Raw genomic sequence first — 65356 nt, forward strand, 5'->3', positions numbered from 1 at the left:
AATGTTTTATCGTCTTCTTAACTAGGTCTCTAGCTTCCAGCCACCCGCTGTTCACTGCTAAGCCATCGAGTCAAAAGGCACTGAGGTTTTTCCTTTTACAAGCCCTCATCGATCACCACCCAGCTTAGCTGATTAAGACCTCCTGTTGTGGGCTGGAGAGATGGCTCAGAGGTTAAGAACACTCACTGGCTGCTCTTCGAAAGGTCCTGAGTTCAATCTCAGAAATCACACGGTGGCTCACAAGCGTCTATAATGAGATCTGGTGCCCTCTTCTGGCGTGCACGAGTACATGCAGGCAAAAAACAGTAGACACATGTAACTTAGTTAAGGTGTAAGCAGCAAGGCCTCCAGCCTGCAACTTCAAGAGTTAAAGTGTAAATAGCAAGGCTACCAGTCTGAAAGATAAGGAGCTAAGACACGTAGAGAAACACCAGCCACCAGAGCTGGTCATTCAGCGCCATTGCAACTGGCCTTGGTTTTACCCTTTGTGCGGGAGCTGGCCTCTAGCAGAGGTTATTTGGGATGACTTCTCCACCATAAGACCCATCTCCTCTAATGTTTCGGTGACTCTGAGAAGGTGCTTTTTTACAATGGCTTAAGTTTGTCTCATCTCATCCTCAGTATAGCAAATGTCATCGAATATGAGGCCTTCCCAGCAAGCCAAGCAGCCATCTACTCTCCCTTAATTTCCCATTTTAATTATGCAATATGAGAAACTTTTTGATATCAAGACATTCTCAAAGTAAATCTCATTTTCTGCTTTAGTCTTCCCATTTCCCAAACCTGGTGGTTGGGAGTACAAAACCAAGAGCCGGGTGTATGTCTATAGCCCCAGCTGAAGCAGAAGAAAGATCCACACGCTCAGGGTTTGCAAACCCAACACGGAGGACACAAGGAGATCATGCCTCAAAAAAACAATCAAACAATATCACCACCACAAACAAGCACATGCCCTGCCCCAAACTGCCTTTATTAGGCCATACAGTTTCTCACCATCAAACTATAGTTCTGGAAAAGTTAACACATTTAAGTTATTACGTGCTAAAATACCCAAAGCAGATGCCACATCTAACGCTGGCAATTCATAAAGGGAATAAACTACAAACCTTGTTCACTTCACCATAACTCTAAAGCCATCAGATCTCCCTCCGCATGAAAATATCGAGCATTGTGACTACTACAAATAAAACAAACAATTATGCGGCTCGACGTGTTTCTAATCTTAGGCAAACTCCTCAAGCCATGCTTTTCTGAAGTCCGCGTGATCCAGTAAGTTTCGGCTTCTCAGCTTTCAGAACTTCTAAACAAATCTAAAATTTGAGAAAGTCAAACGGGGACAGGAATCCTTAGTACCCGGAGGATTAGCTAACTCGGGGGACGTTTGGCGGCGCTTCTACGCCTGTAAGGGTGGCAGTGGGTTCTTCTGCCCAGACCACCCCACCCTCTCCCCTGGGCGGGGATGGGGAAAGCGCAGGACCCAGAAGAGCGACGTCTACGGGATCCGGAGAGGGAGGAGGGAGGTGTAAGCTCTGGGAGGCTCGACTGCAATCCTGCCACCCCGCCGGTAGCCCCAGCCTCCCTCTGATCGCTGCGCTCTCACCCTCTCTCTCTGTCCCTTCCCCTTCCCGCCCGGCGTGCGGCAGCCGCAGCTCGGCCATACCCAGCTCGCTTCGCGGTCGGCGGGCAGCAGCAGCAGCGCTCCGCCCCTCGGCGGCACCATAGAGACGCGGGCGCCGGCCGGAGCGGCCGAGTCCTCCCGGTCCCCCAGGACGCCTGGATGCGGGTTCCTCTCGGAGCCGCTCTGGGCGCCCGCTGGCCGCGCCGGTTGGTGCGGTAAGTTCTACACGCCTCCAAAGCCGGACAGACAAGCGAGGAGCGTCCCGTGGGTTTCTTGGCTGAGCGGCCATCGACTCACCCACCCTCCCCTGCCTCAGCCAATGCGGGACGCACCTGTAGGGTCTGAGCCTCGATGGGGGCAGAAGTTTCTGACTTGGGTGGATGCCGCAGGGCAGGCGGTGCAGGATCGCGCGACTTCTCACACTTGAAACACTGCAGTGCTTCACCGCCCGCCTTGGGCATTTCTGACACCGGCGGGGGCGGGGCGGAGGTTGCGGGAGGCTGGTCTTAGGGACAGCAGGTGCTTGACAAGAACGGTCACTTCTAACCATGTTGGAAGCGAAAGTAGTACTGACTGGAATCAGATCCCTCTTCTGTGACTCACATATCTTACTGCCTTGCTGAGGGCAGGTGCCATCGTAGCACAAGGACACATCTGGCTTGAAACGGCCCAAAGAAGATGCCCAAGAGGGACACTGTTTACCTCTTCTTACTTCCTCAAACAAGTACCCTGGAAAACTAGGCCCGCAGTATTCACGTCAGTTGGAATCTTCACTATCAAACAAACTCCTGGGTCACCTCACCTACCCTGAAAAACCCCTCAACCTGAACCATCATTTGTGCTGCTTGATTAGAGAGACTTTTATATTTAAGCTAAGGACTATATGGCCCTTATGACAGTATGGTTGCGATATGTGCCGTACAGTCTAAGCTTTCTGGAAGCCTCCTGGCTAAGGGCAGCGATTCATTCATACAAGGCATGTGAACGCTTTTGTTGTGTTAGGTTACAGAACAGCTTTCGATTAATTATGGAGCTCCTTTACTGGAGGGTACTGATCACAAGGAAATGCGCTGGGCAGGCGGAGGGAATAAATAGTGTTAAGGAAATAAACAGGGTGATATATTTGAGTTGGGATGTCTTTGTACACTGTGTAAAGACTGTCTCTGTATTATTCAAGTGCTGGTTTCTGTACCAGTTCAGATCTCATTTAGGAGGACTTTGGCATTGTCACTTTGATGAAACATCTCCCTGTCTCAGTGTAGTGTAAACATTGTTCTCTGTCACCTTCTGATTGGTTAATGAAGAGCTGAACAGCCTATTGCTGGGTAGGAGAGATAAAGTGGGACTTCCACGGATGAGAGAGAGAGAGAGAGAGAGAGAGAGAGAGAGAGAGAGAGAGAGAGAGAGAGAGAGAGAGAGAGAGAGAGTGAGTCAGGTGGGAACCTAGGAGGACAAGAATGAAGAAGGAATTGATAGAGCGAGACTAATGGCAGGTAACGGGCCATGCAGCTGGGAAATAAGCCAGGCCAGCAGAGTTGGGCTGGAATAGCTCAGTATCTGCCTGGCCTAAAGCTTAAAAAAAAATAACAGGTCTCCGTGTTGTTACTTGGGAGCTAGGGCAGGCATAGGGGAAAAAACATACTTTTACAGGAAAGGCTAACTTTAGTGAGGTAGTTGGGAGGACCATATACAGAAACTTGAATATCAAGGAGCCCAGAGAGCAGCTATAAAACTCGCTGACATTATCACTTACAATTCACTACACTCCTTTCCTCTATTCTTGTTTCCTGCCTTTTAATGATAAAAGCCTGAGACACTAGAAGTTAGACTCCCTAGGAGGCCATGGTTAGCTCATAAAGGCAGCAAATCTCTAAGATGGCCAACTTCTTCCTCAGCCTCCTGACTTAAGAGCCTGGCAGCTTTCCTCTTCCCCCTACTGATGGGCTGACCTAAGTCCAAGGCCAGATCAGGATAAGACCAGTTATGGACCAATCAACCGTCCTGTCTTCAAATTGACTCACCCTCAAGTAGGGAAGGAAGTCTCTCTCCTCAGGGCCTTTAAAGCTCCTGGCCCTCAAGAGATGGGCTTTCCCACTTCTAGAGTTCTCCTCTGCTTTGCAGAGGGTCTTTTGCTCTGAGGATCTGCTGCAGGTGTGTTCTCTCGCCGTCAGTAAATGCTTTTCTTCAACCGCTGACTCTGCTGCCCCATGTGCTTCCGCCCACTCCACCCCCACCCCACCGAACCAGCCTGTATGGTTAGGTTGCAAGCAATAGTATTGCTTAGATCACTTTTCTTTATTGAAATATTGTTTTTGCTTTTTATAGTTTGGACAAAGGTGGAAGTGATCCCTCGTTTCAAGAGGAGCCAATGGTAGGCACAAAACTCCTTTGTTTGTTTGTTTGTTTTTAATTATCTTATTGTAGGGTGTGGTGGCACACACCTGTAATTCCAGCACTCAGGGAGGCAGGAGGATCTCTGTAAGTTTGAGGCCATCCTGGTCTCCAAAGCTGAGTCCAGGACAACCATCGCTACACAGAGAAACGCTGTCTCAAAAAAACAAAGGAAAAAAAAGTTTACTTTTGTGAGATAAAGTATCAATTCTCCCTTCTCTTTCCTCCCTCCAAACCCTCTGGAAGCTCTCAAAGCCCAGGAGGCCTCAGCCCCACATAAAGAACTACAGGCAACTAAGGAATGCTGAGAGCAGGAGACACAACCCTTCCCTGGGAAAGAGCACACCAACTGGTTATCCAAAACCAGTCCTCCCTCAGAACACACCCACAAGTAACATCAAGCAGACTGACAGGTTGTACTTGTTAACAAATGTGCGTATATGCATGAACATTCACATATATAACATGAATGGGCTGCTGTCCTACAGCCACCGAATGCCCTCCTCACCACTGCTGTGACAGTTCGCGGGAAAGACTTTCTCTTCCAGGTTTGGCAGGTTCTCCCCTAATTGACTTGTACTTTCTCGGGCCATTTGGCTATGTACCCAGCCAAACAGAGCCTGCCTGACCCTATATAAACTCCCCAGCACAGCCTTTTGTTGGCCATTGCTCCACTCTATGAACTTGCTCCTGTTCTTCCTCGGCAGGCTTGCCCTCGGCCCTCGTCTGCTCTCGACGGCAGCCTGTGGCTGTGGGAGCTTCCACTGTTGAATCTGAACTGTTACTCTCCCTGGGATAAAGTCTCCGTTTCACTCCTTCATTCTTTAGAGTGTGAGACAAAAACTGAGAAGAGACTCTGCTATGTCATCCTACCTGACAGATTGAGCAGAAAATGACCAGAGGTCGATTCTGCACATCAATAAAGAAAATTGGAAATTAACGTCACACCCTCAGATAAAAATGGCAAAACCTGTAACTTTTTTCTTAGATATCTGATGTAAGAAATGAAAATAGTTCACAATTTCAAATAGTTCTTTATTTAAAAAATTTGTAAACACACACACACACACACACAAATTTACAAGTTAGGCAAAATACAATCAAATCAGTCCTGCAGAAATAACATCTGCAAATTCCTGGGTGACTAGCCATTTCAGACTAGTAATCTGAAACTTTCTTAAGTTCTATTTTTCACTTTCTAGAGTTTGAAAGAAGATAGTCAATATCCTGAAGAATTCTGGACGTTCTTCTCAACGCTGCCGACACACCCTCCTCATTAGCTGCTCCTAGCAAGGTTTCTGAAGAGCCTGGCTTGCAGTCATCAGAACACTGCTCACTTTTCTTGCTAGAAGGCAGGTTGAGGATACCACTGTTTTCCAGCATCCCTGATTGACTTAGTTAAGGGTCTTTCCCCCACATTTTTTCATTATAATCTGATTTTCAGAAAGCCTGCCTTTGGTATGAAAATCGTATTTCTCAGTTGCAAGGAATAGTTATTGGATTCATGATAGAACTGAGACTTCAGAGTTTGTGGAGTCCCCCCCTTACAGATGAGGAAGCAGTCGTAGTATGGGGGAAGGGGGAAATTATGCATGTTTGGATAGAAGGTTAGTGGTAAAGGACATGGAGGTTTAGTGGGAAAGAAAAGAACATCTTGGTAACATTTCTTAACCTTGTTAAGAAAAGAAAAAGTAGGATGAAAGGTTATAAACAATGAATGTAGTATGCTTTCCAAATTAGCAAAAGTCTAGACTAGAAGAAAAACTGACTTCTGCAGAGCTAGTTATTATTATGTAATGTTGTATACTATTTCTCCCAATTGAAACAGTCCCTCCTGGAGGGAAGAGAGAGCTCACAGGATTCAGAAGTAGGTAAAACACACACTGCTCGGAAAGTATATGAATCTTACAAGGCTTAAGAAGCTCCTAAAAGTCACACAAATCACAAGGTCCCTAGCTAAGGCTGTATAAGTAATAATAGTTGTTGGGAAGAGGTGACTTTGACTAGGTGAACTACTTATAAGCTGTCCAGGGAGCTCCTGGAAGCAGTGTTCATAGTTGTCAGACCCTCTGGGCTTTTAGAGGATAGCTGCCTTTGAGTAATCCTACTTCTGTAAAGACCCTCTCAACCATCCTCCTGTAAGCAATCCCAGTCAATTCATTAGCTTAGTATGTGGGACTTGGGCAGAATTGTCTCTTTGGTCTGTTATTGGTCCCCTATATGGAGTGAATAAATGTTGGATCAGATCTCTCCATGAAAAGTCACATGGCAATAATATTACAGAAAAATAAAATGAGAAAATAAATTCAGATGAAATGGTTCAAAATGAAAGTTACAAATATATTTTAACAGCTATAATTTATAATTATATAAGAGAAAATGTGTCCAAAAGAGACCTTAACCCTAGTTCAACATTCCTTACCCAATTCAAACGTAAAAGTATAAAATGTTAACACAACATTCCATACCAAGAGAATATCTTAGACAGCACCTGACTCAGCAAAACCGAGCAACATTTGTATGTGTGGACTCAGCACACAGTCAGTTGTATGTGTGGACTCAGCACACAGTCAGTTGTTTGTGTGGACTCACAGCACACAGTCAGTTGTATGTGTGGACTCAGCACACAGTCAGTCATTGCGTCCAGGCTCACACAAAATCCTTCTGTAGGATAACACACATCGTAAAAGGATACAGTTAAACTTCTGTATTTTCTCAAGCTCAGAAGCAACAGACCTACACAAGAGAAAGGGTGACACTGGAACGTGAGCTCTTAGCACACATGACCGAGAGAGACAGGAGGGCAGAGGGGTATAAGGCCTGAGCACACCGCTCTCACAGAGCCCCTATGTGAATGTCTTGTCTTTCCCAGCACGTGAGAAGACTGTACAATACTATAGCTCGACTACCTCTGAAAAATTAAGTTTTCTCCTTCACTCTCTTAACTGCTGAGTTTTCTCCAGCCCTGAATGATCCTTTCTGTCTCTGCTCCAAATTATTCCCTAATTCCGATGTCCCCTAACACTCATGTGGAGCTTAGGCCTTGCTTCCTGAGGAGCTAACATACTTTCTCTACTTTCTAATCTGCTAGGTAATTTGGAACAAGAATTAGATACAAGACAAATTATTTGAAAGTCAATTTTTTAAAAAACTGATGTTACTCAGTATTATATTTCCTTTAATACTAAAATTTCCACAAAATGTTTTATTTATCATATACAAAGAACTGCTCTTTTTTGGTGAAAAATTTTCAATGCAGGGTTTGCTGTACATCAGATTTAAAAAGTATTTAAAAAAATATTTTATTTATTTTATGTATATGAGTACTCCACCTGCATGTACACTTGCATACCAGAAGAGGGCATTAGGGGGGTTAGATGGTTGTGCGCCACCATATGGTTGCTGGGTATTGCACTCAGGATCTCTGGAAGAGTGGACAGTGCTCTTAACCATTGAGCCATCTCTCCAGCCCCCAAAAGGTATTTTTTTTAGAAGCAAGTTATTGTCAAGCTTATATTATGAAAAACCATTTTAGGAGTTGCATTATATTTATAACCAAAAGTTTTCTTGGGCAAAAGCTTTAGGGTTTTCCATTTGCTACTTAAACATTTTGTTTTTACATGTATTTATTCACTGTGTGTGCGCGTGCATGTGTGTGTGTGTGGGGGGGGGTGCTGTAGAGTCAGAAGATGGCTTTGGATTTACGTGGGATCCTCAGGACCGAACTTGGGTCATTAGGTTGAGTAGTGATCTTTACCTGCTGAGCCATCTTGCCAGCCCTTGTGTCTTAGTCACCATTTGCTGCTGTGAAGAGACACGATGATCATGGCAAATCTTAGGGAACAAAGCATTTAATTGGAGGCTTGCTTATAGCTTCAGAGCTTAGTCCACAGTCATCATGGGAGGGGCATGGCAGCGTGTATGACACTGGAGCAGTAGCTGAGAGCTCCATCCTGATCCACAGACACAGAGGGAAAAGCTGGCTTGACATGAAACCTCAGAGCCTAGTGACACCACCTCCTAATCCTTCTAACCCTTTCAAATAGTGCCACTGCTAGGTAACTAAGCACTCACATATGTGAGCTTATAGGGGCATTCTTATTCAAACCATAACACCTTGACGCTAATTTTTAAGTATTGGCTCTTATTTACAGATTAAGTTTATAAGAAATATAAATACCACTTTTCGTTGAGAACAGGTGACAGATGTGTGGCCACTGGTCTTGGACTAGTCTGGGTCAGTCTTCTGCACCATGATATTACTGATGTCACATATCTGGAAAGAACATATTCAAATATTTGATAGGGAAACCCATTAATTTGTATAACTAATATGTGCAATAATAAAATGAATTAAAGCAAAAAACTTACTATGTAGCCAAAATGACCTTGAACTTCTGATCTTATGACAAGTGTCGGCATTACAGGGTGTGCTACTACACCAGGTTTTAAGTATTTACTGACACCCCCTCTCCCCACCTTGCATGCTGGGATGGAACCCAGTTCCTTGTCTATGCTGAGGAAATGCTCTACTCCCAGCCTAAATTTGTATACTTCTATAAATACATAAAAAATGAAAAAAATCAGTAAGATAGCCTGAAAAAAAAAAAAAGGATAAAGACAAATTTTAAGTGTGGCAGTAAGATTTTCTAAATTGTATTCACCAGACATAAATGAGGCAGTTTTCTTATATTATTCATAGATTAAAATAATTTTACTTACATTCACAATATTATGACAAAACCATCTAAATCAAAACATAAAAGGAATGCTTGTACTTCATTTAAAGCCCAGATTTAAGTGTAGCTTTCTTTTTAGTTTTTCAAAGTAAAGTGAAATTCCTTAAGCTTGTCATGAAAATACCGTTACATAGTCTATTTAAGCATTTGCCTACTAAAATGTAAACCTGGAAATGTTCATTAGAGCAAATACACGCACACGTGCACACGTGCACACACACACACAAATACATACACACATATGCAGGTGATGAAATATAACTTAATGAGTATCAAAACAAGCTAATAAAATGATCTGAAATAATGGGATAAAGCATTTATTAAAGTCTTTGCTAGAGGTACTCTTTTTGAAAGAAACTATTTAAAATAGCAATTAAATGTTGGAACATTTAGACCAAAACGAGAGCACCCAGCAGAAAAGTAAACTCAAGATGTTGAGGAAGCAGCTCTGTGGGCACTGGCAGGTGATGCTGCCATCACATCAGGGCCACGCAGAGCCACCGCCGTCACGTCAGGCCACGCAGAGCCACCGCCGTCACGTCAGGGCCACGCAGAGCCACCGCCGTCACGTCAGGGCCACGCAGAGCCACCGCCGTCACGCCAGGGCCACGCAGAGCCACCGCCGTCACGTCAGGGCCACGCAGAGCCACCGCCGTCACGTCAGGGCCACGCAGAGCCACCGCCGTCACGTCAGGGCCACGCAGAGTCACTGCAGTGGACAGCGAACCACATCAGCACGAAGGCTATATTCCTAAGAACTGAGTTCAGGTGTTCTCCTATTTAAAATAACCAGCAGCTAGCTAGTTTTTAACCATCGCAGAAAACATACAATTTTAGTCATTTGTGATCATTTGCAAACTGTCCTTCTTCCAGTTCCCTGAGGGAATTAGAATAACTGGCTAACACCACTGACCACACCCTACACCGCACAGCAGGGCAGACAGGCTGAGAACATAGTATTTTAAGAAACCAGTTGGATGCAAACAAATGTCTAAAGCTGCCTTGATTTATTTCATTATGTTAAATTTCAGCATAACTGAAAAATCTAAAACTACACATAACATTTAAGTTATACTTATGCTCTACCAGTTAAAACATGAAAATAAAATTGTTCTTCTATACCTTTCATATACTCCAGGGTGCTCAGTTTGAATTAACTGATCCTGTCCATCTGGAAAAGTTAATCTGCACCAACCTAAGTTGAGACCTTGATCAACCTTAAGAAGCAAAAAGAAGAGGCAAGTTTTATTAGTCTAAAACCAAAAACTAAAACAATAGCAAATTCTTAAAGAAAAAAAAAAGAGGAGCATATGCGTCATTAAAATTTTATTTTGAGAATGTAAAGATTTGATTTTATACGGGCGGCAGCGTGTCTAAGCCATCACCACACAGATAATTATTAGATAACAAAAATGTCAATCTTTCTGCTATCATGTTATATATTTGTTATTCTTTTCTGATTTTTGCTAGGAAATTCACTGAGGTCAGTAAAACCACTTGATGAGGTTTTATATTTAAAAAGTTTGGTCTCTAGTACCCAACTAATGGCAAACAATCACCTGTGACTCTAGCTCCAGAGACTTGGACAACCTCTCCTGACCGAAGAGCCCCTACGTACACGTGGTGACAAAACTTACACGGACTCACATACACATACATAAAAACCCAATTTATGATAATTAGAGATAGTGTAGTGCTGTGTTCTGTTCTGTTTCCTATAGATTAGTAGCCAATCGGGATATAGTTTAGATTATAAATAACAGACTATAATATAATTCAGGAGAATGTTTCATATATTTGAAAAAATCTAGAAATAGGATCTTGAATGTTTTCATAGGAAAGCAGTGAGAAATATTTGAAGAGATAATTTTACCCTGATATAATAGTTAGTATACACAACTATCTAAGGACAGAATGGAATTTCATGCCTGACAATTATAAATGCTGTAACTTTTTACTGAACATAACAAATGGATTTCAGTCTTAGGCAGTCATCCTCCACCTGTGGGCTGTGACCCCCACAGGGGGTGCGTATCAGATACCTTGTGCATCAAATATTTACATTAAGATTCCTAACAGGAGCAAAATTACAGTTATAAAGTAGCAACGAAATAATTTTGTGGTTGGGGGCAGCACTGCGTGAGGAATGGTGTTAGAGGGCCCAGCACCAGGAAGCGTGAGAGTCTCGGCCTTAGCCTGACTCATACTCACTTGTCTTTTTTCAGCAGAGGCGCTGAAATCCCAATTCAGTGTTAGGGTGACGCCATCTAAAAAGACAGCATGAACTTTGTCATCAGAGTAGGCAAGAAACCTCCCCACACTGGGGACGACTGATTCTTTCAGAAGCACGGGCAGAATATTGCTAACGTTTACTCCAGGTACCTAAAACCAATAAAGAGAGCACAGGACAGAGTTTTCCATGAAGCAAGTCAAGTCTTACTTAGAAGTTGAGTACTACGGAACCCATACCCATGTTTTACCTTTTCAAGAGTTGCACATCTCAAAATGTCTATGTAACAAGAAGGTTAAGTTCTAGTATCTCTGGAAGCTGCCATCCTGCTACGAACTTTACAGAGTCAAAGATTATGAATTATAACAGCATATCCGTCTATAGCAAATGAGTATGGACCCAGAAACCAATGTCTGAGAATCATTTTCTCTAAGCCAGGATTAATGAATTTATTTTACACTTAAAAAATATATAATATGATACTATCATGGTTCATATTGACAAAACTTTTACATAACTCAAATTCAATCACTTGCTATCTCTTCCTCTCTATAAAACGAAGACAGGGTAGCACACATCTCTAATCCCAGTAGTTGGCAGGTTGAGCCAGGAGGATCTCAAGTTGGAAGCCAGCCTGGGCTATGTAGTGAGCCCAAAGCCAGCCAGAGCTACATAGCAAGATTCTGCATGAAAAACCCAGAGGGTGGTGGTGCGAAGCTAGTACAGCTTCCTGATAAGAGCGTGCGGTTGACATGCTCTGAGCCCAGGTTCGAATCCCAGCATTGTTGGGGTGAAGAATTATGTAAAGAAAGTATCTGTGACACTAAAGGTAAAACACAGGGCAAGGGGTATGCCAAAGTGAGAGAGAGAGTATCTGCCTAGTATGTGCAATGCCTTGTACTTAAAAAAAAAAAAAAAGTATATAATAGAAGCCTTGCTGGACGTGGTGGCGCACACCTTTAATCCCAGCACTCAGGAGGCAGAGGCTGGCGGATCGCTGTGAGTTCGAGGCCAGCCTGGTCTACAAAGTGAGTCCAAGACTACACAGAGAAACCCTGCTTATTTTCCAATCTGTCTATGAGGTAGGCATTCTTTCTTCCTTCCTTTTTTTCTTTGTAAGTTTTCAGAGACAGGGTTTATGCTGGCTAGTCCTATGTGAACTTGACACAAGCTAGAACGATCAGTGAGGAGAGAGGTTCAACTGAGGACATGTGTTCATAAGAATTGCTTTTTTCTTACTTAGTGATTAATGTGGGACTGCCCAGCCCACTGTGGGTGGTGCCACCTCTGGGCTGGTAGTCCTGGGTTCTATAAGAAAGCAAGCTGGGGGCTGCAGATGGCTCAGCGGTAAGAGCACTGTCTGCTCTTCCTGAGTTCAATATCCACCATCTATCTACATGGTGGCTCACAGCCATCTATACTGGAATCTGAAGCCCTCTTCTGGCATTCAGGTGTATATGCAGATGGAGCACTCATACATAAAATAAATAAATAAATCTTAAGAAAGAGAAAGAAAGAAAGCAGATAGGCAGGCTGAGCACGCCAGTGAGCAGCCCCTTCCGCGGCCTCCGTGTCAGCTCTGGCCTCCAGGTTCCTGCCCTGCTTGAGTTCCTGCCCTGACTGTTTTATTGTTTGTTTGGTTTGGTTTTTCAAGACGAGGTTTTTCTGTGTAACATCCTGGCTGGGCTGGACTTGCTTGGTAGACCGGGCTGGCCTTGAACTCACAGCGATGCCCCTGCATCTGCCTCCCAAGTGCTAGGATTAAAGGCATGTGCCACCATGCCTGGCTTGCTCTCACTGTTTTTGATGAAGAACTGTTATATGGAACTGGGAGTGAGATAACCTTTTCCTCCCCAAGTTGTTTTTGGTCATGGTATTTAATTGCAGCAATAAAAACCCTAAGACAGGGTTTCTCTGTGTAGCCCTGGCTATCCTGAAACTTACTCTGTACACTAGGCTGACTTCAGACTCCAAGGAGCTGCCTGCCTCTGCCTCCCAAGCGCAGGGACAAAAGGTGTGTACCACCAAGCCCAGCTAAGGTAGGTATTTTCTTGAATAAACAAACTTGAATGTTACAAGGAATTTTTCACGTGACTTACATGAAAGCAGTTTGGATGTGCAAGCATGAATCTACACAAGGAAAGAACTAACTAACAACCTTGCTTTTTAACATACCATTTTCCAGCAGCATGCACGGTAGTTGTGGCTTAGTGAAAGCCTTGTCTTGGCACAATGCTGAAGAATTCTGTGAACATGAAATACATTGCCTAAATGTTGGTAAATGGTGACATTTCCGAGTATTTTCAAACACCTGGTTCTCTCCGCCATGTTTCAGCAGCATCCTTATGCCGTGTAACAGCCTAGATGACTGTGGCCACTCACATGTGGCCACTCACTGTGGCCCAGAACATGTTAAGCTCTGAGATGGGGCTACCACTTCCTTCTGCCCTGGTCTGAGCTACTCCTTGGCCTTTTGGTGAAGAACTCCATAGATAGTTTTCAGATGTGCCATTAAGACTGTCTAACTTAGTTATCTGAGAATGTGTGTCTATGCACTTATACAGGAAGAGTTTGGGTTTCTTTAAGAACCCAGCTGTGATATGTCAATGTGTTTTTGTTTCAAACCCAGGCGTGGGAAACGTGACTGTTTCCAATGGCCGCAGCAGCAGACTGTGCCTTGTGTGTGTTCTGGCAGGGGTGTGATTCTGCCAGCTGAAGATAGTTTAATTCTGGGGCCTCGAGAGAGGGCATAAAAAGACCAGAGACCCGAGAGAGGGGCACGGCTGTTCGTCCTGCTGGTCCCTACTCCTGCTGCTGCTGCTGGTTTGTCAAGTAGCCAAGAGAAAAGACACAAGAATATGTTAGAGATGTCCTGACCAGAGTTGGACTTGCCCCGAGGAACTCCATGCCCCTAAAAGATCTCAACACCCCTCTTCCCACTAACCTTCTGGCTCTCCTACCTGGCGCTGGGGTGTTGGAAGGGATAAGGGCTGGAAGGGAGGTAGAGGTATTAAAAACCCCAATAATTTTTTTAAAAAAGTATGTCAACACACTCATGTGTGCAAGTGTGCAGGCACATGTGCCATGGCACGTGTGCAAAGGCCAAAGGTCAATTTTGTGGATTTGGTTCTCTCTTTCCACGATTTGTGGCTTCAAAGGTCAAACTCAGGCTTCTTGGCTTGGACAGCGAGTGCCTTCCTTGGTGAACTGTCTTGCTTCTCCAATGTTCTAAAGAAGTGACAGTCACACACCCAAAGGTTTAGCATGGCCTCAATGGCAAGAAAGGAGCCAAGCAACATGCAGGAAATCAAACACTAATTTCTGAGCCCGCTAGTATATTTTGGAAATTGTTTACAGGTAACTTCATAAAACAAATTATTTAGTTCAATATTGCGCTTTCATTCTACTGGATGCCATAGATTAGTCAAAAGAATGTTTTAAAAGGTGAAATAAAGAACCAATACCCACTTTACCTTTAGTGCACTCCCACAAAACTTTATTACTCTGAAAATAAGGAATTGGGGAAATTTCAAATGTGTCCTCACACCTAAAGGTGACTGAAGTGACCCAAGGGATGCCACACTTACCCAGAGAGTCGGACCTTCAGACCCTCTCAGGACCTGCTTACTTCCTATATAGAAACCTCTCCATACTTAAACTTAAAAGCCAGAAATACTCTTGTAACGACACAGATACTTTTAAAATTACGAGAGCAGAAAATTAGCGGAGACACATATTTCCATTGCACCCACTGAGTCTTAACCTTTCCCACATCCAGGAGACACATGTCACAGTATTCAGATATGTGACTGTTCTGCTCAGCTTAGCGTCACAAACTCACCGGGTTGCCTGTTTAATCAGAGAACGTACAGAGAAGAGACTTCCTGGCCTGTCTGGAGGGAGGTTATTTACAGAGTAAGTTTTCTCTTCTCTCTGAAATTTTAAAACAAACAAACAAAATCTCAGTAATAAACTTGACCTTTATTACTTAGCTATTTTTCCTTGAAGTATGTATATATATACCAACAAAGCAACACAGTATTATAAAGCCCACAAAATCTACACGTTTTAATGGTATTTTTATGTTGCCTTTCCATTATTCCACACAGCCAATGAAGTTACACTGTCTATAAATCGCAGTTGTACACAAGCTAACATAGCTTATATATTTATTACATAACAGTATTCTAACTAATTTTCCTATGTATTACTAGGAAATACTGTGTAAGCCATATTTTAAAGACAAGTTTTAAAAGGCAATTTAGGTTTTAACAATGATTCTAGTTGAACGAATATGCTATTTTGCTATGTTTTATAGATAGAAGAACCTCCCCTGGAGTTTGTGGAAATTAACATTATTTATAGGCTCAGATTTTCTTTCTTTCTTTTTTCGGTTGCAAGCCTAACCTTTAATGGTTGAGCCATCTCTCCAGCCCAATTTTTTTTTCTTTTTTTTTAAAGACTATAATTACATAATTTTTCCCGTTTCCTCCCTCCGAATGCTCCCATGTAACCTACCCCTTGATGTCTGCACACACCTGTGCGCACACACATGCGCGCGCGCGCGCACACACACACACACACACACACCCTAAATATGTAAGTACAACCTGCTGAGTCTGTAATCTAATCATGTGTACATGTTTTTAGGGCTGATCACTTGGTGTTGGATAACTAACTGATATTCAGGAACTCAAGCAAGGTAGGAATGAGGAGGTAGCAATGGATGGAGGCCACAGAGGGGTGATGCTTACTGGCTTACTCTGCATGGCTTGCTCAGCCTGCTTTCCTTTTTGTTGTTATTTGTTTTGAGACAAGGTTTCTCTGTGTAACCTTGGCTGTCCTAGAACTAGCTCTGCAGGCCAGGATAGCCTTGAACTCAAGAGATCTGCCTACCTCTGCCTCCCAAATGCTGAGATTAAAGGCATGTGCCACCACTGCCCGTCAGTCGGCTTTCCTATAGCACCTAAAACCACCAGGTCAGGGGTAGCACTGCCTATAGTTGCCCACATTAGTTGTCAGTCAAGAAAATGTACCACAGGCTTGCCCACAGATCAGCTCAATCTAGTTGTGGCATTTTCTCAAATGAGTTTCTCTCTTACCCAATGCTGGTGTCAAGTTGACAAAAAACAGTTGGCACATCCCAGAAAAACCACACTGATCAAAACGCAGAGCTGTGGAGCCCAGGCCCAGCTAATATATCTAAGACACAATCCTGTAACTGGGGTGCAGGGGACATTGCAGAAGAGGGCGGGAAGACTAAGAGCCAGAGGACTGGGGAGTTTGCTGAGGGACTGTGTCTCCTATAAAGGTCAGAAGCTACACCCATGAAGGCTCACCAACATGGATGCCTGAACATGATCTGAACAAGGACAAGGCAGACATTTAGACATTCTAACATGGAACAGGAAAGGTCATGGAACCTCAACTCCAGACCAAGAACTGCAGGCCACTAAGAAATGCTGAGAGTAGGAGAAGCCATTGTATTCTCTGATTTTTAAAATGAAAGAAATTGTTTTTCCTTTTGAATTTCCCCTTTCTCAGACCTGCTAGTGTTTCTCAGGACTGCTTGTAACTTCTGGTGTGACCTCTTGATTTCCTTTAGAGAATCCTACGAGGGCTCAAAGGCCTAGTTACAGTAGCTATAGCAACAGCTCACATGTGTAGTGTGGACATAGCATGATACATGGACCATCTCATTTGCTCTTAAAATACTTCTGGAGTAAGAAGCAGTGGCGCCTGGCGTCAGACGTAGGAACCAAAGCAGAGACAAGAAGCAGTAGAGATGAGGCCCCATTAGAAGCACAAGTGCAGCTTCATACCTTTTACCACTGCGACAGAGCACGGGTTTCCAAGTCAGAACTTAAACCAAACTGGGCGTCTGCCCGTTACTAACTACATGACAGGCAGCTTATCCACTCTTTGTATTTCTTGTTGTTTGGTTCTTGGAAACAGGGTCTTACTCTTTAGCCTGAGCTGGACTGGAACTCACAATGTAGCCCAGGTTGGCCTCAGACCAATTTGATATTATTAAATTGTCTTTTATGAAAGCTAAACCACCTGACATGCCAGTGAAAACTGTAAAATCATTCCTTCCCCACCTCTATTTCAGCAGTAGGTAGTATCTTTTTGGTTGTTTGGTAGGGTTTGTGTAGCCCAGCTGCCTCCTGCCTGTCTCCCAAATGCTTGGATTATAGGTGTGCACTACGATACTAGGTGTGACAGCGATCTTCTTAGCCTTGGGCAGTTTGTTGTGTGTATTGAGGGGCTTGTCTGTGTATGTGCAAGTGCACATATATGTACGTGTGTGAAGGAGAAGAGGAAGACAATTTGCATTATCATTCTTAAAGTCTTGTCTATCTCGTTCCTTTATTTTTATTTTGTGTAAATTCTGCCTGCATGTATGTATATGTGACATGTGCATGTGATACCCATGGAGGCCAAACAAGGATGTCAAACCCCGGGAGTTGGAGTTAGAGATGGTTGCGAACCACCATGTAGGTGCTGGGAAGTGAAGCCCGGCGAGCACTCTCACCTGCTGAGCCGCTCCAGCCCTGTCTCCTTCGCCTGAAGCTCATCAAGTGTGTTAGTTACACAGGCAGGTGGGCCAGCGAGCTGCACTAGCCCTGGGGTTACAAGTGTGTGTTATCATGCTCGGCGTTTATGTACTGGGTGTAGAATCGAAAGCCTCATCCCTGTAAGACAAACCCTTTACCTACCGAATTATCACCCCAGCCCAATTCGAGACAAGTTGTTAAGTGAAAATTGTTATGTTTTTACTTTAGTTTGCATTCCCTATGTAAAGATTTTTTTTAACTGTTTGTTATCAATATTGCCTTTAAGTTTAAACTACTCTTATCCTGTGCCCACTTCTTTTTGTTTTGTTTTTCCCTAGTTCATTTGGTTTTGGTTTTAAAATTACTGATTCAGTATATCATATTTTCTTCTAGGTCTCTGCTGCTTTTGTTGTTGTTGTTTGTTTTTTAAAGCAATTATAAAGTCTGGCTTTCTTTTATTTAGCTTTTGAGCATGGGTTAATGTAAGACGTCAACAACTTTATCCCACCAGAGAGTCAGGGTTTCATGTCTTCCTCAGGGCAGACGGAACAGTGGCTGTCCTCACTGTCCTCACAGAGCTCTAAGAATGGGGCTGCGAGGGCACGCTCGGTTGGAAGCTGGTGCTTTCTCCTAAAAGCTCATGGCTCTACCCCAGAGGAGCTTGCCTCATAAGTTGGTCGCTTCCTTTCCTGTCACCAAGTAAAACTGAAGCTCTAGGGAGATCACTATTCTGACTTTTGCAGTTTTGTAACTTCTCTGAACAAAACAGTCAGTGCCTGTCCTAGTGTCCCACTGCTGTGAAGACAGGCCATGACCATGGCGGCTCTTATGAAGAAAACATTAATTGGGGATGGCTTGCAGTGCAGAGGGTTAGTCTGTGGGGAGCATGGCGGCATGCAGGTGGACATGGTGCTGGAAGAGGAGCTGAGAGTTCTACATCCTCATTAGCAGGCAGCAGGGAGACCGAGAGCCACTGGGCCTGGCTCGAGCATCTGAAACCCCAAAGTTCCCACCCCAGGGATACACTTCCTCCAACACGGTCATCCACTTCCTAAGCATTCAGATATATGAGCCTACGTGGGCCAATCTTATTCAAATGTGTAACTATGTAAATCCATTCTACTTGCAGGCTTGTCTCACGTAGTGTGGCAGTGTGTAGCTTGTGTGTAATAGCTGCGTAGCCTGAGCTGTGGACACATATACTCTCATCTCATTTTCTTGTCTCTCTGACTGACCATCAGATTACACCCTCGAGGACAGGAACTCTGTCTTTATTATTTCCAGTGTCCACACCAGTAAGTGGCCACTAATATTTACTGAACAAATAAATGCTTTCCTAGAAATAGACCTCGATAAGGGATCTGCTCCAACATATACTGATTTATGAATGTGATGTTTGAGATTTACTTAAAAACAGGGAGTAGAGAAGGCAGTAGAGATGAGTAAGCTGGACAATTATGGACCTAAGAGTCCTAGAGAGTCCATCTCTCTACTTTTATATGTTTGAAATGTTCCATAGTTAAGTAAATCCTTTAATCCCAGCACTAGGGAGGCAGAGGCAGGTGGATGGATGTGAGTTCGAGGCCAGCCTGGTCTACAAAGCCAGTCCAGGACAGCCAAGGTTACTCAGAGAAACACTGTTTCGAAAAACCAAAACCAAAACCAAAACCAACAAAACAGCAACAAAAAGTGTGACTCAGAAGCAATGCTCTGGCTTTAGAATTTTCTACTGACAAATTCTGTGACAGAAGAAATTTAGCTTCTGATTTAAACAAACTGTTTAGGATGCTAATGGTTACCAGTGGGTTGTGACTACAGTAAAAGTAAGGTGATTGATAATTCACCAGGTGTCAATGCTGACAGTAAGATTATATTAAGCCAGGCATGGTGGCAAATGCCTATAATCCCAGCACTCAGAGAGGCAGAGGCAGGTGGATCTCTGTGAGTTCCAGGCCAGCCTGGTCTACAAAGTGAGTCCAGGAGAGCCAAGGCTACATAGAGAAACTCTGTCTCAAACAAAACAAAACAAACAAAAAGATTATATTAATTTTCCATATAAAGAGCAGGAAGTAATGTTAGATAAACAGAAAATTTCCCATACACACTATGACTTTAGAAAGAGCTTTATATCAAAATTGTTGGATTTTCATAGCTTACCTTTTTAGACTCTTCTTGACTTGAATAATATGTGAAATAGTTACCAAAATAAGCCCCTTCTGACTTGAAAACTGATCCATCTCCAGGATAAATCTCTATTGAGTTTACACTTTTATGGGTAAGCCTAAGGTAGAGAAATAATCATTCTGTTTTGTTTCTGTAATTAAGATTAATGCATGCGTGAAAGCAATCGTTAAGAGAACAAAACCCAAACAAGCAACAAACCAAACAAATATAAATAGAGACATGGGTAATTCTGAACCAAGAGAGACAGAACACACAAAAATGCCTTATGTGTTTATTTCAACAACTAAGCTCAGAGCTTCTAGAATTCTGAATCCTGTCTTCATATCCCCAGTGCCAACCACAAGAACTGGCATATAGTGTCACCAAAGCAATGTTGATGCATAGAAGTCAAACACCTCATTTCCAGGTTCTAAAAATAAATATTTTCAGTAAATGTAAGTGGTGTAATCAGTGCCTGGCAGATAAGATTAAATGTCCACGTAAATCATGACCAGTTAGTTATACGTGCAGCAGCTGAGTATGATCATATGAAAATTACTTTTATTAGAACAGATAGAAAAGATCTATCTTTTATATGTTGTCAGGGACCACCAAATGGCTCACCAGGTAAAAGCACTTGCTGTCAGGCCTTAGGACCTGAGTTCAATCCCTGGGGCCCCACATGGTAGGAAAAGTTGCCCTCTGACCTCCATAAGCATGCTGTTGCACACATACGTGTTGCCACTCCCAATAAAAAAAGAAATGTAGGGGCTGAAGAGATGGCTCAGAGGTTAAGAGCACTGGCCACTCTTCCAAAGGTCCTGAGTTCAATTCCCAGCAACCACGTGGTGGCTCATAACCATCTATAATGAGATCTGCTGCCCTCTTCTGGCCGCTGGCTTACATGCAGGCAGAATACTGTATAATATAAGAAATCTTAAAACCATCAGGCATGCTCTTCTAGCGTTACTCTTGGAAATAAAGCTGTGCCTCGCCAACACTGTTTCCCAGTCATTAGACAGTAACTGTTGTGGGGAGGAGAATTCAGTGGAGTCCCAGGAGCAGAGCAGCCAGGAAAGGAACAACTGTGTTTGACTGAATCACCCTTCAGCTGACTCCCTGCTCCCTAGGTAACACAGCTAGACCTTCGTGTCCACGGGGATATCCTAAGCCCCTGGTACAAACATTCCAGTCACTAGCTAGGCTGACTCTCTGTGGCTTTGGAGCAGCCACGTGAGTCTTGTAAACGTGGTCAGTGTGAGTCACAGACCTCTGTGCATACCAATAAAATTAGTTCTGTGACTTGTAAAAGTAAAGACAGAATACAGGAGCCCAGAAGACCCAGCAAAACTGTCCTTTTGTAAGAATCGGTTGCAAGTACAGCCTCATTCCCCACCCCTGCCCCCTCCCCCGAGAGTTAAGAAACACACAAACAAAGCTCGCAGGGCAGTATGGGGAGGAGCCTCACCTGTACGTGACCCCCTCACACCACACCACCTTCACAAGCTCAGGGTAGGAGTACTCTTCTTCATCAGACTGTCTCTGGAAAAGTGAATCACAGAAGTTCCATCTGTCAACATTAAAATATGAGTATTAATTCCTGTTCAAAATAGTTGCCATTAAAAGTCGACAAAACAGTGCCACCATAATGCTTATTCCTTGTTTTAATCACTAGACCAAAGAAAATAAAATGTAAGTGTGCATTAGAGAAATTTAAAGGCAAGTCTTACTTTGCCATGTATCTATCTTTCCAGCAGTTCTCAGTAACTTCATTAATGGATCTCAGCATGATATCAACTTAAATTTTTACTAACCTTTAAATTTTAACCCAATTTCAAACCACAGATCTTTACTGTCTATAGCAGGCCAGACATCACGTTCTACCCACTGAGAATGTCCCCCAGAGCAGATGTTTCCTGTCCCCAGTGAGACTTCCCATCTGACAGCCTTTGAGAAAACACTCCAAGGAAGTAAGATGTACACTGAGACAGGGGAGAGAGGTGGTGGAAAAGATTTCAGTCACTTAAATGAGCTTCAGAATAGTAACAGATGTGGCTGGGTGTGGTGGCACACACCTTTAACCCCAGCACTTTTGGGAGGCAGAAGGGTTAGAGGTCAACTTGGTCCATTTAGAACTCTAAGGCCAGCCAAAGTTACAGAGTGAGACCTCATCTCAAAAACCAAAACCAACCAAGCAGGACCATTATCAGATGATCTAGAAATGATGCTTAGGGCAAAAGCCAGTTCTCTCCAAACCTTTCTGAGCAACAAGCCACTCTTGCTTTACCTGTGCATGTGTGGGGCAGGGCAGCTGAGTGGCAAGGCCCTGGGAAGGACAGAGACCTCTCCTCTTTCTTCGGGGTCGTCAGAAGTTGCAGAGCAACTTGCAGGGGAATCTGCGTCAGTGTCAGACGAAACACTAACTTTGTTACAAGAACGAAGTGCTAAAGACAAAGGGTGTCTCCACTGCTCTGGACAGGAGGCAACAGAGCAACACTGCTTCACCCACGTGTACACGCATCTGTGCTCTGTGCCCGGGGAAGGCGGCCCCTCCCTCTCCTCAGTCCCATTCACGGAACATATGTTCGCTGAAGCGTCGTTAGATTTCAAGATCTGGTAACGAGGTTCATTTTCTTTATTCTTTGAACTTTGTCCAGATAAACTTGCACATCTGCAGACTTTGCTGTTCTTTCCAACCAGCTTATCTTCTGGGGCCTGGCTATTTGTGCCCAGCAGTACTACACACGAGTCTGCCTTCTGACTCACTTTACACAAGAAGTGTACTGTAAACTCATGCTGAGATCTGGGCAGGCAAAGGTATGCGTGTCCATCCAGTGATGTGATCTTCACTGCGCCACTCTCGGAATATGTGGCACTGTTGTCGCTATCAAGACTGGGCCATTTCACTTCTGAGAAATCAATGAAGATATGCTGAATTAAGAGAGAGGGAAAAAACCATATTTTCTGTTAATGCTCAATTTTTCCATATTTTTGATATGAGCTTACATACTTGTGTTTTACTACCTGGAAAATGAAAACTGGAGTCACTATATGGTTTTACAGATAATACTGGATGCTAATACTATTTCTCTTAGAAAAATACATGTGTACACATACACGCACACGGGTGCGTGCGCGCGCACACACACACATGAGAGAGAGAAAAGAAGAAAGAAGCAGATACCATCTGATTAGTGTTGACTGTATTTTGATTTAAAATGTTCAATGAATTAGGAGGGATGGGTTTGCAGACCGTTCATCCCTAAAACCTAACCTAAAAAGAGCAGACATGAGCAGATGAAAGAGCGCCTAGGCTGTGGCGTGCTACAGAAGAGCAATTAGAGCGTACATGGTGTGGAACTAGTGTAAAAGTCATCGAGAAAACAACACAGGTAATACAAAAACAAATGCAATATCTTTAAAATGTCACATGAGATAGGAGAAAAATGAGAATTACTTTTTAAGATGGTATTGGAATTACTAGATAGCACTGGGGAAATGCTGTTACGACCAGATGAACGTAAAGCTTTGTGGAGGAGCCTCATAGCCACACCTTGCCAGCAGAGGAACTAGCTGTAAGATGCCCTAAGCTGCCAGGCGGTTGTGCACGCCTATAATACCAGCACTCAGGGAGGTAGAGGTGGGTGGATTTCTGTGAGTTCGAGGCCAGCCTGAAATAATAAACAAACTCTTTCTTTAAGTTGCTCATCTCAGGCATTTTTGTCACAGTAATGTAACTGATATGAAACTATTGAAAGAGCCACAACACAGTATGAGAGTACTCAGTAAGGAGGCAAGAGAGCACTGGAAAGTAGAAGAAAGTAATTACGGCACCTAGGCTGAGTGTGTGGCTCAGAGGTCACGTGCCTTCCTACCCTGTGAGGTCCTGGGGCCACTCCATACTACCATGCGTCATTAGATTAGGCTCAAGTCCTAACTTCAACACTTTGAAAGATTTCACAGATGAATCAGGACACTTATCTTTGAGACACAGTTTGTGCAAAGAAGGGATTGTAACCTAGGAAATATTAGCGGTTACCTGTGCTGCACTGGGACCAGTGAAGTTTTGGGTTGTTAGCAATAGAATCTAGTTATATTGCCCATGTTAGTGTCAAATGTAGGAGGCCATGTGACCCTCTTGCCTCAGCCTTTAAGTACTTTTAACATTGGTTCTAGTTCCTAGTCCATAGTCTTAATAAATGAAATGTACCATTATTCCTCAAAATAAAATATAAACAGTAACATTTTTATACTTATACATAATTACACATTGTGCTGGCTAGGTCTTTGTCACAAACCTGAGTCACCCGGAAGGGCAGAACCTCAACTGAGGAAACACCTCCCTGAGGCTGTTCTGTGGACACGTCTGTGGGGCATTTTCACGTTTGCTGATTCATACGGGAAAGCATATCCGCCTGCTGGTGACACCGACCCTGGCGGGTGGGCCTGGACTGTAGAGGAAGGGCAGCTGAGCGAGCCAGAGGAAGCGAGGCAGTAAGCAGCGCTCCTCATGGGCTTTGCTTTAGCTCCCACCCGGGGCTCCCTCACAGGACTGAGCACTACTAGCTGAAGTAAGTCCTGTCCTCCCGATTTGCATCAGGTCAGTGTTTTCTCACAGCACTGGAAAAAGCAAACTAGGCTCATACCGTACTATACATTAGCAACTATACGTAGTTTACTAAAATGTTTATGCAATTTCTTAATATTGAGACATGTGAGAATAGATAATCACAAACCTGAAGTGTTATAATCCATGGCCATAAAGACAATGTCAGGAGTTGAACTGCATAGCTGTGCGCTCCTTCGCCTGGTGAAGCACACACGTCTGCGCGTCCTATAGCGTGCGCTTAGTCCAAGTGCTAAACCATCTGCTTACAACTAACCTGCACTCAAGTGTCACTCGTAGGAACATGGTTTAGAAAGAGTTACCTGTTTTCTTTCTGAAGGTATGATGCTCTCTGATAAAAATGGGCATGCAGCTGAAGAGTTCCGGAAATCTACGGCTCGCTGTACTTGCTCCTGTGAAGAAAACAGAGTTATCTGAAAATCAGTTTAGAATGACAAAAGTAAGAATCCTAGTTACCTTTCATAGTCCACCAGCTTCAACCACCTCTGGGATAAAAAAGGAACTTTTTCCTGGGTTGATGGTGGCTCACACCTTAATCCCAGCGCTTAATCCCAGGCAGAGGCAGACGGATCTCTGTGAGTTCAAGGCCAGCCTGTCCACAGATTGGAACTCCAGGATAGCCAAGACTACACAGAGAAATGAGAAACCTTGTCTCAACAGACAGACAGACAGACAGACAGACAGACAGACAGAGTACTTTTGTGATGTTACTTACTCGGTAGGTGCTAATAACAAAGTGTGTCCGTTGACGAATTCTCTCTGGTTGTTGTAAAGGATGTGTTGAAAGAGGAGGGGCCTTTTCAAAGAGAAATTCAGAGCCACAAGGGGAGAGCTGCAGTTTGGAGCCGTCGGCATACTGCACTTGGACGGAGTCGTCCTCGTAAAGTGCCATTCGCACTTCAGCTGCCATGTCCGCGCAGACAGGGAGTGCCACACTCCACAGCACAGACTACAGGAAATGGAGACACAGCAGCACAGGCAGTTTTCTTAATGCAAGCGCTCCACCAAGCTAAACACATGTATTTCCTAAGAACACGAGGGCAGCACACTGTCACTGTGTGTGCTCTTGGAGGGAGAGCAGTGATCTTTCCCCCGCGCTTAACAAAATGCCTGCGTAACCAGTAGGACTTCACTCCACTGTCAGAACGTAACTTGAAAGGAGAAAACAGCTCACAAAATCACAAATGTCCTTCTAGGTTTTGGGGTCTTACTGTTACTCAAGCTTAATTTTTGTTGTTTGTTTTGGTTTTGGCTTTTTGAGACAGGGTTTCTCTGTGTAGCCTTGGCTGTCCTTGAACTCACAAAGATCTGCCTGCCTTTGCCTCCTAGAGTGCTGGGATTACAGGCGTGCGCCACCATGCCCCGTTAAGCTTAATTTTTGTATATAATATGCTCAGGATCTCATTTCAGATAAACCAATTATAGTTGGTAAGAAAAATGTAGCAATTTGGGCAAGTGCTGTAGCTCAGAATGTGACGGTCCTGGCCATGCAGGCCCATGAGCTGACCTGTATCCCTAGATTCACCGTGCCAAGAGAGAATAGCACTGCAGCAAGCACGTGCATGCCTGCACTCACACACCATGCAATAATAGTAATAAATAAAAATAAAATAAAACTCAGCAAATCAGTTTTAACACAGGCAAAAGGCAGGCCAAAAGGAACTATCAAACCTAAGGAAAAAGATCACTGAAGAAATACAAATGGCACAGTATACTGTCCCCAGCCCGGCATTAAGGAAGTAGTTAATCCAGTGTCTTCAACTGGTCCTCACTTCTTCAATTGCAAATAACATCTTAACTCCAAAGTGACCCTGTTTTTACTATGCTTCCCACACCTGTGTGGTGCAAGGAGCAGTGGGCTTAATTTATACCCCACACATGTGTGGCGCAAAGGCACTCCCACCAAATGTAGACTTGTGTCCTGCCCCGAAATTCCCTCTTCAGCTGGAACCGGTCAGTCCTAGCCACTACACACAGAGTAAGGTCCATAGTCCTACACCACAGCCTGCAGAGGCCACGCGGTCTGCCCTACCACACTCTCCAAAGGTCACTACCAAGCTCCCTTGTTCAGATCGCTTTAATCATATTGGCTTTTTAAAAAATTGCTCTTGAAACAAGGTGTTTTCCTTCGTTGCCAGCACTAACATTTCAACACAAATACCACTTGCATGAAGGCCCAACTTGATTAAATCAACTAAATTAAACTGCTCCAAACACTCTTACCCTAGCTTTCCTTTGTCCTCACAGACTTTATCAACGTCAAAATTGTTTATTTGCCCTTGTTTTCTCCCACCAGGATAGGAACTCAAACAGAATGGGTCTTCTTCACAAATGCATCGCTGTTAGCTATAATAGTGTTAGGCAAAGAATGCTGTTGACAGTGAGAGAATACCTCGTAAATCCCCTTCCCCTGAGTCTGCAATATGACTTCATGACACTTCCAACTTCTCGATGCTCGAGTTTTCTATTGATTGTTAAACTCTCCCTTGAATTTAGCCTTTTACCTCCTTTTGTTGGACGCTCATCTCTCAATTCCTACAACTAATCTATTTCTTCTCTCTCCACTGCACCTCTATATTGCTGTCACGGGTAACTTTCCACAAGTAAGACCACGCTAACTGCTTTACATCACTTGTTTACATGTTTGCTAAATGTCAATGAGCAAATGCCATGACAGCAGATGGAGGGTGTACGTGCGTTCTCGTACAGCTCTGCCTGGTTATTTTAAGAGAAAATAAGTACTGATACATAGTTGAATTTGCAATTTCTGATTCCAGACTGGGAGATGTATTTTTACTTAATCTCCATATAATAACCTTATTGAAGTTATTATTTAAATAATCAAGCATACACAAGAGAGTGTAGTGTTTAAGGTTCTTCGCGTCGCCACAGGACATCACAATCTGGCTCCAACCCATCTTTTCGGCCTCCTTCGCATTGTTTTATTCCTGTTTGCATTCTCGCCATTCAACACATAATGTCAGAGGGGACAACGAACCGAAAACCTCGTCTGTTCTGCATGGTGAAAGCTCGTTTTTCAAAATACAGTGCATAGTTACCCGGGGAAAAGAGAAAGGGGCGGGTAAACACCGTCAGGACCACCGCAAAACCTCTGACACTCACATGGCAGTTCTGGGCTGCGAAGTTGTTTCCCACTTCGAAAGGAGGGCAGCCAAGGCTTCTACCCGACCTCTGTTTGCCCAAATGGCAGGAACTGTTCGGTCTGCGACTGTTTCTCCGAGATTACTTCAGTAATACATTAACTACCGAGTGATATCTGATGAAGGAAAATAATCACATCTGCGGAAGAACATGGACACAAGAAGTGTTTCGACACCCGTCCAATCCTGGCGGCTGGGGCAGCGTCGGCGACCCGGAGGACCAGACCAAAACAAAACAAAACAAAACAGAGACGTAGCAGTTTGAACCTCCCGCATAAAGAGAAAGGGGATGTCTCCGGAAAAAGCGGGGCCGGAAGTCCCGCCTTCTTCATTGGCGGGGGGGGGGGGGAACCCGGTACCGGAAGAATACGGGTTTTCCGGTCCGGACTCTGGTCTCCACCTATTGGGTGTTCTGCCCCCTTGCGGAAGAGCTGAGGTTCCGGATAGTTAGGATCAGCCTGCTGTCCTACCAGGCAACACTAAAACACAGATGGGTTTTAGCAGAGTTATTAAATTCTTTAAAAGTGCTGGGCGCACGCATTTATTCCCAGCACGCAGAGGCAGAGGCAGACCGATCTGTGTGAGTTCCAAGCCAGCCTGGTCTACAGAGCGAATTCCAGGACAGCTAAGGCTACACGGAGAAACCCTGTTTTGGGAGGAGGAAAAATCTTTAAAAGTATTCGAAGATAAAGACCACTGGTTTTAAGAAGGGCCAGAAAATGTCTTCTAATTCCTAATTTGAGCGCTGTACGCTGCAGTATAGCCCAATTCACTGGGGGTCAGGATGGGGACTAGAGAGACAAGATAAAAAATACAGCTACGTCTGTTCCTGAGCTAAAAAGACAGCGATCTATGAGATAATAAAGTCTGAGATAATGTTTCCACTGAAATCTGAAGGTTTGGATGTTTGTTTGTTTTTTCGATATAAGGTTTCCCTGTGTAGCCCTGGCTGTCATTGAACTCAGTAGACCAGGCTGTCCTGCCTCTGCCTCCTGCGTCACCATCGCTCATTTTTTCCTACCTCAGAGTCCAGGAGTAGCCTCTTCTAATTTACTGCCAACAGGAATAGTCTGGTCTGGCCACCAGACATGGTAGTAAAGCGGACCTCCTTGGGCTGCCTTATACTCCTTACTTCGGAGCAAAGGTGGGCAGCTCTCTCCACAAGGACATCATCCATATGACCATACATGGAAATCTGGAGTTCTAAATAGATGTTTGCTAAGTACAAGAACAAGCCAAGGCTCTGTGTTAAGACTCCAACTCCAAGCAGTCCAAAGGAAGGATGGTTCCTCTTAAAGGGATTGGGGCATGATTAGTGAGGAAGGAGGCCTGAAGCAGTGGCCCGAGCTGATACGGGTGAGGCTACACTTGAAGGGATTTTCTGATTCTAAATTATTAAGAAATCTCTAGACGACTTAAAATAAAGATTTATCAGGAATACTTGCTTAGTACAAGAGCTTAAGCAAAGATAGCATCAAGGGATTGGGAAAATATCCAACTCTTCAATTAACCATCACTTGAAAAAATACTGATATGCAAATTGATCTCAATTTTATGTAAAGACATCCTTGGATAGCAGATGGCAGTTTGTTTGTTTTCCTTCTTTTCCCGCCTCCTCCCCTTCCCCCAGACAGGGCTCCTCTGTGTAGTTTTATTTCTTAGTGACCTATGACAGTATTATACATCCAATAGTTTTTTTTCTACCCTGGCTTTACTCCTCTGATGTTTGCGAACCTGAATGGGATTTCTATGGCAAGGGATGTCATGTTTTTGAGAGATTGTTGGAATTGCTAATGGAGAATGAACTGGATTTCCGGCAGCAAGGGCAGATGTGAAGAGCTCAGGAGATGGCTTCTGAACAAACAACCAGAGAGAAAATAACCCTAGGATGTGGGTCCTCAGCATTAAGACAGCAGCTTCAGCAGGAGATTGATTATATTATTGGGAATTACTGGACCTGGGATTTAAGAGAAAGTAAGACTATAAAGATGCCCCTATTTTCTGGTTTGGGCAAGTGGAAAAGTGACAGAATTTATAAAAAGGAAGTTTAGAAATTTTGAGCTAGACTTAAGTTTTCTAAGTTCGCTTGATGAAAACTGTCAGATTTGGTTGGAAGCCGGACACTGTGGTGCATGCCTGTAATGCCAGCACTTCTAGGTGGCAGAGGTATGTGAGTCTCTGAGAGTTCGAGGCCAGCCAGGTCTACAAAGCGGAGTCCAGGACAGACAAGGCTACACAGAGAAACCTTGTCTCCAAAAACAACAAAACAAACAAAAAAAGGTTTGGTTGGAATCAGGAGATACATACCTGAAGGCCAGTGGCTGTCACATGCTAACTGAAGATGTAAAAGAAAGAAATAGAGAATGTGCCACTAGCACATTAAGGAGGTAGGAGAGCTGTTCCTGGGTTAAGAAAGCTAGCTGCATTTCCAGGGGACTTGGGTTAAACTCCCAGCAGCCATACTATAGCTGAAATCTTCTGTAACTCCAGTTCCAGGGTATTGGACACTCTATTTTGGTCTCCCTGGGTACAAGGCATACACTGGTGCAGACACACATGTAGGCAAAACACCCACACATATGATTTTTAAAAATTAAAAGAAACTTAAAGAGAAGCATTTGCAGAAGAGCATAGAGAAAGCAAAATACTGTCTTAAGATGCCTTTTTTTTTTTTTTTAATTTTGGTGTATTACCCAGAGGGCAAGCTGAAAACAGATTAGGCTTAGTGAAACAGAGCCAGGGCCACTAGCAGTTTTAGTAAGAGTCACTGCATATAGTGGGGAAGAAAACAATGAATTTGAAGAACAGTTAGGAGACACATACGTGCTACGTGAGAAGACTATAGGACTCTGGTTCAAGAAAAACTAGAGAGCCAGACTTTATTTTATTATTTGATAAGAATGAAAAAATGGCATGGGAACTGCTCATTTAAAAAAAAAAAAAAAAAAAAAAAGCTACCAGAACTCGGGGAAGCAGAGGCAAGTGGATCTCTGTGAGTTCGAGGCCAGCCTGGTCTATACAAAGTGAGTCCAGGACAGCCAAGGCTACACAGAGAAACCCTGTCTCAACAAAACAAAGCCAGATCAAAAGCAAACCAAAAAGAAATCCCTCCAAGTATTAAATAACAGAATTCATCAAAGAGGAGGCAGGAAAATCTAGGAGGGATGTTTTCCTGTAGAGGAAGAGAAAATAAAGTGGATACAGATATATTTGTGTACATTTGACTTTTAATGTTTTTCCTGTAAAACAACTAATTAGGCAATGAAAAGGTTAAAGTATGAAGCAATTTAATCACTAGCAGTACAGACAGCCTAAGTGACAGCCGTGACACTGAAGTTACAATGGCACATCTGCTGGCTGTACAGATGCAGCTGTTGCATTCACAGGGTCCTTTTTTGCTAGAGCAACACAATAGGGCAGAGGCATACATGAGCTTAAATTACTTCCATCTGCTGAAGTCTAGTCAAAGACACCCAGGCTCAGTTGGCAAGACAGGAAGGGCATCCTCCAGAAGGGAGTGGAACGATGCCATCTTTACTAAGACCTGAGTTCCTGATGAAAGGTTCTGAGGAAGTGCAAAGGGGAACCGGTACTGGGCAGTTTCTGAAGGAACAGCAGCAGAGTTTGGGTGCTGCCAACAAGAGCAGTTTAGGAACTGGGTCTACCCAGTATTAGCAAAATCACTTCCTGGGTGTAACTGCCTGTAACCAATCAATGGCTCCATAAGGCGAGTGTCACACTAGTGTTGTAAAGCTGCTTGGAGACTTCAGATAAAAACGTTCTATGAACTTTGCAGCTGGCTGTGTCTGTCCTCAGGATCTGATAGGAAAGGGGCCTTTTGTGTGAGCGTTCAGCCATCAACAGGATTTTTATTTTCCTACTAGACATCATCCTTTGATTAAATATGAAACATTTTTAATACAGAAAAAATAATCTACACTCATCTGTCCTCCTTGCAGGTAAGATTTAGTGGAAGGTTTACAGAATTACCCAGCGATTAATTCTGATTTTAAATTCTTGTAACCTCTTGCAGATAAACTCTATGGGCCCCTCAAAGTACACATTCTCTCTCACTGTGGCAAGCCCAGTCTATTGAGGTACAGTAAGTTTTTGCCTTCTAGCTAAGATTGAGTCGGAGTTGATAACCTTGACTGCCTGATTAAGATCAGTATGTTGTTTTGTTGTTACAACTCAAAGCTGACAGTGCTCACTGGAAAGCACTGTATTACCATTTCTACAAAACATTCAGTGTTGTTCCTGGTCAAGACATGTGTTTTACAAGACAATGTGACACAGGACCAACTCCTTATGTAGGTACAAACTTAGACCTTATCTATACATTCTTCAATGGCCACCCCGTTGATATTTAGTGACTCATTTAGAACCAAGAAAATAAGTACTGATATATGGCTTCTGCATGCAGTTTCTTCCTGTTTTGGTATGCCAACTCTCAGAATCCAGCCAAAATACTCTGAGAGGTCAAAGAGAAATGAAAGAAGCTAGCTGAAAAATGTCAACCTTCCGGTCAGCAGCTCAGGTCTAGACGTAGCTCCAAGTCCTCTCACAGCCATGTCAGAAGATGGCCCCAACGATTACAGCCCCCAGCTGCTCAAACTATCACCAGCCTTTTCCCCTACTAATGTGTTTTTTTAACTCTAGTGCTAGGATCAAACTTAGGCCTTCTGGCATACTAAGCAGAGGAACTACCACCAGATTGCCAATGCATGCAGTCTGTTGATAGTTACTATGAGTACAGTAGTTAGTGACGAATAGTGGATGTTCACACACCAACCAGATGTTAAAATAGATACAGCCTCGTATCCCCTGGTTATCTGCTCTAATGTGCTGTGACTATTATGTTCCAAGACTGAGAGCTACGCTAGCAGTCGCCACATTACAGCACTCATTTAGAAGAAGCAATTCTATGACAAAGGCCAAAACATCCAATTGATACATTGCCCTTTATAACATGGACTCTAAAAATTACTTTGTTAATTTTCTAGGTTTGTTATTGAATTCAATTATTCAATTGCTATTGTGATTTCTTGAACTTTTAAATCTTTATTTCACGTAAGCAAATGTAACAACAAATTCTTTAAAATACCCTTTTTAAAAGTTAGAAGAAGCTAGGTGTGGCGGCACACACCTTTAATCCCAGCACTCGGGAAGGCAGAGGCAGGTGGATCTCTGTGAGTTAGAGGACAGCCAGGGCTATCACAAGAAAAACCCTGTCTTGGAAACAAACAAACAAACAAATGAAGTTAGTTAGAAGAAACAAACTAAGTTTTATTTTCAAATACTAATTTTAATACAGACTGAACAAACAAGCGGAAAAGTGGGAAAACTAAGTGTATAAGCAGACACAGATGTACCAAATGTAAAACAATGAGTTATTAACAGAACTATTTACATGCATATTTACAAGTAACCCTTTTATATATGTTTATTTTTTGTTAGTTGGAAAAAGATTTGACATTAGGTAAAAACATTACTTAAATTGGGCTGAGGTGGTACATTATAGTAAAAGTATTAGAAAAGTGATCCTCACGGTATCTCAATTATAAAGCAGATGAAAACTTGAATGACAAATACCTAGTAAAATTCTCTAGTAAAAAAGTCAATGCAATCCATGCTTTGAAATAAGGATGAGTAAGCAGAATAATATCGCAGGATGGAGGGTAATGAAGTTAGTTGGGTGAAGTAAACAAACAAACAAAAAAGCCAAATGATTCTTACAGTGGAATAAATCCTCAAACAAGAGCCTTGGTTCCTTAGCTGGTGTTCTAAGCCCCACCCACAATTAAATTAATGACATTTAAAAAGCCCTTGGTATCAAATAGCATCTACATATGTAAATAAGTCTTTATATACTCCAAGACTTTGGTGCTGAAGATTTTCATGATTGTGATTAGTACTTGAAAGTCAATTTATAGAGAAACAAATGTTAAAATAAAATAAAAGCTGTAATAGTCATATCTAAAAGAGAACGCTACATTTTTGCAGTAATGTGTTTCCATACTAAGACTTTTTACCTCAAGAAAAAGAAGTTGAACAATAAGCATCTAACCAGCTAGCAAAACTGTCTTTCAACATTTCATTTATTTCAAAATCGATTTTATTGCAGCCAAAACAGTAGAATTAACTGTACATAATAAAACTATTATATATATGTATATATATATATATACACATTTTAAGTTACAGGGAATAAAGTTTATTTGGCAGGTAGTGTTAAACAAAATTAAAGTTGCACACATTAGTAACATAACTCAACATCCTTAATTTGGTATAAGTGTGAAACACTTTCTTGCTTTCCTGTGTTCTGCTAAATCACCAGACCAAACTTTCTGTTAAAAACTGGTATCTTCAAATTTAACTTTACTGTTTTCGCTTACGCTCTGATTCCAAACAAAACTTTTCATAAGCTTCTTCAATCTCTGGGTCCATTTCATCATCGATATCATCCAAGTATCTATAAAAGAGGCCAAAAATGATTCATATACCTTTGCTTTTTCAAATCTGGAGATGTTAAACTATACTTTCCTAGACAGAATTCTGTTATATTTTTCGATGCACTTCAAGTTAATAAAAGGCTTGACACATATAAGTTCACACCTTACTAAGACACTTTATTTTTTTAATTTTTTTAATTTTTTTTTTTATTTTTTGAGACAGGGTTTCTCTATGTAGCCTTGGCTGTCCTGGACTCGCTTTGTAGACTAGGCTGGCCTCGAACTCACAGCAATCCACCTGCCTCTGCCTCCCGAGTGCAGGGATTAAAGGCGTGCGCCACCACGCCCAAGACACTTTAACTAGAACAATTTCCATATCCTTCCTGTGGTTACATCTAATTAACATCAAGCATACTTCTGCAAGGCTAGTCATACAAAGGTCACTTTCCCACATGTCTGACACCAGACTTGTATAACAGGAAGCTACTTTAGAGATTATATAATGCAGGGTGTCCGCCAAGGACCAGGAGTTTAAAATGGCACAAAGCACTGAAGCATGGTGGTGCACTGAGTAATCACAGCACTCAGAGGTGCCTACGTGGAAGTCAGAGGACAACTTGGTGCCATCACTTTCCTACATCCACCTTTACATGGGAGTTGAACTGAACACAGGTCGTCAGGCTTGTGAATCCAGTATCTCTGCCAGCTGAGCCATCTTGCAGGCTCCTCTATGCCATTACTTTATCATATTTCTTTTGGCTTATACTCAAAATGTGGCACAAAAACCTCATAAGAAAATAGTAATCTGCAGCTGAGAATGGTTCCGAGTAGAGCAAGTTCAGCTCCCCAGTGCTCATGTGAAAAGCCGGGTGTGGTGGTTAGTGACTGTAATCCCAGATCTGGGGAGGCAGAGACAGGCCTATTCCTGTAGGTCAACCAACCTAAGGAAAATCAGTTACCTCCAGGGTTAGCAAAAAGGCCTGATTCAACATAATGTGGACAGTGACTAAATGAGACATCCAACACCAATCTCTGGCCTGCACACATATACGTACGTACACATGTATGTATACAAAACACGCGCGCGCGCGCGCACACACACACACACACACACACACACACACACACACATGTAATGAAAAAGAGAACTTACGGGTCACCAGCCCCTGATAAATCTGTTCCATTTTCTTCATAATCTGGGAAAAAGTCCTCTCTTTCAAGTAACTCTTGATACTTCTCTTGGTAATCTATAAGGCAAGATACGGAAAAAATGAGTGGCTAATTTTATGAAATGAGCAGTTTTTGCCCCTATAAACTGCTTAATGACTTTAAAAAGGCTAAAGTTTAAATAGTAAAAATTACATAAGATGCTTTCATAAAACCTACATTCTAATTAGCTAGCCTTTGCTCTGTTGCATGCTCACAGATCCTGAAACATCTTTACACACTATCCTTTTAGATGTACCTTCTACAGGTGGCTACTGAAGATTGAACCTAAGGTCTCCGTTATGGCAAATACTCTATAGCTGAACTAATAACTCTGAATCTTTTAACCTTGCTCAAGAGACAGTCTCACTATGTAGCTCTGGCTGGCTGTCCTCAAAGCTCCTATGTAGACAGGTGGGCCTCAAACTCACAGATACTTCAGCCTTTGCCTCCCAATTGCTGAGTTTAAAGGCATGTGCCACCACACCAGGCTGTTTTTACTTTTTATGTGGCTTTTTGTTGTTGTTGTTGTTAAGTTTTTTTAAAAAATCAACTGAAGAAAACCAAAGTCAATTTCTGGAAAAGTAATCACCAAATCATCAGATTTAATGAGGGTAACGTTGTGTTTTTTGTTGTTCTGTGAAACAGGGTCTTCCTGTGCTGCCTAGGCCAGTTTCAAACTCCTGGGCTCAAAGGCTTCTACCTCAGCTTCCTGGCTCAGCCTCCATAGCTATCATGGCCAACCTAGATTTGTTCTACCACAAACAGCATGATTTACATGAGAACAGTTAAGAATGGGTTATTGGTATAGAAAGACAAATATAATAGCAAAGGATCCACAGGAATGAACAGTATTCAGAATACCAGGGGCAGGTTCTTATAACTAAGAGAGAAAGGATTAAGTTAATACCTGCTACTGAGACAAGACAGTGGTAAAATATTTAATACCTACTAAAATCTCTAGGTAAAAATTAGGTAGATTAAAGGCTTAAATAGGAAAAACAACAAAGTGTAATTGTTTTGGGACACAGAGGTTCTCTGTGTCCTTGGCTATCCTGGACTCCCTTAGTAGACCAGGCTGGCTTCAAACTCAGCAAATTTGCCTGCCTCTGCCTCCCTGAATGTTGGGATTAAAGGCATGCACCACCATACCCAGCACAAAGTATCATTTTTTTTAGAAGAAAATGAAATATAATTAAGTAAAAATCAGTACAAACAAGACTGATGAAAGTCAAAGTATGTGTATAAAAATATGTTACATACAAAATGTAAAGAGCCACACAGCACAAAGGGATAAACGATAGCTGACCAAGATCCTCCCTTTCTGACTCTGTGAGGAATCACAACTCACTACAACAAACCACCCAGCAGAAATATGCGAGAAAGCCAATGTCCAGCGAAGAAAACAAAAACAAAGACTTAACACACGGGAAGAAATTCAGTATTATTAATCATGAAAAATAACTACATAGAATTTCAAAGAATTGGTCTGAAAGAAGTTAAAGCTAGTAAGTGTTGCCAAGAATAAAAAACAAAAGCTTAGGGTTGGAAAGCTAAATGGAATGACCACGTTGGGAAGCAACCCAGCAACACTGGCTTCGTGTAGCTGAAGATGCTTACGCCTGTAACACGGTTCTACTTCCTCATACGAAAGGGACCCCTTTGTGCCAGAAGCACATGATAGTCAATGCTTGTTATTTAGAGGAAACAACTGGAAAACCCCACTTAGAGCTGGCTGTAGTTTGCACTAAATCAGAAGAATTTCTTTCACTCAGTCTGATGTCCCACCTGTGACAATTACGGCCATTTTTTCCCCCTATAAGTAACCCTTTACTGGAAGGTATGCAGAGACTTGGATTTTAATTAAATCTGAATGGAAATGCTAATAGAATCTGTAAGTACTAACATTAATAGAAACTGCTGACTACGCAGTCAACTACAACGTCTTTGCCTTTGATCCTAGTCATTTGAAAATTTAACACGAAAACAAACGCTGTGAGAAAATACAAAATAAAAATGGCTGCATTTGCTGGGCACGGTGGCGCACGCCTTTAATCCGAGTACTTGGGACGCAGAGGCAAGCTGATCTCTGTGAGTTCAAGGTCAGCCTGGTCTACTACAAAGTGAGTCCAGGACAGCCAGGGCTACACAGAGAAACCCCCGTCTCAAAAAACCAAACCAAACCAAACAACAAACAAACAAACAAACAAACAAAAAGGCAGCATTTAACGGAGGGATGAAATCTTGGACTGGGGAAGTGACAAGACACAAAAATGTACTTAAAATGGTCCCAAGTACTTGATTTAAATAGTCAAGATAGAACAAACTATAACTGTACATCTTTATAACATGAAACCCACCAAGAAAGTCATACTTTGTACTGCAAAGGGGTGATTTTACATAGCTTACCACTTTTAAAAAGGGTGGTCGGGTGGTGGTGAAAGAGACAACATACCTGGGTCAGCTGCAGTGAAAGGAACACCATCAGATGTGTAAAATGTCGGTTCATTCTGGGGTGAATGAAATGATAACAATAGGTACTCATTTCAAAGTACAGTAATGTGGCTGACATCAATCACCTGTAGTTACATTATACACAAATAACACGCCCCTAAATTCCTAACAGCCCCTCCAGTTTCCTGGGAAACATGCCTTTTAGGTTTCCATTTGGTCATCTTACCCTTTTGTAACTCTGCCCTGCTGTCTAGTGTTTGGTCCATTCCTAGCACAACTGTGATTTAATGTTGACTTGGTTTTATTTTCTTACTATCCTGTTGGGGGTTGGTCTGGTGCAATGTAGTCTAATGTTAATTACTTTGCCCTCTGGGGTCTGCTTGCTGTCTTTAACCAGCAGACACTCACAGAACACAAATGACTTTTGGAACCTTGCCTCCCTGATTGGCTGAGTAAAAGGAGGAGCTAAGGAGTTAACTGGAACCATAGGCCCAATTAAATGCCTTTTAAGTTGTTTTAGTCATGGTGTTTTATCACATCTATAAAAAGTGACTAAGACAAAGCATTAAGCGACACTTCAAATAAACAACTGCGTACCATGAAGTAGTTAGGGTCATTTTCAGGGGTAGCCTCTCTGTATGTTGAAGTTGCATGGACTCTGCCCCAGTTACTTGAGCGAAGTTCTACAAGCTTCAAGAGCATCTGTTTCACATCTCTACAGACAAAAATTAAAAACAAATTAATATGCATCCACTGCAATCTGTCAGGCTCCAGAATATTTCCAGTGACTTAAAAGATAGCCAGAACTACACAGTGAGACCCTGTCTGGAAAGCAAACCAAACCAAACACACACAACACAACAAACCCAAACAAAGGGTTTGAATCTGCTCCACGTAACTGTCCTGAATTACACTGGTCTCACAGTACAGTACAGTTCACTGCACAAACACTGGGCCCATGTTTAAAGTTGAAATCATTTTCTTTCTCAACAAACTCATCATATTTTACCACAAAGAAATTCTTAAGTTTTCAACTTTAGGTATAGCTGGACAAAACTTACTAGTGAGAAGCCATAAGGCAAAATACCAGACTGATGCATAGATCTTAATTACTCTGACCAAGTATACAGATTTGGAAAAAAAGAAAGAAAATAAAAGAATGAGCTCTACTGGTTTCTCTTCCTACCTGCTGCAGTTTGCATCTAGGACAACATTTTCAATTCTCTGAATTATTTCTTCCATATCAGTTTTTCCCTTTTCTTTCCAAGTATCTTCTAACACTGACCCTGTCAACTAAAAGCACAGATGTCAGTAAAATCAGGAATGCAATAAAAGAGAAATTTAAAAAATGTATTAGCAAAAGCTGGAAGTTTTTTTTTTTTTTTTAAAGATGAATTAAATGGTTGGGTATTTCCAATTATTATCTGCCTACTGTCTATATTCAGAGACTTCTATACCATCTCTGCTTTTCTTTGATTAATTAGAAAATAAAGATATATGGCTTCACATCCATAATCACATGTTATATTCCCTGTATGACTAAGAATGGCTATTAAATTTTAGTGAATATATCTTTTAAAAAATATAATCAACAGCTCAATGTGGTGGTGTAGACAGGCTGGGAGGCAGAGACAGGCCGATCTTTGGCCAGCCTGATCTACAGAGCTATTCCAAGACAGCCAGATACCCTCTCAACACACACACACACACACACACACACACACACACACACACACACACACAGACAGACACAGGCATGTGTATAAGCTTAAATTAAAAAAGCAAAAACAAAACAAAACAAACCTCCATCAAGAAAAACATAAAAGGGGTTGGAGAACTAAACTTTATCCCATAAGGCATTGTTGTGCAAATGTGATGACTTGCATTCAAGCCTGTAAAAAAGGCTGATGTGGTGGTACACATCCATAATCCCAGAATTCCTACAGTAGGCTAAGAACAGGAGTGGGTGAAAAACAGGAGACTCAGGCAGAAGCTCACCAGGCAGACTGCCTAGAGTATGCAGCCAAGTTCCACAAGCAAGAGACCCTCCCTCAACAGGGTAGGTGAGAAACAGCTCCCCAACCTGCCCTCTGTACTCATTTGCCTTGTTCTATGCATGCATGAGAACACACACACACACACACACACACACACACAGTGTAAAATATTTAAAATGAAAGAAATCAAGAATATAAACAGGACATTCACAAAGACAATCAAATGGCTGATAAACAAAGGAATGCTTAAATTGCCTACTGATCAGGTACTAACTTCAAAAGGGAAGTTATTATTTTTTTCTTTTTTATTCATCCACGACAAAAGCAAACCCAAACTGATCATACTTTTTCCAGGAGATGGAGAAAGGTATATTCATTCATTACTAGGAAGAATATTATTATAGCTTAGCAAACTTAGATGTTAACTATTAATATAAAATACCTATATTTGTGGATCCTCAATCTGTTAAAAAATTTAAAGGCATCTATAAAAAGATAAAGACTACTAGCAACGCTATAGTAGCCAAATGGAAAACAGCTCAAATTTTCATTAAAATAATGAATAAATGATTTAATTTAAATACAACACTATTTATACAAATATATTTATATTATATACTATAAAATTACATACTTATAACAAATATAAATGCTTATATAAATTTCTCTGGTGTGATTAAGATATTTCATTTGGGGCTGGAGAGATGGCTCAGAGGTTAAGAGCATTGACTGCTCTTCTGGAGGTCTTGAGTTCAATTCCCAGCAACTACATGGTGGCTCATAACCATCTATAATGTGATCTGATGCCCTCTTCTGGCATGCAGGTGTATATGCAGGCAGAGCACCGTATACATAACAATAAATAAATAAACAAACAAATCTTTAAAAAAAATATGTATATGTATGTATGTATGTATGTATATATATATGTGTGTGTGTATATATATATATATATATATATATATTCCACTTGGGAGCCAAAAAATAAGACTTAGAATAGATTAAGAACTTTTTTGTGCCAGGCAGTGGTGGCACATGCCTCTAATCCCAGCCCACAGGAGGCAGAGGCAGGCGGATCTCGGTGAGTTCGAGGCCAGCTTGGTATACAAAGCAAGTTCCGGACAGCCAAAGCTACACAGAGAAACCCTGTCTTGAAAATCCAAGCACACCAACCCCTGTCACAAAAAAGAAGAAAAAAAAAAAGTTTTTATAGGACATACACACATAGTAAGGGAAGGCAATTTACAGACATGGGTTGGGGTAAAGGATTTCCATTTTTCCTTCTATTTTCAATCCTCATATACACATGAAGTATTTACTACATTGTTTCTAACATATTTGAAAGCCAAACCTAAGATGCCAATATTTAGCTTCAAAAATTAATCTCGAGTTTGTGTACTAAACATACTTTCCTTCTTCTAAATTATGTACCAAATTGGGTAAAAGTTACAACTAAAGAGTACAGGCTGGTAAGATAGCTCAGCTGGTAAAGGCACTGGCTGCCAAATCCTATGACCAGAGTTCAATTTCCAGAATCCCACAAGGCAGAAAGAAAAACCATCAAGTTGTTTTCTGATACATGTGTGCACATGTACAGACAATAAATTAAAAAAATTTTTTTTTTGTTTAAAGACAAACCAACCTTTAGCAATTTTACTGCACAAATTAAGTTGTCATCCATAGGGTTGGAGAACAGAGCGTTCAGCAGTTCCCGAAGACCGACCTGAAGAATGTCTGCTCTTGTAACCTGTCCATTTGTTCCTTTGATCTTTAGGAGGAAAGACAGTAAGACAATTAAGAGCAACAACACTCACATGTAATACAGACATAAATAAATAGCCTACTAAGATGTTGTAAAAATAAGTATTTAAGTTAAATAGAAAAAAAAAAAAAAAAAAAAAAAAGAAATCACAGGAATACACTGTGGTAGCTTTATCAAATTAGTTACAGTTGTCCGCTATATAATAAGACCTCTAGGGCTGGAGAGATGGCTCAGAGGTTAAGAGCACTGACTGCTCCTCTAGAGGTCCTGAGTTCAATTCCCAGCAACCACATGGTGGCTCACAACCATCTATAATGTGATCTGACACCCTCTTCTGGCCTGAAAGTGTACATGCAGGCAGAGCACTGTATACATAATAATTCTTAAAATAAATAAATAAATAAATAAAAGACTTCTAATAAAACTATAAATCACAGGTAGAGTTTAATTCTTATTTATCACCACACATAAAATATCACAGAAATATAAGCCCATTTCAATATTGCTGCTTCCCTAAACATGCTGCAATTTAGCTACCATTAAAAAATAGTATTTAAAAGGTTTTTTTATGTTTATGGGTGTTTTGCCTAAATGTATGTCTGCTCATAATGTGCATGCGTCCTGCTCATGGGGGCCAGAAGAGGGAGTTAGATCCCAGGGAACTGGAGAAATAAACAGTTGTGAACCGCCAAGTGGGTGCTAGGAATCAAATCTTGGTCCTCTCGAAGAGTGGCCAATGCTCTCAACAGCTGAGCCATCTCTCCACCCCTACAAAGTTATTTTTATATCTCTTATTTAATTGAAAATGAAAACAAGGGCTGGGCATGTGGTGCACACCTTTAATCCCAGCACTCGGGAGGCAGAGGCAGGCAGATCGCTGAGTTCGAGGCCAGCCTGGTTATCTGTTACAGTTAAAATACAGCACTAAAGCTGGGGATAGGCCAGGCCTGTAACCCTAGCACACGGGAGACTCCAGGAGAAATGCTGCAAGTGCGATGCCCACCTAGTTAGCTTCCTGAGAACATAAGGGGTTTAAAGCTCAGTAACTGTTTCGGAACATCCTGCTAATGAGCAGAACAAACATTACCACCGTTGCATTCAAGTATAATTAGGTATGAAAAGATTTCCTGTCTTCTCTAATTCCCTTTAACTTTGACGGGGTCTTAATATGTAGCCCAGGCTGAACTAAAACTCAAGATTCCTCTCAAGGGCTGTGACTGCAGGTATCATGTGGCATAGCTCACTGCACTAATTTTTCCCCAGTTTGTTTAATTATTTATTATTATTATTACTATTTATTATTATTTATTTTTTGTTTGTTTGTTTTCTCAGACAGGGTTTCTCTTTGCAGCCTTGGCAGTCCTGGACTCTCTTTGTAGACCAGGTTGGCCTTGAACACACGGTGATCCACTTGCCTCTGCCTCCCAAGGTCTGGGAGTAAAGGCGTGCAGCACCACACCCAGCTCCCCAGTTTATTTCTGATGTTGCAAACTAGAATATGAACAAAAATTCCTTCCTGGAAGCATTTTATGTGTTCAAGCCTTGAGTACTAATAAGAAATGCTCGCACCTCCAGGTTAAGAAATAGCTCTCCCAGAAACAGAACAAACGCATGAAATCGTTTTCGAGTCACTTCATCCCCTTTTGCGGCTTGGTCTTTAGCTTCATACTCCGTCCGGCACCTAGTGAAAATGTAACTTTTATCATCTTACACAGTTTTGCTTTTCATCAGTAAAACAAGATACTTGTCGGGCTAGTAAGCAATAAAGGCAAGCACAATGGCCACCACGACCTCTCCAAAGACTGCAGTGTTATTGACAGAACTGAGTGGAATAATGCACTGAGTAGAATAAAACTATTAGATCAAGTTGCAATGTTAGCAACATAGGTTTCACAGGGTTCAGAACACTTCAGCACTAAAAACAGAAAGAAAAAATACTCTATGTCTAATAGAATTTTTTTTGGGGGGGGGGGCAAGGAAGAACCACTTTTATCCATCTCTACAGTTTTTTGCTTTTTTTTTTTTTTTTTTGGTGAAGAATGTAGGTGTGTATCCAGTTAAGCTGAGGAGTGGGGGAACCTTAAGTTTTGTTTGGTTTGGTTTTGGTAAAACTGGAGACTGACTCTGGGACCTGTGTGCATGTGGCAATGTCTCCCAGCCCCTTTCTGTATCTTGTTGGATAGTTTTTTGGTAAGTTGTTCAGGCTGGCCTTGAACTCAGTATGTCACCTAGCCATGCCTTCAAGCCAGAAATACGCCACGCTGCCTCCCAAGATCTGAGCCTAGAGTCTGCACCCCACACACTGAGCCCCTTACTCTATGTTCCCCACTACACATCATCAGGGCCACACGGAGGGTGGAAATACCAGCCAACCAACTACACACACACACACACACACACACACACACACACATAAACCAACAGACCCTCACCAGTTGAAACCACAAAGCCCAAGCAGCTAACGAGTCTCTACTGCCAATGGAGACTAAAGATGTCCACCAACGCCTTTCTCTGGTGTCATTTCTTCCCACTGGGTATCACATGAGCAATGAACAGAAATCTTTAAGTTTATACTCACAGTTCCAAGATATATCAACTAACTCCAACCTGCCTACCATGGAATCTAGAGAAGAGTTATCGTGTTAGCCACTATTATTAAAATGGATGCTTTTAAAGGTTTTCATTTGGGCATTTTTCTTTCTTTTTAAATCAGTCAAGTAGTAAAAATGTTTCAGAAAAATAATTTGTTTTATAAAACTGATGTTGATAGTTGTTCTCTTTTAAAAAGGACAAAGGAAGTGGCTGGAAACATGGACCAGCAGTTAGCTTCTGGAGACTGAACAGTTTACTAACAGGCTTTTTGTTTTTTTGTTTTGTTTAGTTTTGGTTTTTTGAGACAGGGGTTCTCTGTGTAACAGCCCTGGCTGTCCTAGACTTGCTTTGTAGATCAGGCTGGCCTTGAACTCACAGAGATCCACCTACCTCTGCCTCCCGAGCGCTGGGATTAAAGGTGTGCACCACCAGGCCCATCTCTTTCTTCCTTTCAGCAAAGAAATCCTCTATTGCCCAAACATTTATTGGACAGTGAAAGGCCCACAAAATGACACATATTCTTCTTATGTAGCCAATTCTAATAGCCACAGCTGTACTTTAATGAACACTGTCTTTTGAGTCAATGCAGCTAAGATTTGTTACCTTCTCAAAACATATTAAAGGAGTTTCTCATCAGAAGATACATGGAGAAAAGAAAGGGGACTAGTTAAATAGCGAAGGGCTAAGTAAATCAATGGTGATCCAGCCATCCACACCCTTTTTCTAGTTAAATAGCGAAGGGCTAAGTAAGTCAATGGTGATCCAGCCATCCACACCTTTTTTCTAGTTTCTTTTCTGTAACAGTTTTGTTGTTAAAGTTTGATTAAAAAAACTTTTTCTTTTATAAATTTCTAAGACTATGGGACATTAAAACACAATTTATGCATCCAAGTAAATCCATACCCCCACAGATGGACGTCCTTCCAGGTGAAAGGACCCTAACCCTCTAAAGCTAACCATTCTCAACTATAAAAAGAACCGCCATACCCAATACCCTGCAACTTCATTTTGTCCTGTCCAAAGCACTTAGGTATATACTCTTAAGGGCAGGGCTGTGCTGTTTCCCGCTCACTATCAGCACCAGCACCTTTGATAGCACTACACTACTGTAGAAGTTCACACTGTGGGAAGTCAGAGAAAACTCAAACAATGAGACATTTAATAAGGTGGCCTGTCTGGCATCACACCCTGTTTGCATTCCCCTTTCTCTGTCCAGACACTACCATCTGTACATAATTGTAATAGGACAGTTTTTAAAAAATGTGTAACTTTGCCATTTTTCCAAACTGCATTAATCCAGAGTCATTTGAACTATTTCTTTTTCTTGAAACGTTGCTATTTTTATGTGCATGGGTGTTTTGCCTGCATGTATGTGCACCATGTGCACACACTACCCACAGAAGGCAGAAAAGGGCGTTACAGATGGCTGTGAGCTGCCATGTGGTTCTGATAATCAAACCCAGGTCTTCTGGAAGAATAGCCAGCGCTCTTAACTGCTGAACCATCTCTCCAGCTTCACTAGGGTTTTCCTTACTTATTCCTAGAGATCTCCTTTACTAATATATAAAAGAGCTCATTGTATGTATAAGATTTCTAATATTTACTTCATATAAATTTGAGTTCCCAATATATAAAAGAGCTCACTGTATAAAATTTCTAATTTTTACTTCATTTAAATTTGACTTCCCTCAAATGTAATTTCTATCTAACTAAATTTTCTAATCTAAGTTTGTGGTCTATGGGTACAATGTCTTGCTTAAAATAGCTTTGGCAACGCAAGCCCTGTTAAGTGCTTCCCATTTGTCTCACGTAGTCTGATGTACTTCGTATTTACTCTGGTACAGGACAGGAACCCATCTCCCCTTCCTTTTCTCTGAATGGCTATCCATTTGAGCTGCTAACACAAGTCATCTTTTACATACATGTTTGAAGTACCACCTTTATCAATGGTTTAACTTTTAAATTTTTTGAAAGTATAATTACATCATTCATTTCTCCCCTCCCCTCCCATAAACCACCTCCCCCTTCAAATGTATGGTCTGTAGCCTCTTAATTTTTAAGTGTGTGTGTGTGTGTGTGTGTGTGTGTGTGTGTGTGTCTTGCTCAGTCCATACAATGTTACTTGTATGCATGACATCATGTGGTACTGGATAACCAATGAGCTCTCCCCTAGGTGTGCTGACAGCTCTATGTGAACCTGTCACAGGCCAGTTATCATCTGAAAGAGGGAATGCCTCCGTAAGAACCAGTTGTAAGGCATTCTCTTTCTTAATTAGTGATTGAAGTGGGAGGGCCCATCCCTGGGCTAGGCTGGGTGGGGCGGGGAGCAGTGGTTCTGGGTTCTATAAGTACGCTGGCTGGGCAGGCCATGATAAGCAACTCAACCTCCACAGCTTCTGCATCAGCTCCTGCCTCCAGGTTCCTCCTGCTGAACTTCCTCTGATGCTGAACAGTGATGGAGAAGTGTGAGCCAGCTAAGCCCTTCCTTCCCCAACTCGCTTTGGTCCTGGTGTTTCAGCCCAGCAATAGAAACCCTAAGACATGGGGAAGATCACACTTTCCCCACCCTGAGAATGATGCCTTCACTGCCTGCAGTTCTGTGTCTAGGGTTGGGGCCCTGTGATGATTCCTCTTCCATGTAAGCGGGGTTCAATCTTTAGAATTCTTACTCAGAAATAATTTGTAGCCATCAATTTTTTTGGTGTATGTGTTCACATATGCAGGCATGTACAGAGGAACTGAACTCAGGCTTTTGTGTGCTAGTCCCAAACTATATCTTTAGTCCTTTATTGGAAGAATATTTAAAGAATTAGTGAATAAGTGATAATAAATTTATTAAATATGAAAATAATCTTATTTCTAATAAAAACAGCTCAAATGATGAGAAATTAGTTTTATTTTTTGAGGAAGGATCTTGCTTTGTCGAGTGGGCTGGAGTGGAATTTACTATGTATCCCAGGCAAGCCTTGAATTTGAAGCAATCTTGCTTCAGATATGAGCTACCACACTCATTTTAAGGAAATTAGTTTCCCCTAATAGCTCATGAATCAATGCCACCTCTTACATATGTAATAAATAGCAGCAATGCTTATGTGATTCAAGTACTAATTCTACAGTGTAAAAGGTGCACAGCAGAAGATTCCACAAGAATGGAGAACTATTTAGACCAAATAATTAAAATTTTAGAGCTCTTAAAAACTATTAAAAAGCAATTAGAAGGACAAGAACAAGCAATAGATGGAATACTATGAAAAGTCCAGATTTAAAGTTTAAGTTTAGGAATGTAGTGTGATGCAGGTGGTAGTTCAAATCAATCAAGAAAAAAAAAAAAATGAATTACTCATTTTATCTAACTTAAATTCTCGAACTAGAACTACAAAAGTACTCAAAAAACACATCAGTAATCATTTTGATGTCTCTGGGAAAGGCATTCCTAAATCCAAAGGCAAAGGCTATTGTAGGGAAAACTGACATATCTCTAGAAGGTTTAGGTATTTGGCCTGCCTATATTCCCCTGGGCTCTCCATGTCAATAACGTCTTTAGGAAACATCAATGGTCGAATTCTATTATGTGTAATTTATGTTCACACTGACCTTTGAAGTAGCAATTGGCGGAAGTTGCCACTCTGTGGGCTAATTGTCAGATGATGGGACAGGTAATTACACAGGCGAGCTCCCATGTAAGAGAAATTTGGGATAGACGTGGCCTTTTAAAAAGAAAAGTTTTATATGACACAAATACATTATCATCAATGCAAACACTTAGCAATATTTTATGGAAGAAAAGCATTTTGGCTACCAAAATATAAAAAAAGAAAAATAATATATAGGTTTTTGTTAGGCATATGGAAATTAATAATCCCATCTAGCCTTATACTAAGAACCGCAGTACAAAGAAAAATGTTTAAGGCAACCTCTCCTATTCCTCATTTACCTGTGGTTACCTAAAAAAAAACAAAAACGAAACAGAAAACAACTAGAAAATGTCTTGGTGTCAACCCATTTTTCTCAGAGATTACAGACATGCACACAGCTTCTTAGTGACCGTCGTGAATGTTAAGAGCTGCCAAACTACGGTCAGCGTGGATTCTCAGCTAAGACATATTTTGGGACCTAGCATCCACAAGACACCCAAGTGTTTTGCTTTGTGACCTTGGCCATTATGAAAACCTCTCTGAGCCAGGTGCAGAGGTGCACACCTGTAATCCCAGAACTCAGGGCGGCAGAGGCAGGTGGACTGCTGTGAGTTAGAGGCCAGCCTGGCCTACAAAGCAAGTCCAGGACAGCCAAAGCTATGCAGAGAAACCCTGTCTCAAAAACCAAAACCAAAATCAACTAACCAACCAAACAAAAAACCCCCACATCCCTGAGCTTCAGTCTGACACACAAGAGTGGTTAATAGTACCTGGTGTGACATCTCGAAACACACAGAATAAAAAGGAAATTAAACCAACTAAGCTTCTTTAAAAGAGAAAGTGAAAAAAGAAAAAAAGACGAAAAAACCATAAACAAAACCAAAAAACTACAGTCAGAAAACACTGAGTCCAAAGATCATGTGATATAAAGAAATCTGACTTCAATGCAGAGTTTACAGAGCAGCAGAGCACAGTTTACCACCTCATAGTAGACAGGAAAGCGCACACTGGGGGGTTAAGAACCTAAGGTCACAGAAGTGATGAATGAACCAGAGAGTCCAGTGTAAACGGCGGCCTGAGGCCCCTCCAGCCGCTATGAAGCGGACAGAAGAGGAGCACTTTTAGCCACTGGACTACACCAACTAGTTGTAGAAGGTGTAGCATTATCAGAAACATAGCAAATGCTTTTCAATTATACCTTTTGTTGTTAGTTTGTTTTTGCTCATATTTGATACCTTTCACAAACGAAAAAGAACACTGATTTCTCCTTTTATTGTATATGCTTAAAAGAAATCCAAACTTCTGCTTTTCCCACTATTGGCTGAAAGATTTTAGCGTCTGTCTATGTGATTTTACCTAGCACTTGGTTTAAGCCATACCACACTTATTTCCCTCCACCTACAATAATGATTTTTTTTTTTAAACAAGGTATATTCTTCTTTCATTGAAATTTCAGTGAGAATACCCCACCTCTGAGGTAGAGAATGAAAGCGGTTCATGTGGGGGAAACAACTCAAGGTCCACTGGGAATGCAAAACTTGACATCATCTCAAGTGTAAAATTGAAGATCCAACCAGAATTGCTAGTCAAGAAGACTTACTCCTGGGGGCTGGAGAGATGGCTCAGCGGTTAAGAGCACTGTCTGCTCTTCCAGAGGTCCTGAATTCAATTCCCAGCAACCACATGGTGGCTCACAACCATTTATAATGAGATCTGGTGCCTTCTTCTGGCCTGTAGTTGTACACATTGTATACATAATAAATAAATAAATAAATAAATTGGGGGGCGGGGAGAGACAGAGAGAGAGAGAGGGAGAGGGAGAGAGAAAAGACCTACTCCTCTCCAGGCTAGCTACTTCTTTTCTTTAGTCTGATGTGGCAGAACTAAGCCATACAGCAGGATGATTAGAACAGCCTTACTAATCCTGACACAGAGTAAGGAAGACACTACACCTCATGGAAGTTAGAACAACGCCCTGGGTATTACCTTTGTAATGTATGCTCTTCTGTACATGCTAGTTCTTTGGCCATGGTGAAAAAAGAACTTTATCAAACTTTTAAAATTGTACTGAAGGCACATTTAAAAATGAAGTTTTGGGGGGAAAAGGCAGCTAATACAGTTTGTACCCTTATAATGGTATTAATGTGCCACTGCTCGATATGTGACAATGAAAGCTGAATGTTGTATGACACAGAAATATCTTTAAGAAATTAAGATATGAATTATTTAAAAGCTAAGGGTAGAATGGTCAAATCCTATAGCTTGGAAGACCGAGGCAGAATTCCCATCGGTTCAAGACTAAATAGTGAGCTCCAGGCCAGCCTGAAATACGGTTAGTGGAAGTCCTCAAAAGTGGAAGAATAAATGACGACAAGAAGAAATGATGAAACTTAATGTTGGACTACTTAGTAGTCTGGCTTATTTGTATCTGTCTGTCTAAGTGTTGGGGACTAAACTCTGGGCCATGCAGCTGCCTGGCCAGTACTATGCCACTGAACTCAATCTTCAACACCACTTTGGAATTTTAAAGAGAACTCATTTGTGAGGCAAGAGAATTCTCTCACAACTTTTTCTCTCCTTCTCCAAAACCCCTACACAACTAAACACAGAGGGGGAAAAAAACTCTACAACTGTTTTGTGTATGTTAGTTTCAGATTCTACAAAATGGGGTGTTGTGGAATGTTGTGACGGGTGAGGATTCCCCTGTCAGAACCTAAGCCCTTCTGTGCTTCTGTTTGTGTGCAGAGCTTTGACTAAGGCATAAATGCTGCTTCTGCACAGCTGTGGCTATGCAGGCCCAATGACAGTGCAGCCTGCCTCTAACCTCGTATCTCTAACTATAGGAATTTTAGCCAAGGCCAACTTCAACGCTCCTATTAACTATAAAGCATTAATGAGTATGGGTGGAATTGACTGTAAACCAGCCTCCTTCAAAGAGTATTCACATCATCTATGGGCTCCAGAGAAACTACCAGGTCACACGTCCTACCACAGCCTTCCTACCTGTTGGTAGATGAGTTCCACAAGTTCTTGCAAAGCATCATCTGTTGTGACCCATCCATTCAGGGTTTCTGCAAATTGTTCAATTTCTGTTTCAAAACTGCCAGGCTGTTCTGTAAGATGATTCAGAAAATCCTGAACATACTCTGACAGAGTGGGATAATCCTCACAACCATCCTCGTAGGATTCCTACAGTTCAAAAATGAAAAACAAACAAACAAGAACATGATAAAACAGTTTAATTCATGTAAGTAGCAGAACACTTTAGTTGGGGCATGTCTAGCAATGGTTTTGTTCACGGACTCTCACAGTGACTCCGCTAGTCCTCCTCTTTGCCTAACTGAAGTATTCCTACAGGAGGGATCCGTTAGGACTAAGTCTTTCCTATCCTGTCAAGACTTACAATATGATAAAGAAATAAAGTTTAAAGTAATTCACTATAGTAAACAATATAAAAAGACTCTAGTTACAGATGAATAAGACTTAGTTACAAATTTGCATTAAAACTGTAGGGAAAAGATGGACCAAATATATAAAAACCAGAATTGCTAGCCCAGAGCATCCTCTATCTTGTCCTATATGGTATATCCTTATAGGTGTTTGACAATATCTGTATCAACTAGAAGAAAACAAAATAAACCCCTAAACTAGTATGCTATGTCACCTACTTGTTAATGCCTATGGACAGGGAACCATATTTAACTACTTAAGTATAAAATTACACTATAATGTCAATGGCAGGAGACTTTCTGGCTGCTTTATTAGGTTTCTAGCCAATCTAGATAGTAACAGTACTTTTAAGATATTATTTTCCACTGAAAAATATTCCATTTTTGTTAATTTCTAACCTTGTAATTAATGCCAGGAGTCTTGATAGAATTAGGCAGATAGCAGGCTAGAGTAAGACCCTTCTTGCTCTTATCACATGGAATACTACCCAAAGCATGCTTAAGTTTATCTATCTGTTGTGCTCAAATACATACATTGTTTGATTAGATTTATCGTTCTCCAAGTAAACTCAAATTAGAAATAATAAGCAAAACAGAGAAGCAGCTTGTGTAGGGCTGTAAGTTCTGGGGTCCATGAGTTCACAGGTCAAACTTTCCTGTGATGGAGATGTTCTTTCTAATTAAGAGTGTACCTCACAGTGTAACTCCAGCACCAGAGATGGACTCATCAGGAGTTCCAGGTCAGTCTGGAGTACACAGTGAGACTGAGTCTCAGAACAAACCACATGCTGAGTGCCTACTAAGTGACAAACTACACAGGTGCTCACGGCACGGTATCTGCCACAAATAAAGCCAAGTTCTCGTTTCATAATCTCATGATGCAAGGTACACTCAGATGTTGAAATAACTATGGACAGCATGGCCAGATAATAGTCCCGAGAGATATCTAGGGGTGGTTGGCACAAATGTAGTGGTTAAAAGTACCTGCTATGGGCTGGAGAGATGGCTCAGCGGTTGGGAGCACAGACTGTTCTTCCAGAGGACCTGGGTTCAATTCCCAGCACCCACATAGTAGCTCACAACTGTCTGTAATTCCAAAATCTGACAGCCGTAGACATACAATGCACATAAAATAAAAATAAATAAATAAATAAATAAAAAAGTACCTGCTACTCTCTCAGATGATATGGATTTGGTTCCCAGCATCCACATGGTAGCTCACAACCACCTGTGAACTCCTGTCTTGGGCAAATGCCTTATTCTGACCTCTGCAGGCACCAGGCATACATGTGGTCCACACACATTACTTGTAGGTAAAGCACCCATATACATAAGACAAGTTATATAAAAAATGTAAGTAGTAATTAACATCTGAACTGACAGAAAGGCAAAACAAACAACCCCCCCCCACACCCGTCAAAAATCCATAGAAAGGTTAAAGCAGAAGACTGAGGAAGAGATGGTGGCTTTTAAGAGTCAGAAAGATAGATTATGTATGATTTTGGGAGGCCACATTAAGGAGGCTAATTAAATAGAGCAGGCAGGTAGGAGAGTTTATAGAATATGTCTGCGTGCAACTTGAATAACTTGTTTATGTTCATAAAGCTAACTAAAAATTATACTGCCCCCCCCCCCCAGTTTTTCGATACAGGTTTTCTCTGTGTAGCCCTGGCTGTTCTGGACTTGGTCTGTAGACCAGGCTGGCCTCAAACTCACAGAGATCAGCCTGCTTCTGTTTCCTAGAGTGCTCAGATTACAGGTGTGCACCACCATGCCCAGCTAAAAATTGGACTTTTATATTCTACACTAGTCTTAAAATAACTAGACTTAAAATAACTAAGTCTTAGAACAGAAATTTGACATTATTTAAATATGTTCACTGCCAAAAACCTAACAATCTATAAGAAATTGGTTAAATTTATTACTATATATTCATAGAACAAGCTTTCATATAACCCCTTAAAAAACAAGACAGAATCTATACATATTTAATATATAATTCATGTATATGCTAAGATAGACATATGTCCATCCTTCCAGAAATAGTCCCAAGATAATTTATTAAATAAAGAACATATATAACCTTAAAAAAGAAGAAAGAGCTTTATTTGTACAGACCTAACCTTTCTGCAAAGCTAAGCAACTGACAACACATCTGGAACAAAAAAAATGTTCATATTAGAAATACTGCCACTTCATTAGAAAGCTGCAAAAACAGTTAAGCATAAAAACATATGTATTAATATATGCATTGCCTACCTGAATTTTAGAATTAAAAAGGCGTTGGTATACATGGTTAGTTTTATAGGCTTAAAGGGTCTTATTAATATAACGATGAGGAGTCTGAAGACATCAGTTGAAACCACTAATTTTCTATCAAGTGTCATTCACTGTGACAAAAATGCGTTTAGAATGTCTAATGTCAGCTTCATATGAAGTCACTTCTCTAGTGCAAGACTTTTTTGAGGAATTCTTCTGTCTTCAACGTGGAGACAGCTGATTTCTGAGCTGAAGAGTATTTTTTCATACTTTGTTTTTCTTTTTCTTTTTTTCTTATAATTTTATGGCAAGAGACTGTGAAGGACTGTTAACTTACAAATACATCTTTCAAGAAGGTGTTTTATGTGCACTGTTAGGAGAAGCCAACCCAGGCAATGGGGAGAGGACCTGGCCAGAGACCGCGACTGTGTAATAGCGCAGACCATGTGGCTTAGCTGGATCGACCACGAAAAGGATGGAAGGTAAGTCAACACAACTAAGCTACTGCCTAACCCTGCTAGAAATGAAGATCTAGAGAAGATGATTCTGTTTTATACTTTAATTTAAATGTAAGAGCCTCATGAAGAAGTAAAGAAAAAAATGTAGACACGAAACCTAGAGTTCTAAATAATGAGATTTAAGGGTTATTTGTACACAGGAAAGTGAGTTATCAGATTCTGGAGCAGGCAGGATTGACAAAGGAGGTGAGAAAATGGAAAAAACATTAAGGACTGTAATCTGAGAGGAAAGATGATAGAGAAATAACTCAGAAATCAAAGGCGAGCTAAGTGAGGAAAAGTAATGCTCAGTGTCAAATTCACAGGCTAAATTCTGAAAGAGAATGACGGTTACATAGTCTTAAAAGTAAAGGAGATTATACACAAAGGTAACTTAGAACAAAACTAGCAATATGCTATATGTAGTTCTAACATAATTATAAAAGAGGTCTCTAAAGACCACGAACATTAACTTTGACATACACCACAGGACACAGCACACTGGAACTTTTAAATTGAGCACATTATATTGTGTTGGGGCCTGAAATGAAGACAGGCTATGAAGAATACATCTTTAGAACCAGGTGAGTATCACTTACAGTCATGAAAACAATACCAACATACCTGGCAGATCAAAATGCACAGATTTGCACTCACTGAGCATTACCAAGTACCAATGATAGTGTTTTGTTTTTGTTTTTTGTGTGTGTGACAGGTTTCTCTGTGTAGCTTTGGCTGTCCTGGACTTGCTTTGTAGACCAGGCTGTCTCGGCCTCCGTGAGTGCTGGGATTACAGGTGTCTGCTACCTCACCAGGCTCCCAATGATAGTTTTTAAGATAGAAAAAGGACAACAGTAATTTGAAGGAAGATGCTTTTAGAAAAAAAGCTTTCCTGATGGTGATGGGATGGTAACACACTAACATTTTCACCTCATAACAAATGTTTTATGAGATCCTATTTATGGAACCTTTTTACTGGTAAGTAAACCATGATTAAATATTCATAACCAGGAACAGATGGACACAGTAACGTGCTAAGGCAGTGTGAGAACTAAGGACTTCTAGCAGCAGGACCAGCGGGAGGACTGAAGATACAGAGCACAGGGTCTTGAAAGAACTAAAGGACACAGAAAAAACAAAACAAAACAAAACAAAAACAAAACAAAACAAAACAAAACAAAAAGGGAGGATGGAGAGATAGCTCAGCAGTTAAGAGAACTGACTGCTTTTCAGAAGACCTGGGTTTAATTACCAGCATCCACATAGCATCTTATGACTCCAAGATTTACAAAGACATACAGGCAGGCAAAACACCAATGCACATAAAATAAAAGTCAGAGGACAACTTGTGGGAGGTGGCTCTCTCATTCCACCATGCGGGTCCCAGGAACTGAACTTAGGCCATCAGCTTGGCAGCAAGTGCCTTTATCTGTTGGCCCATCTAGCCGACCCAATTATGTATAGAAGAACAAATGCAAAGGATCTCTGGAAACAGGAGGAGACTTCTAAAAAAGGCCTTTCATAAAGACAATTTTCTCTACGTTGTATACTATGTGGGATGAGTGAATCTAGCTAACTTTGCATCATGGCTATTATAAGGAAAAGTTTCCCTCACAGGAACTTATCTGAAGAATTGGGACAAATGAGCATTCTCTTGTTCTGTACTAACTGGATTATGAGTAAACATTAGTGTAAACTATTAAGGTTGAGAAAGGGACTAGGGCCAAGTATCCACGAAGTTCAGAGAATTACAGCAAAGGAAGTCAGCCAGGGAAGAAACTGTTAATTATGCTTCAACCAGTCCATTATGGCTACTTCTTATGATCTGAACAGAAACCAAGAAATACACTTTTCAATATCCAATCTAAATGCTGGCAACTGATTAAAACAATCTCTGAAACAAAAGGTCAGACATCAGGGGCCAAAGAAATTTCTAGTTGATGGACTAATAAGATATACCAAAGAATTCCTAAAAATAAAAGATTGATTCAAAGTAAGTGCTGGTGGTGGGGTTCAAAGGGTGGCTCGGTGGTTACGAGCATGCACCATGGGGTTCAAAGGGTGGCTCGGTGGTTACGAGTACCAGCTGCAAAAAATAAAAAAATAAAAGAAAATAAAAAATAAAAGAGTACTAGCTGCTCTTCCAGAAGACTGGGGTTCAATTCCCAACACCCATATGGTGGGCAAAGCTGTCTTACATAACTCTTAGTTCCCGAGGATCCAACACTCTCACACAGACAATATATGCAGGCCAAACACCAACGTACATAAAAATTAATCATTGAGAACAAAAAGGAAAGCCGGAAGTGGTGGTGCACACCTTAATCCCAGCACTCAGGAATCAGAGGCAGGCTAACCTGGTATACAAAGTGAGTTCCAGGACAGCCAGGGGTGTTACACAGAGAAACCTTGTCTGAAAAACCCAAAAGAAAAGAAGGAAGGGAGGGAGGAAGGGAGGGAGGGAGGGAGGGAGGAAGGGAGGGAGGGAGGGAGGGAGGGAGGGAGGGAGGGTGGGTTAGGTTCCTTTCCTAGCATCCACATTGGCCATTCACAAGGATCTTGTAAATCCAGCTCTGAAGAGATCTGACCCCTATGGCCTGCTCAGACAAACAGCTGTACATACCAACAAACAAATGTACTCATAAGTAAATGGTTATTTGAACTGCATTCAGGACTTTGAAAAGAAAAAGAAAAAGGAAAAAAAAAGAAAACCCTGTATTCCTCCCATTATAAAATTATGAAATAGTCCACAGCAACGGGAAGGAAAACAAATGGGAACTGGTTTTGGCTGCTAAAAAGTAAACATTCATGAGAGGCTACTCAACTACTCACTCAACGCTCTGCAATGGTTCTTTCCCTCTCTGAGCCAAATACAACTTTCTGACAAGAAGCCAAGCTATTCTTGTTTTTTACTTTTCATGACAAATGTCTCTCTTCACCAAATCAACTACTCTTCCTGCCACATTCATACTTTCTCCTGTCTAATCCCAAAGCATTTTCCTAAGAGGTGCAGAGATTCTATTCTACAAAGTGCAGATTCTCCACACTTATCAAACATGAAGAGAACTAAATACAAATTACAGAACATATGCAGTCATTGCTTTTAAGAAAATTAGATGCTCATATACATAAATAAATTTTTTAAAAAGGAAAGAAAGACTGAAACCATAACTAGACACAGCACACCTATCGGGATGGCTAAACAGAAAATACCAAGTGCCAACTAGAAAGCACAGCAAGTGGCACTCAAACACTATGAACAAAGTAGAGTGGAACGGTCTATTTTAAGAAAATGGCTGTTTCTACTGGCTACTGCAATTCTACTTTTATATCCAAGCAGAAATAAAGGCATTTATCAATCAGGTCACAGGCAACGACAGCAGCCCTACTCACAACAGCCCCAAAGCAAAAGATATCCATTGACCAATGAACATTGGAACCTTGACACAGTCAAGAGATGTGAATCAATTATCTCAAATTAATGTTACAATATGAATTTAGATGTAGTTAGTGCAACAATCTAAAGATTTTCATTTATGTAAGCTTTGGAAAAATACTTTGTATGTCCAAATAGCGGTCACAGCCAGGATGGGGGACATGCCAGCAAAGGAGAGGCTGTGAGGCAGGGCGATATCAAGTTCAAGGGCAATTAGGAATACACATCAAAACCATCTAAAACAAAACAAAGCCCAGTGGTTACAGAGGGGGGACAGGAGAGATGGGGCTTAGAGGATGCGGTTACTTTTCAATTTGGTTGTGATGCTAATTTGAGTGTTACCGTCAAATTGAGCCTTGTTCACACTGTTTTATCATTCAGTAGACCAGGATAGGAAACTGAGGCCTCCTGCTGAGGTGTTATCAATCACCTTCTCAACTCACCACGGTGATAGCCTCCCCTTCTCTAACCTCTCTGCATTGACTCCTCTAGGCTTAACAAGCAAAGCAAGTTTCTTCCTGTATATTCCAACCACACTTGGTGCTTCCTACTACAAAAATTAGGACCAATTACAATTAGCTATAGTACTGACAAAGATAAAAAGTAGCGTGGAGAGTTTTTTAGACCTACCTACGTATATTATACTTATGTAAACACTTTGCCAAAATGGTTTACATATTAAGCCTGGTGAAGGACACCTAACGCAGACGTGGAAGGCTCAGGCAGGAGGACCGCCTTGCTTGCCTCAAAATCAAAACAATAGAAGCCAACCAACCAAAACATTTTACAATATTTCTGCATACACCACCTACCTACAGCAAAAATATTATTTTAACATAATAGACAAACTTCTTCTAGGAATAAAGAGCCTAGGTGTGCATTTCTTAATATTCATGAGACTACTTATTTACAGCAAAATGGCTATTTAATTTATTCCAAGGGCACACCAAAGAACATCCGAGGATCAAATTATAGGAAGCTTTCTAGGCAGCTCACTGTACAGGTTGTCATAAGGCTAACAAGTAGATTTTAGTTCTACAAACTGAAAATATGCTTGGTAGGCTTTTTATTATGCCTTGTCTGTGTCTTATGTACATTTTCTTAGTAATAGGAACACAACAGTGAAACAAACAGACAAGAATTCCTATTCTCACAAGCTTACAGTCCAATACCTTGCACGTACTGTGAATTATATTCTGGAATCACGACTTTCACGAATGAGGCATTTTTGTGTGTAGTACAGAAAGCAGCCAGCATACTCTAGTCAATGACTAGCCACATTATTTCAATGATATTAACACAAGAGTTGTGGGGGGGGGGTGAAATGTACTCACTGTATAATTGGAAGAGTAACCTGATGGGTAGAATTCGGGGGCGTTCGCAGACAGCTTAGACATTAGCACAGGAGCCACGACCACCTGGGGCTTAGCCATTGCTGACTCGGAGTTCTGCTGTGGGATTTTATCCTGTGAATTCGGTGGAGCTCTCTGGGGCCTCGATTGTTCTGAGGAAAAAAGAAAAAGAAAAAGAGCAGTGCTAGATGTATTCGTCCCTTTGTATGTAACAACTTAAGTACATACTACTGAGAAACCATCTGAGAACTTCCGGATTTTAGGAGCTAAACACAAAAACGTTAAGATCCTTAAGAGTCGTGGAAAGAGCTTGCAAACCGGAACAATAGCCTTGCTTTGGCTCCTGAGTGCACATACCTGCCTCCTAAACGAAGATTCGAGGGTTTTCCCTACCCCTTCCCTCTCTCTTAAGGAGTTGGTTAAGTGGATGCTCGCCTGGGGCCCGGATTCACCAAGGAAGAGGCCGGCGATTTTTGACTTCCTCCCGGGTCGCCCGCCGGAGCCCCAGGCCCCGGCCCCTCCCCCAGCCGGGGCGCACAAAGGATTCCAGCCACCACCTCCTTCCAAACCCAGTCCTTGGCCAGTCCCTACCCCGTGCCGAGCTGGCCCCACGGGGAATGCTCTCGGGGAACCAGGGGGAGGATTCGGCGTGCCGGGGCTCGGCGTGCGCGAAGGCCCGCGGGGGAAAGCTGGCCCAGGAGCACCGGGGCCCCACGAGCTGCTCCGTACCTGGGAGCGCCCCAGGCCGGGGAGGCCGCGCGGAGCCGGCGGGGGCCTCGCTCTGGGCCCCTGGCGGCGGGGCGGTCCGGGGCTGGCGCAGCGGTGGCGGCTGCTGCGGGAAGCCCGGGGCTTTGGGCTGCGGCGGAGGCTGGTGCTGCGACCGCTCCGCAGGCCCCGCTCCGTTCGGGAACCCGCCGCCCTCAGGCCCGCCCCCTCCGCGGCCCAGGCCCCGGCTCCGGCCCCGACCAGCACCTGGAGCCCGATCGAAACTGTCCGACATGCTCCTGCTCTCCAACGGGGGCCGCCGCCGCCGCCGCTCCGAGTAGGACGCGCGGGAGGCGCCGCCTGTGGCCGCTGCGCCTCACTCAGACCTCATGGAGGAGGCCGGCGGGCCCTGCTCGGTCCTCCGCGCTCCGGGGGCCCCCGCCGACGCGCCGCAGCACCGCGCCCGCCTCCCCGGCTCCCCGTCGGCTGGCGGACGCTCCCGCTTAAGCTCCGCTTTCCCCGCCCTCCCTCCCGCCCGCGGCGCAGAGGGGCGGAGGCGGGTCACAGCGGCCCCCCGCGGCCCGGAGGCCCCGGGGCGCGGCTGCCCTCCCGCCGGATCGCGGGGGGCGCGATGGCGCGATGGCGGGATGGCAGGGGGCCACGGCTCCACCCCACCGCTTGGACGAGAGGCGCCCGGTCCAGCGGGCCGCGTCCGGCGGCCTCGGCTCTCGGGGGGTCGGGCTGAGGGAAAGTGAGTGTGTGTGGCGGGGGCGACGCTTACCCGGCTACTCCGACCTCCGCTCGCTGGATCTCCGGAGGAAAGTGCGAGACTGACGGTTGGGGCCGCCCGGGAAATGATCCGGGGGGAGGGGGCGTGGGCGCCGCGCACCTCGGGGGTCGCGCAGGTGTGCGCAGAGACAGCGCTCCGGCCGAACCCCGAGGCCTGGCGGCGAAGGGGGCCCGGGGTGCAACCCAAGCCCGCCCGCCCGCTTGGTCAGCAGCCGGCGGGGAAGCCCAAACACACCCGCCTTCCGGTTCCCACTAGGTGTTCACACTGTTACCCTACACTCGCTCACACCCATCCACTAAGCTAACAACCGCTTCTCCTTCTCGCTCTCCTGCTCCGGAAACTTTTTTTTTTTAAAGACAATGCCCAACGCACTACCTTCCATTTTCACGCCGCCGCCTTCCGCACCCTCTTGCATCTGCCGCCGCCAGCACCGAGCGATAAAAACACGTGAGCAGAAAACTGCAAATCACTTAAGTAATTGTAAAACGTGATGGAAGGCGCCTTGAATGAAAGGCAGGTGGAATTAATTTTTAAGATACTCACTCTTGTGTGCTCAGATGGCTATCGTTGCAGCATGTGATGAGTGTTAAACGTTGAATGGCATATTTCCTCCCTAGGAATCAGTTGAAGTCCAATGTGTATTTTACACACACATTTGGGATCAGGCACCTTTAGAATGTTCAAGAGCTATATGTAGTTAGTGGCTGCTCGCATTGCACGACACAATTCTAGCAATTACGTGTAAATCCTTGGTTTGTCATAGGTGATGGTGCTAATGCAAAGTGAAAAGTGAATATTAATAAACGAGAAAGAGGGAAAGATAGGTAGAGAGGTGGCTCAGGATGCTCTTCCAGAGATCATGAGTTCGAATCCCAGTAACCACATGGTGGCTCACAACCATTTGTACTGGGATCTGACACCTCTTCTGGCCTACAGGTCTATGCAGAAAGAGCATTCATATATGTAACATAAACAAATAAATCTTTTTAAAAAATCTTTAAAAAGAGGAAAAATAGGGCTGGAGAGATGACTCAGCGGTTAAGAGCACTGTCTGCTCTTCCAGAGGTCCTGAGTTCAATTCCCAGCAACCATATGATGGCTCACAACCATCTGTAATGTGATCTGATGCCTTCTTCTGGCCTGCAGATGTACATGCAGGCAAAACACTGTATACATAATAAATAAATTTTTTTTTAAAGAGGAAAAAAATAAATGCCTTTATTATTGGATTGAACCCTCCCCAGAATTCTGAGTTTATCCCTGTGACTTTAGGAGGCTTTAATGTTTTTCTAATTTTCATCTACAGAATCATTTCAAATAGGGCCAAAACTTCCTTATTAACTTTTTATTTATTTATTATTATTAACTGAGAACGTGCCTACACGTAAATCAACAAGAAAATACAGGTTTATTTAGAACAATCATGAATAAATGATTTGTGCTCTTGATTAGTGTTATACAAGGGTTTGGTTTAAAAATTGAATGGAGATGATGCTCTTAGCATTTAAAGATTTTAATTTTAATATAGGCAGTGGTCCCTTCTCAGTCACTTATTTTTGTTTGGCTATCAGGGAATACTCCTTGTAGCAGAGAGGTTAACTCAGTCATCCTTGGGCACCTCCTTACCTGCTACTGAGTAATTTTGGCTCTATGCATGTGGACTTAGGGGTAAGATGAATGAATTTAATTTGTAATTTGCAAACCAGCATTTATTAGGGGGGGGTTATTATGTGACTGATACTGATTTAAGAAGTCTTATCATCTTATATAGTCCTCATACCCTGTGGGGTAGACATCCTAATGCGCCCACTTTACGGAAAATATGCCAGGACATTACAGTGACTCAGATCCTTCTGAGGACTGTTACAAGGCTGGACTCCCAGGTACTGGGACTCCCAGGTACTGCACAGCAGAAAGAAGCCACACAAAACAATAAGAGCGCCATGTGGGGCTCACCGGAGATCACTAGGAAAGCTCCTCCTCTTATTGATTGGTGGCAAAAAAAAAAAAAAAAAAAAGTGTAGAACGGCTCATTCAAAGAGGATGGAAACTGTGTCCACCATCCGAAGAGGACCTGCCACTAAGTAGGACAAAGACACATGTCTTCTAAGCCGTCTCAGATGGTGCTCCCCAGAAACACTTCATAAAGCGTTACATTACAGTTACATTACAGTTCAAAATAGTAGAAAAACTACAGTTATGAAATAGCAAAAGAATTTTATAGTTGGGGGTCACCACAACATGAGGAACTGTGGTTCGGGTTATTTTTTGTTTGTTTGTCTTGGAGGGGTTTGTTTTTTCTTTGGTTTGGTTTTCCAAGGCAGGGTTTCTCTGAGTAGTCCAGGCTGTCCTGGAACTCAAGAGATCCGTCAGCCTCTGCCTCCTGTGTGCAGGGATCAAAGGTGTGTGGCACCACCTGCTGGTGGCACGAGGAACTGTATCAAAGGGTTGAACACATTAAGAAAGTTGAGAACCACGGTTTTAGGTTCTAGATCCACGCGATCTTCAAGCCGTAGTGGTATTAATTATCAAACCATTCGCCTTTCCTTGAGTCACACCATTGTAGTGATGATGACGAAGACTGATGTTTTTTCAAAACTGACTTCTGGTTCATCAGAAGACATCAGGGGAATAGAGAGAGCACCTTTCAAGTCCAACTAATGAGAAAAATGTCATAACTATGAAGGAGGAAAATTTGCAAGGCACATATCCAACAAAAGACATGTACTAGAAAATATGAAAAGCTGACAGAACCCAACTATTTTAAAAAATCCAGTTATGGAATGGACATATCACACTTATAAAACAGAACAAAACAAAAACAAAAAGTTCACCGATGCAAATATACAGAGAGCATTTAAGGTCATGAAAAATTGTCAACATAATTAACCACTAGTTACTGAAAACTAAAAATGACGTCTCATTACCCACTTACCAAAAAGCTAAAAGAAGAAAACTTCCACCTATATTTCAGAGGAAGGCTGTGTGTGGCAGGATCTGTATGTGAGCAGAACGTGAGAGGGTGATTTTGAAGCTGCAAGTGTGAAACCAATGTAACAGAGATGCCAGGAAGTTGGGGATGCCAAAAATGTAGACTATCTAATAAGAAAAGCAGCCGGAAAGAAGCACAGTCAACATCCCTCAACTCCCCCAAAATAGTGCACGGCTCGAGAGATGGCTGAGTGGTTAAGGGTACTTGCTACGCACTCAGGGTTAGGACGGAAGGAGGGGTGGAATTCCTGTGAATGCAGCGCTGTGAGTGTGGAGGGTGGTGGAGCTAGCTGCTGGCCTGAACAAAAACTGTGAGCTCTAGGTTCAGGGAGAGATACTGTGTTAAAGAAACGAGGTGGAAAATGATGGGGTACTCAGTGCCTTCCCCTGGCCTCTACATATACACACATGCACATATCACACACACACACACACACACATTGCACACACATTACCTCCCATATACAAAAGACTGAGTGGGCTAGAGGGACAAGACTGCCCAAGCACTTTAGAGCTTAGATCGTGCCAGAGACGGACCTATGAGACTCAGTACTTACCCTTCAGGGTCTGTTTTTTACTGTGGTCCCATTTTCTATTCCACAGCTCTATACTTTTTTGAGTGGGAATATTTACTCTGGATTAATGTGATGTTTATTTTACAAGGAGATTCAGCTAAAGTTTCATCTTGCGTCTTTAAATTTGGGCTTCTGAACAAAGTTGGAACTGAGGAGACTCGGAGCTCTTGGAAGTGAGTTTAAAACATTTTGCATTCATAGGGAATACGCTTCTGGGGTGGGGACAGGAATGCAATTGGATGATTTTAGTTATCAACTCCCCCCACCCCCCACCCCGTCCACACACACACCAGGATGAAGCCTTGGTCCCCAGCTGGAGGGAACTATTTTGGAAGAGAGTGGAACTTAGAATATGGCTCAGCTAGAGGAATTGGGTCATTTGAGGACAGATCTTCGGGGGGCTATCATTTTGCTCTTGCTCCTTCCTATAACCCCCCTTTTGCTTCCTGGTTGACATAAGCTGACCAGCTTTTTTTGTTTCATTTTGTTTGTTTGTTTGTTTGTTTGTTTGAGATAGGGTCTCTTTGTGTAGCTTTGGCTGTCCTGGACTCACTTTGTAGACCAGGCTGGCCTCGAACTCACAGTAATTCTCCTGCCTCTGCCTCCCGAGTGCTGGGATTACAGGCGTGTGCCACCTCGCCCAACTCTTGACCAGCTTTTCTTTGCCATCGTTCCTCCATGACATCACTGACTTCCTATGGATGTTAACGCAATGGAGCCCGCAGGCCATGAACTCGGACAACTCAGAAACTGAGGCAAAATAAACCTTTCCTCCTTTAAATTGTTTCTCAGGTGATTTGTCACTGTGATTCTATTGTGTTTTTTCCCTAACACAAACAAACTGTGCTTTATCTTGCTGCATTATTCGCAGCTAAATCAATTTACCACAGCAACTTGAATGCCACTTTCAGTGAATGGAGGCATCATTAAGGAAGAGAAGAATCAGCGGATGTGGTTGTTCCCACAGGTCTCATCTGTGTAAATTATCTTTCTTTCCTGGTCTCTTGGGCCCGCTGTGGAATGTAACGTCAGCCAGTCAACACCAGCGACTTCGGGATCAGGGGAGAGTCAAGAATGCTGCCCGAGATCGCTTTGGGAGCACTGATTTAATGCCGATCTCTTTTCTTAGCTGTATTGTAAACTCCACGAGATTAAAAATCTGTTTATTCGCCTGTCATTCACTCAGCAGATATTGTTGCATGGCTGCTTGGGGCTAGACATAATTCCAGGAACTAATCATATGCATATGAGATTGAGAACACGTGATTGATAGGTGTGAGCCCTCTGAGAATGAGGCTAGGGGACCTATGTGGTGTTGGCTATAGAAAGCCATATTGAACAATATGGTGGCTACTAAGGCATTAGTAGTTTATTGGTGGGGAGAAGGGCAAATCCAGTGGATTCTCAATGAGGAATTGCCAGACGGTGCCTTATGCACTGCTGAGAGGTCATAGATGAGGGTAACTTCCAAGATTCTGGAATGGTGCCCCAGCAAAAGCTGGAATATCAGAAGGGCGTAGGTTCAGGAACATGGGGACTTTTTATTCCATTTGGACATTGCATTTGACATCGGAAATGTCCAAGCAGAATTGTTCAGTGAGCAGTTAAATGTAACTGTTGGGGCGTGGAGGACTGCTGTGCGGGTTGGGGACTTGATGGCTAGAGTTGCAAGAACAATTGAGATTATACCCCGCACGTGTGTAAAGGCAGGAAAAGAA

General features: G+C 42.3%; 2 protein-coding genes across 4 annotated transcripts; both read right to left on the bottom strand.

Annotated features, from left to right (window-relative positions):
• Nucleotides 1–5069: 5069 nt before the first annotated feature.
• Nucleotides 5070–26041, bottom strand: C30H5orf34 (chromosome 30 C5orf34 homolog). The gene is made up of 12 exons (XM_051172494.1): nucleotides 25041–26041; nucleotides 24628–24717; nucleotides 21986–22629; nucleotides 21167–21268; nucleotides 19693–19816; nucleotides 14820–14911; nucleotides 13154–13223; nucleotides 10960–11130; nucleotides 9871–9965; nucleotides 8190–8285; nucleotides 6705–6745; nucleotides 5070–5394 (listed from the first exon to the last, which is right to left on the bottom strand). Exons 1-12 carry the CDS (start codon nucleotides 25233–25235, stop codon nucleotides 5201–5203), a joined length of 1914 nt encoding a protein of 637 aa, XP_051028451.1. The 5' UTR covers nucleotides 25236–26041; the 3' UTR covers nucleotides 5070–5200.
• A 6731-nt stretch (nucleotides 26042–32772) lies between these two features.
• Nucleotides 32773–59710, bottom strand: Paip1 (poly(A) binding protein interacting protein 1). 3 transcript variants are annotated; one of them, XM_051172284.1, is made up of 11 exons: nucleotides 59307–59592; nucleotides 58560–58729; nucleotides 50588–50773; nucleotides 47544–47656; nucleotides 42927–43038; nucleotides 41238–41363; nucleotides 38785–38891; nucleotides 38196–38313; nucleotides 37600–37654; nucleotides 35092–35185; nucleotides 32773–33958 (listed from the first exon to the last, which is right to left on the bottom strand). In XM_051172284.1, the coding sequence occupies exons 1-11, from the start codon at nucleotides 59575–59577 to the stop codon at nucleotides 33865–33867; spliced, it is 1446 nt and encodes a 481-aa protein (XP_051028241.1). In that variant the 5' UTR covers nucleotides 59578–59592; the 3' UTR covers nucleotides 32773–33864. The 3 variants fall into 3 exon arrangements, with proteins under 3 accessions (XP_051028241.1, XP_051028242.1, XP_051028243.1); XM_051172285.1 differs by having other exon boundaries at nucleotides 32775–33958; nucleotides 59550–59710; XM_051172286.1 differs by lacking the exon at nucleotides 59307–59592 and adding an exon at nucleotides 59169–59191 and having other exon boundaries at nucleotides 32775–33958.
• Nucleotides 59711–65356: the final 5646 nt, after the last annotated feature.

This window comes from Acomys russatus, chromosome 30, assembly GCF_903995435.1.
Source record: "Acomys russatus chromosome 30, mAcoRus1.1, whole genome shotgun sequence".
NCBI classification, from domain to species: Eukaryota; Metazoa; Chordata; class Mammalia; order Rodentia; family Muridae; genus Acomys; species Acomys russatus.

Excerpts from the sequence above, each read along its gene's own strand:
- C30H5orf34 (XM_051172494.1), bottom strand. The coding sequence starts at position 25,235 with ATGGCAGCTGAAGTGCGAATGGCACTTTACGAGGACGACTCCGTCCAA. Across the intron at positions 24,718-25,040 it reads TTGTTATTAGCACCTACCGA|GAGCAAGTACAGCGAGCCGT; the intron begins GTAAGTAACATC and ends TTTTCTTCACAG. Across the intron at positions 22,630-24,627 it reads TACCTTCAGAAAGAAAACAG|CATATCTTCATTGATTTCTC; the intron begins GTAACTCTTTCT and ends CTCTTAATTCAG.
- Paip1 (XM_051172284.1), bottom strand. The coding sequence starts at position 59,577 with ATGTCGGACAGTTTCGATCGGGCTCCAGGTGCTGGTCGGGGCCGGAGC. Across the intron at positions 47,657-50,587 it reads TGGAACTCATCTACCAACAG|GCCACGTCTATCCCAAATTT; the intron begins GTAGGAAGGCTG and ends TCTTTTTAAAAG. Across the intron at positions 38,892-41,237 it reads GTGCAGTAAAATTGCTAAAG|TTGACAGGGTCAGTGTTAGA; the intron begins GTTGGTTTGTCT and ends CTGTGCTTTTAG.